This window comes from Scardinius erythrophthalmus (assembly GCF_964197995.2).
Source record: "Scardinius erythrophthalmus genome assembly, chromosome: 8".
Classification (NCBI taxonomy): Eukaryota; Metazoa; Chordata; class Actinopteri; order Cypriniformes; family Leuciscidae; genus Scardinius; species Scardinius erythrophthalmus.
Window position 1 is genome coordinate 38,141,008 of NC_138228.1, and position 72,089 is coordinate 38,213,096.

Consider the following 72,089-nt stretch of genomic DNA (forward strand, 5'->3'; position numbering starts at 1 on the left):
CGACTTTTTATCTCACAATTGCGAGTTTACATCTCGATATCCTGACTTTATTTCTCAGAATTGCGAGATATAAAGTCAGAATTGCGTGAAATAAAGTCGCAATTGCGTGTTATAAAGTCAGAATTGTGAGATATAAAGTCAGAATTGCGTGAAATAAAGTCACAATTGCGTGTTATAAAGTCAGAATTGTGAGATATAAAGTCGCAATTGCGTGTTATAAAGTCAGAAATATCTCACAATTCTGACAAATTTTCTCATAATTGTGAGATATAAACTCACAATTGTGAGATATAAAGTCCAATTCTAAGGGGGAAAAAAAGACAGACTTTTTTTTTTTTTACCTCAGAATAGTTTATCTCACAATTCTGACTTTATAACACGCAATTGCGACTTTATATCATGCTATTCTGACTTTATGGGCCCTATTTTAACGATCTGAAATGCAAGTGTCAAAGCGCAAAGCGCAAGTAACTTTGTGGGCGGGTCTTGGCGCTGTTGCTATTTTCCCCGCGGGATAAATGACTCTTGCGCCAGGCGCAAATCTAAAATAGGTTGGTCTGAAGTAACTTCATTATTCATAGGTGTGGTTTGGGTGCAGTGTTGGTCAAGTTACTTGGAAAAAGTAATTAGTTACTGATTACTGATTACTTCTCCAAGAAAGTAATCCAGTTACTTTACTGATTACTTATTTTCAAAAGTAATTAGTTACTTTACTAGTTACTTTACTAGTTACTTTTCAAAAACATGATGCACGAAATGAATAAGCTATGTAAAGCCATAGACCTTTCTGCTTAATTCTATTCTTTCTGCATATTCCATCATCTAAAATTTAATCAAATTAAACATTCTTTTTTAAAACTTGTTTTATTAGTTTCAGTATTTTAACTTTATGCACATTGCATCAATGACTCACTCATTAAGATGGTCGCCTGCCGCCTCCTACTGGCGGTTTATAAATATTATTTCTATGCACAAATAATATTTCTTATTTGTATATTCAAAAAATATTTTAAATAATCTCATTACATTATTTAATGCAGTTTATTTGATTGGTAACAACCCTTTAGCATGTTATTATTCTATTGTAATTTATTGATCAAATTTAAGAATTTTAAATGAAAGATGAAGCAAACGATTAGGGAAAAATGCCCTTTATAAAGGTTAAAATATCATATGCCGATTTATTTTCTTTTCTTTTATTCCACAGCTGATGTGTGCAGTTTTTTATTGCTTGCATTAAAATAATTTTCTCTTGTTTTGTTTTTTAATTGCAGTCTTTTTCTTCTGCCATTCATGCTTATCAGCTCCATGCAATCTTAAGCTTTTCTTGGTTCAGCTGCACACAGTCTGAAAAGGTTTTTTGGCAGTTTGCTAAAATAAAAGACCCATTCTAAGAGCTGTTGTCTTTTCTACCTTGGGAAATAATGTTAAACGAACAACTTAAAAAGGCATGACAAATCATAAGACTGACATCACTCACAACGTACCAATGCATTATCCCTCATGAACAAATAGGCTATAACGTGTTTGCACGTTCATACCAGTTTACCATTACGACATCATTCATGAATAAACATGACGTCTGAACACGGACAAACGGTGCGTGTTGACGCGTCAAAATTCACGCGTTTCGTTTAAAGACTTTTGAACGCGATCGCTTGCCATAGTGTTTACCACTGACTTCGCGGCGCTCATGTCATTTGTCACTCACGATTTACTGCTCATGTCGCGACTAACGCAGTAACGCAGCCTGCTTACAGGAAAGTAACAGTAATCTAATTACTGCTTTTGCAATTGTAATCCCTTACTTTACTCGTTACTTGAAAAAAGTAATCAGATTACAGTAACGCGTTACTTCTAACGCGTTACTGCCCATCACTGTTTGGGTGTAACGTGAAATAAACCAATCAGAGCGCCATCTCACATTCCCTTTAAGAGCAGGCGCGCTTTTTCTAAAGCGGATTCCTATTGTAACGGCGGATTTGCCAGGCGCGCGCCAGGAGCGGTTCACAGCCGAGGAGAGCAACGCTCTCGTCAGGGACGTTGGGGATGGAGAAACCCACCCAAATTAACTTCGGTTAAAAAGGCGTATGATAATTTGGGTAAATGTGTAAGCTAGATGTATGCTTTTATAATAAATTGTCTATCTATCTATCTGTCTGTCTGTCTGTCCGTCAGTCCGTCCGTCCGTCCGTCCGTCCGTCTATCGATCTATCGTAATAATGTATGATTTGCAAAAATGAAAACTGCTGCTTCTGTGTAGATGAGAGAATCTAAGTGTATGCGCGTTGTGCACACGCTACATTCACTGCCGGCGGTATGGGGGGGCATTAGGGGGCAATGCCCCCCCAAATGTCTTTTATGCCCCCCCAAATTGAATTATGATATAATTTACAAAATAATATCAGTTTAATTTACATTTTAGTGAGAAATAATAAAAATATGTCTACAAACTGCTCATTAGCTGAAAATATAATAAAGCGCTTAGCCAACATAAAACCACAGTGAGGAAACCCCCCTGCCGCCCCCCCAATCACTTGCACGTTAGTACATGAATGAAATCAGTTGGCGCAATATTCCTGGCTGCATTCAAAACAAAGCAAACAGATGAAAACTGTCCAAAAATGGACATTAGAAAATGGTTCAAAACCACAGTTTCTCCTTCCACGTCGATTAACGATTCTGCTGACCCCATACAACAAGACAACGACAACAGCCCGGCTATTTGTGACTCCGTGGTCGGTGGCGGCGGCGGCGTGGCCGCTAACATCGCAGCTTCCCAAGCTAGCACCTGTAGCTCCAGCTCCACTACATTTGGACCAGACCTTCCTACACCTCAAGGTCCACCTGAGGATCTCGGTGACGAAAAGCCTAACCAGGTGAAACTGGACAAGTATCCAAGCCACCTTTATAATGGGAAAAAACGCTCATTTGTGAGTACATGGTACCATGGAAGAGACTGGCTGGAATACTCTGTGAACACAGACAGCGCTTTTTGTTTTCCTTGTAGGAAATTTCGATCAGCGACAGCATATACCAATGTTGATTCAGTTTTTATCACAAAGGGATATTGCAACTGGAAGCATGCAAACGAATCCAACAAAGGCTTCCATAAACATGCCACTTTCAAAGAGCACCTGACATGCGTTGCCGCTTGGAGGGAACGAGGGAAACGCACAGAGACGGACACAGAGATTTCCAAATTGATTAACACAGAGCAGCTTTCAAGGAACCGATACTACATGTCTGCCATTATTGACATTTTGGAGTTTCTGGCAACAAATCAACTACCTTTGAGAGGTAAGCTAGATGCCTTTGATAGTATGTCAGAGGGGGGGAGTGGACTGTTCCTTTCTCTATTTGAATACACCCTCCGAAAAGACCAGCAGCTGGTTAAAGTCGTGAAAACAATACCTCGCAACGCAACATACACATGTCACGAAATACAAAACGAACTACTTGAGGCAATGAGCAGTGTCATAACGGATGCTATTGTACGTGACATAGGCTCGCAGTGGTTCACGATCAAAGTTGACGGGACTCGTGACTCCACTGGGTGTGAGAACATTTCAATAGTCATCCGGTTCATATCAGAGGACAGTTGTAAGGTGACAGAACGTCTGCTTACCATGGCCACTGCAGAAGCTGGGGACGCAGGGACACTCACTGACACCATATTACAAGAACTTCAAAAAGCGGGGCTCAGCAGTGCAAAGATATTGAGTCAGTGCTATGACGGTGCATCCCTCATGTCTGGGAAACACGGAGGAGTCCAAAAACTGCTACAGGATAGACTTGGCAGAGAAATCCCTTACATCCACTGCTTTAACCACCAGCTGCACCTTGTGGTCGTCCATGCTCTGTCGGCTGAAGAAGCAATTGGTGACTTCTTTAATGTGTGTGGCATGCTTTATAATTTCCTGAGAAAGCCCACCGTTTCCACTCACTATAAAGGTGATACCCTGAAGCGCCTCCTTGACCAACGCTGGACAGGCCATCTAGCAACGGTCTCTGTGATCCTTAAAAACTTGGAGGATATCATTGCGGTACTGTCAAAGACGAGCAGCTCTCGGGCCTTTGGATCAGAAGTGAGAGTGCTGGCAACTGGCCTTTTACACCAGATAAAGGAGCGCAGCTTTGTGTTCATTGGACATAGTGTGCACAAGATATTACTGCTTCTGGACTCGCCTAACAAACAGCTACAGGCGAAGGAAATGGACCTACTGAATGCAGTGAAACTCGTGCACAGTGCGATAGACTGTGTTCGTGATCTGAGATGCGATGATGCATTTACCGAGCTATGGAGTACTGCTACCAACAACAACGAGCCCATACAGCCCAGCAAAAGGAGACGTGTTATGAACAGGAACCTGGAGGAGTACATTCTTGAGGAGAGTGTGGGACAAAACGACACAAATAACGACAAGTCAGAGCTGAAGAGACTTTTTTTCAGTGCGATTGATGCCGTACTTGGAGAAATGGATGTGCGTTTCAGCGAGCGCAATGGGAAGCTGATAAGTGCATTGGAAGCTCTTGACCCAGAAAATAAAAGCTTTCTGGATGTGAAAAAACTCAAACACATTATGGATTTAGCAGGAATGGAGATAGTGGAGTCGGAGTTCTGCGTCGCACGTCGATTTCTCCAGTCCCAAATGGAAGACGACTCAGAGGAGAAATGGACAGTTCAGAGACTGTTGTCCAAACATTACAAAACGCTTAAGGCGATGCCCACTGCGTTGACGGCACTCCAACTGGCTTTGGTATTTGGTGCTTCTACCGCGACCTGCGAAAATTCGTTCTCCACGCTCAAAAATGTGTTTTCAGAACACAAAAGGAGCATGCTTCACACAAGAAAGGCCAGACTAGTTCAACTTGCATTCGAGAAGGACTTAACAAAAAAGTGTTGTGGTGAATGGAAGGACGCTGTTCTCAGGAAGTTCCAATCAGCTCACAAGCGGCGTCTTCAGCTCTTCTAACTGCAAGTTAAATTTAAAGTTTCATGCTGGCCGGTTGTTAGTGTATTTATCTAACTGGCATTATGTACTGTCAAAGTTCACTATATTGTGTTGTCACGTTATGTTGTGATGATGAGACTAATAATAGTTTAGTAGGCCTATTTAGTTCAGTTTTGCGCTGTCCATTGTCCTGAAATGTCACTCCCGCCGTGGAGAAACAGCTGTTTTAGCCTATATTTCCTTGTAAATGGAAATTGTAGAATAATCTCTGTGTATGTTGTGGGTGTTTTTAATTTGTTTTGATGAAGGTAACTAACGTTACATGATGCTTTTTTAATAGTAGGCTACTGTGAACGCTTATGTTAGAGCAAAGCAGAATAAAGATGTGTAGCTTTTTTTCTCTCTTCCGCCAGTGAGATAGCAGTTAAACTACTATCCTGACCTGTCAGTGAGAGACTGTGAGCATGTTCGTTTGCTTTGTTTATAATAAAGCTGTGGTCAGAGTCGGTCTTGTAATTTTTTTGTATAGGCCTATTTAACCCTTATTTGATCAAATTTCTTAAGAGTTGCACGTCTTGCAACAATGTGTAATGGTTTATGTGTTTATTGTATGGGTTGCAACTTGCATCACTTCATGGTAATAGCTAACAGAAAAGGCAGTAGCAATAATAAATATAGGATATCTGATATCCGAAAAAAAGTCCCCATACCTAGTGCCCACCCATTGAAAATAAATGCCCCCCTGCTGAGCGCAGTCTGAAGCCGGCTCTGGCTACATTGATTATGGCCAAGCATGCGCCCTTAAAATAGCATATGAATAACATGTGCAACGCGCCACTGACTTTAAACTATTTTTTCCTGGTTAGTAGCGCAATTGTTTTCTAAACCTGCAAAATAGCATGAAGGAACGTTTGCGCAGGAACACGCCTCCTTTTTTGCGCTGAACCGCCCAGGGAGCGCAAGTTCATTCCTTAGTTTAGCGACGTGCTTCTGTGGAGGGAAAAGCGCGCTTTGCGCGGGTGCAAAATAAGAATGATACATGCGTCGGTGTACAAAGTCAATTGCGCTGGGTGCAAGATAGGGCCCTATATCTCACAATTGCGTATTATAAAGTCAGAATTGCGTGATATAAAGTCGCAATTGCGTCTTATAAAGTCAGAATTCTGACTTATTTTCTCGCAATTGCGACTTTATAAAGTGAAAGAATTTAAAGAATTGTGTATAAAGAATTGTGTCAGAATTGTGTAATTCGTTATACACAGAATTGTGTATAAAGTCGCAATTGCGTGTTATAAAGTCAGAATTGCGAGATATAAAGTCAGAATTGCGAGATGTAAACTCGCAATTGTGAGATAAAAAGTCGCAATTATCTCTTAAAATGTTTTATTCTGTGGCGGAAACAAGCTTCCATACACTGCAGTCACATGGACTATTTTAAAGATGTCTTTACTGCCATTCTAGGGCCTTGAAAAGTGTTAATAATGTTGCTGTCTATGGAGGGGTCAGAAAGCTCTCAGATTTCATGAAAAATATCTTCATTTGTGTTCCAAAGATGAACAAAGGTCTTACGGGTTAGGGACGACATGAAGGTGAGTAATTAATGAAAGAGTTTTCATTCAGCCTACATTTTTTCCCCTATTCCATGTGCAGTTCAATACCAACCAATAAGATTCCATGTACGATGTCGCATTTTCATTGGTCAGTCGTTGAAGCCTATTTCTGATTGGTTGTTGCCATTATGCCAAGAGCAAAGAGAAAGAAATCGAAGAGAAGAGTACTTAGGCATGCGCGAACGCACGGGACACAGTCTAAGCACATACACGCTTACTTTAAGCGAAGAGGAGAGATTCGCGATTGCACTGAACACGTTTTAAGTGCAGGCATATTCTCTGAGCGAACCCAGAGAAAATTCTTACAAGAGCAGCGTGTATCTGAGAGCGCACGCAAGCAGAGAGATTCGCACTCGGCACATTATATTCCGCGCGCGAGCAGAGAGATTCGCGCTCGCGCATTATATTAATGTAGCCTACTTTCGCGCTACAATAATGCGCTCTCGACATTTGACAGGAAAATAACCATATCTTTTTCGCCGAGTGGCGCGCGAGCACAGCGAGTTTCTGAACTTTGTACAACCAAAGCCTCGTTTTCACGCATAAAATATTGAAAATGGCAACCGTGTGACATAAGTGTATTGATATTTATTCACACACAGCACACTATACATAAGAGTAAATAGCATTTCCCACCTTTTCTATTTTTCCCCAGGACCTTGCTCTTGAATCTGAACCTGTCAAAGTTCTGACTACTCTGTTTAAAAATGAAAAAGAGTGCTCAAGAAAAAATTACATTGCTAACAGTGCTGAACATCTCATAAATACAGTCATGTCAGAGCAACCAGGTTTGGCATTTGACAGAGTTCAAAAACACAATAGTGATTTCAAAGAATGTGTTGATGTTGACAGAAATGTAGAAATCAAGAACTTTGACAGATTTCAAATCTTCATAACAAGCGCAGAAGCACCACACCAAACAAATGCTGGAGAGGCCTGTCAAATACAGGTATTTTGTTTTGAAACTGTAAATGCATTGTATGTATAGGGCTCTGTTAGGACTGGGCAGTAGGATTTGAAATTCATGTCACTGTGTATTGTTCCATGTATCAAGTAACCTTAAATTAATGCAACTCCAATGCAATAAGTAACATACTATACCATGTTGGCCCTCTGTCAACCTGTTTGTCTTTCAACATATTATTAGTTGCTTTACATTCAATTGAATTAAAGGTGCACAAAACATAAATATCGGGGCTCTATACTGAACATAATAGTATTTTTTTATGGTAAAAGTCACCTCCATTTCCCTCTGCTTTCATAAATATATGTTACCTTTACAGCATCCACGCTCCGAACCGTAGTTGGGAGCGAGCTGGTCTCAATATAATAACTTGGCTCGTGGCAGGTAACTTGCGTATAGTGGTCCGGGCTAACAGAGCCGAAGCACAAAACAGTGAAGCTTGGTTGGTTGCAGAAATGAACTCGGGCTTTATTACTCACAGCGTTACACATTTACAGGCAAAAAAGGCACTCTGCTTGCTAGCATTCAACTGGAAAATAGACTGTGTCACTGACTACATTCGCACTGTAAACTCAGACTGATTCACCCGCTATCCCTTGTTTACATTAAGGAAACCCAAAAGGCTCACTTCGTCACACATACGCATTTCTTTTTGTCAACAAGCAGCCAGAGGGAGGCATAGATTGCAACACTACCCCCACTCTGGAGAATGATTAAACCTTTAACATTACACTGTACACAGGGAAATATTAATTAGACAGTCATTATACAAACACCCCCAACCATAACCCGTATTTCCCACAGTCCTTGAAGGGCCCTCCTCCAATGGAAAATTAAGGTGAAGAGGCAATGTCCATTAAAGCATATTGCATACTCCTACGCACGTAAGCAAATGTCCTAGGCAATGTAGACATGACACTTATACATTCCCTGAGAAAACTGGGACTATTACTTTAACCACTCGACCCAAAGTTAGCGTAAAATTACCCAGGGGTGCAGGATTTCAAGTGCAAAACTGGAGCAAAATATTCTGTTAAACTAAGTTCTTAGCAGTAAACATACCCAGGATGCTATAACAAAACTATGTAGCCCATTAGTATCCAAATTACCGACTGTTGATAGTAAACAATTATATTAAGCCCAAACCATCTTCACATTTTTAACCTCAACATAAACAAGTTACTTATGTAATGATACAATACTGGAACTCTTTTGTTTTTGACAACACATGAACTCTTTTGTTTTGTTGTCTTTCTTTTTACTGGAACTCTTTTCCTCTGAGGAGGGCAGCGATCCACCTACACCCAACCTCAGGCAGATGTGCTCAATAACCAATCCAATCACCAAACATGTCAGGAGCTCCGTGGACCCTCCGGGGTTGACGCCGAGGGGTGGAGTTCAAAACAGGGCGAGCAGCTTGTCCCCTGGCCTTATGCTGGGTCCCAGCCTCAATTAGTGAAGGCTCAGCGGGGTGGCAAGGGAGCTGGCTGCTGCTCGGTGAAGCTGCCGATGATGGTGGTAAAGAGAAAAGACCCGGAAGGGAACCCACCACTGGGTCCTCTGTCTCTGATGATTCGCCCCAAAGGTCAAGGGGGCTAATATTGATTTCTGAAGAGCTGGGGTCTGACAACGGGGGTGGTGCCTCCACTGGTCCCCACGTTTCAGCCTCCTGAAAGACCCAGCCATTGTCTAGTGTAGTCCTGGAATGAAAAGCTTTAAGCTTGTCGTGATGAACGACTTTCATCTTTGTCCTTGGGCCTGTTTAATCCGATAGACCAAATTGTCCAGTACACCAACGACGAAGTATGGGCCCTCGTAGGAAGGCAGGAACTTTTGCACTTTGTTCTGTACTCTATTTGTGCCTTTGACCAAGAGCCATACTGCATCACCGACTTTGTGTTGGACTCTGCAAACGTTTTTATCGTACTGTCGTTTAGCACACTTAACAGATTTTCCCAGCGCCTCTCGGGCCAACTGGTGAGATAGCTCGAGCCGTTTCCTGAGCTGTACAACATAAGATGGAGGGGTAGTAGTGTTGTCTGGGTCAGGTGGCAGCCCAGCAACAAGATCCACTGGCTCTGTAATTTCCCGTCCAAACAACATCATATTAGGCGTCAGGCCCGTGGAGCTGTGTTTGGTAGTGCGGTAAGCCATGACTGCAGATGGTGTCATAATGTCCCAGTCCCAATGACATCATTCAGCAGTGGTGGCTATGATTTTCTGCAGGGTGGCATTGAAATGCTCTACTTGGCCATCTGACTGTGGGCGAAACGGCGTGGTCCGTGTCTTGTCGATTCCCAGCAGCTCACACATTTCCTGGAACACAGCTGACTCGAAATTGGTACCTTGGTCGCTATGTAGGCACTGTGGAGCTCCGTACCTACACACCCAATCGGAAACAATCTTTTCAGCCACTGTCGTTGCTTGTTCATTGGGAACAGGATAGGCTTCCACCCATTTGCTAAAGTAGTCCTGTACTACTATTATGTAGCAGTTGTGCCTTTCAGTTTCATTTAATGGTCCCATTAAATCAACTGTAATCCGTTCAAAGGGGGCACCAACTCGCACTGTGCCCATGGCGGCTTGAGGTGTTTTCTTGGGGCGGGCTTTCGCAGCATAGCTGGTGCAAGTACGGCACCACAGGGTGACGTCAACTCGCATATTGTACCAGTAGTACCGGGCCCTGAGACGTGCGAGGGTCCTTTCTCCTCCAAAATGGCCACCGACTGGGCCATCATGCAATTGTTCTGTCACTGAGATGCGGTACTCTTGAGGCAGCAGGATCTGTGGATAGAACACCCTTCCATCCAAACAGTAAAACTTCCTTAACAAAAATCCGTATTTCTGGTAGAGCCTTTTCCACTGCGACCAGTAGGCTTTGGTGGCAGGGCTGTAGGGTGCTATGTCAACCCAGGATGGCCTGCCCATCCCTTTGTCCATCCACTTCCTCACTGGTGCTATATCTGGGTCAGCTTCTTGGGCACTGATTAACTCCTCCCTGGTCCAACCACCGAACAGGTTGGTTTGAGCTGGCCCACTGACCCTGTAGACACCTGGACGGAACGAAGAGCCAGCTTGATTGTCACCGACAGCTCCCACTACCCCCACTGGAAAATACTTAGGCTCGACTGCAGGGCTGCCTCCATAGCTACCTTCGGGCACTACTACCCCCACTGGAGGTTGCTCTGCAGGAGTTTCCCCTGCATACTCTGCAGCTGGACTCTCTGCCATGTTGCACTGAATCTTTGTGCTGAAGCTGGTTATGAAGGCTAGGCTCTGGGACTGTGCATGGGCAGGACATCCCGCAGGGTCTTCTGGAGAGCGCGTCTGCATTTTGGTGGTGTCTCCCTGGACTATGGATCACCTGGAAGTCGTACTCTGCCAGTTTTTCCAGCCAGCAAGCGAGTTGGCCTTCAGGCTCCCTCATCCGAGTCAACCAGCGCAGGCTGCTGTGGTCAGTCCGTATGATGAATGATCTCCCTAGCAGGTACTGCCGGAAATGAGAGGTGAATTCGACAGCTGCCAGAAGTTCTCGTCTGGTGGTGCAATAGTTTTGCTCAGTGGCTGACAATCTCCTGCTCCCATAAGCGAGTACTCTCTCCTCACCTTCTTGCACTTGGGAGAGGACTGCTCCAATTCCCCAGTCACTGGCATCCGTGTCAAGGAGTAACTGGCCACTGTCGAGGGGATAGCCCAGCACGGGTGCTGACGTCAGACGGCTTTTCAGCTGTTCAAATGCCTCCCGGCATTCGTCCGTCCAGTTAAAACGTGTATACTTTTTGGTCAGTTCATGGAGGGGCTTGGCAACAGAGGCGAAATCTTTAACGAAGCGTCGGTAATATGATGTCAGGCCGATAAACTGACGCACTTTAGATACGTTTTGGGGTGCGGGCCACCCAGCCACTTTTTGGATCTTTTGGGGGTCGGTGGCGACACCTTTGTCGGAGACAATGTGCCCCAAGTAAGCCACTTGCTCTCGGAACAGGACACACTTTGACGGTTAAAGTTTCAGGTTGGCTGCGCGTAGTCTGCCGAACACTTGACTCAGCCGCTCCAATATTTCAGTTCCGTCCCGCCCCAGGACAATGATGTCATCGAGGTAGACCAAACAGGTCTCCCACTGCAGCCCCACCAGGACACGATCCATGAGCCTCTGGAACGTGGCCGGCGCGTTGCACAGTCCAAAAGGCATCACGTTCCATTCAAACAGGCCCTTACGGGTGCAGAAAGCAGCGGCTTTTCGGGCTCTTGGCGTCATCTCCACCTGCCAGTACCCTGATGTTAAATCCAGCTTGCTGAAGTACCTGGCAGTGGACAGTGTGTCTAAGGTGTCCTGGATGCGGGGAAGTGGATAAGCATCCTTTATGGTTCTCTCGTTTAGGGGCCTGTAGTCGACACATAACCGCAAGGTCTCGTCCTTCTTTTTGACCATAATGATTGGTGCAGCCCAGCTGCTGTTGCTGGGTTGGGCCACACGAGTGTCCAGGCCCTGCTGCACCTGCTGGTCTGCTGCAGTTTGTTCGTCTCTAGCCATCCTGCGTGGTTGCTGTTTCACAGGCAGACCCGGGGTGGTGAGGATATCATGCTGCACGAGTCCCGTACGGCCAAGGTCAGTGGGCCCCGAGGAAAAGACGTCAGTGTAAGACCGTAGCAGGTGGGCCAACCTCTCCTGGTCGCCCTTGGACAGACTACCACAGCTCTCGTTATACAGGACCTGCAGGTGGCTAGGTAAAGAAGCACAGACAGAGTTAGTAGGTTCAAGGGCCGGTGGGACCAAGGGTGGCTGGGGCTCCACCTTCCCCAACACCGTGGCTGGCTGTAGAATCCCCGCCACAGCACCTCTCTTCAAAGTGACAGGTAAGGCACCAGGGTTAAAGACTCTGATGGGCACATTGGTTGACCGCTGCGCCTGTACGACAATGTGAGCCACAAGAACATGGTGCTTTTCTATGAAACCCTTGGTTGGGCTCAGCATCAGGTCTCCCTCAGTAGCATGGCACAGGTGGGCGGTGCCAGGCACTACATATTCACACCCAGACTCCAACACTATTGTGCGGGCCACTCTGACAATGTGCACACGGGACTGATGGGTTATCTCACGGCGACCATAGTCCAGCTGGGCACTTGTCTGATGGAGGAAAGGGTGCCCCAGAATAACCTCTGTGTTCTCTGTCGTGTCAGCAATAATAAAGTTCACATTGGTAGCTCTGCTCCCAACTTGTACTGGTAGATTGACTTCCCCCAGCACTGCCAAACCACTGGGGCCAATACCCTGCAGGACCTGTGCGACAGATGGCTCTATTGGGGTTCTGGACTCTGTGGGAATGGAGTAAAAAGACATGGAGGGGCAACACATTCCTCCGAGCACCAGAGTCAAGCAGAGCATACATTTCCAGTTCATATATCAATATTTTAACACACATGTCATCTTCCTGACTCGCAGTACAGGTGACCAATTTACCTGTGTCGGGTGCTGTGTTCTTATTGACTGTCCAGCCTTGCTGTCTGGGTCGACGGGGGAAGGGCAGTTCCTCTGGATATGCCCCAGACCGGAGCAGTTGTGGCATTGAACATCCCCCATAGGCATTTTGACATTTGTGTCTCTCTTCTGGCGCCACTGCTGATTAAATCTTGGAGCCCTCTCTGGCGAGTCGATGGACCAAACAGCTACCCCCACTGGCTCCACGCAAGGTGGCCTGCTGTTATTCTCACGTACTGTGGTGGCCCTGGCTCTCTGATTTACGAGACCGCGTTGGCCAGGCTGCATGAACTGTGTGACCGTTCTGGTGGCCCTCTTGGTAGTCTCGTAGCTGTGTGCGATGTCATACGCTCTGGATAGGGTGCGCGGCTGCTTCTCCAGTAGTTTTTGCACCACTTCAGGGTCGGCCAGGGCGTTGGTGAAGACCTCCACACTGATGGCGTCCTGCTCCAACTCTGTACGGTCAGCATACACAATGGACACTTTCTCGTATATGTCATCCCTTAATAGGTGTAAGGCTTTGTTTTGCCCCCTAACCCTCTGTCTCAGTTCAATGCCGATGGCTGCCGCATGGTCAGAGCGTGGCCCGTAGGCAGTCTCTATTTCAGTCGCAATCCGCCGGTAGCTCCAGCGGTCAGATCTGGGGTTTTTATGGACGATAGCTCCAGCCGCGCCAGTCAGGCTGAATCTCAGTTGAACCGCCATTGTCATTTCTGACCAATGGTTTTCCCTTGCACAGCTTTCAAACCGGTGAATAAAGTCTTTCCAGGAGCCCGTTCCATCAAAATGGCCTGGCTTTAATATTGGAATTCTCTCTTTATGCCCATAATACTCATCATCACTAGTGTCCATTATTTCAACATCTGGCTCTTTGTGTGATATACGTGGCGCCGACTTGGCCCTTTCCACAGCTGACTGACCATATTGGTATCGATCACGGTGTGAGGCATAGTCATCATCATAGCTTATTACTCCACTACGTTCCATGGGCCGGGGCATGCAGGGTGGAAAAGGTGTCGAAGTGAACTGGGAGAGCAATGCGCGGGTCGGGGAAAATGGGTTTTGTGCATTCATTCCGCGTCCGACGAACTTTTTTTTTTCTTGATTGTTAGATCCCGGACGAAGCCCCCAGTGTTACCTTTACAGCATCCACGCTCCGAACCGTAGTTGGGAGCGAGCTGGTCTCAATATAATAACTTGGCTGGTGGCAGGTAACTTGCGTATAGTGGTCCGGGCTAACAGAGCCGAAGCACAAAACAGTAAAGCATCGGTTGGTTGCAGCAATGAACTCGGGCTTTATTACTCACAGTGTTACACATTTACAGGCATAAAAGGCACTCTGCTTGCTAGCATTCAACTGGAAAATAGACTGCGTCACTGACTACATTCGCACTGTAAACTCAGACTGATTCACCCGCTATCCCTTGTTTACACTAAGGAAACCCAAAAGGCTCACTTCGTCACACATACGCGTTTGTTTTTGTCAACAAGCAGCCAGAGGGAGGCATAGATTGCAACATATAGCATGTTCCAGTGCCAGATGAACCGGGAGGCCTGCAGTCTTTACTTCAGAGCAAAAAACCAGAGATTCTTGAGGAACACAAAAAAACAGGAACATTTACAATTGAGTCCAGGAGACATCTTGTCAAAGTATGCATAAGTCAGTTGGTGGAGAAGCATGTATTGTAAGTATATAAACTCAGCATTGTGTAAACTAGCCTATATAAACTTGACACGGAAGCTAAAATGGCAACATTTCTGGCCTGATTGGAATTAAGTATCTGTGGATTTTTATCTTCTCTGTCCCCCTACAGTTACCCACCAAGTGCTGAAAAGCTCGCCTTGCAAAGGGTATAATCACAACTTTCCCATCCTTGAGGGTTCATATTGATGGCAATGGAGATGGATTTGTAAGTAAAAGACCAAAACAACAGCCAAATTTGTGTTTTAAACTCTGGAAGTAAATGTTTTGCAGGTGTCTTTTGTCATCCCTTGGCAGTTGTCAAGTAGCATATAATGTGTATTGATAAAAAAAAAAATACTTTTTTATATTTACAGTTATGTCATTAGACTGTTTATGTAGGTGCTCAATTTTGTTCATGTCTTTAGGAGCATTTTTATGATCCATCGTCTCATTCTGGCTTCTTGGAGGCGAGGCTGCGTAACATTCGGCGAAAGCTTGAAGCAGGTCAGTGGCGTTACACAAAACGCAAAAAAGGCTGTGACACAGGTAGGAATGCAACTAACGATTATTTTCATAGTCGATTAATCTCCCCATTATTTTCTCGATTAATTAACTAGTTTGATCAATAAAATGTTAAAAAAATGTATATCATTGTTTGCCAAAGCCCAAGATTATGTCCTCAAATGCCTTGTTTTGTCCACACACCAAATATTTAGTTCATTGTCATAGAGGAGTAAGTAAATCTGAAAATATTCAAGTTTTTCTTAAAAAAAACACAAACCAATTAATCGACTATCAACAAAGTTGGCAATTAATTTACTGTTATGGTCAACAACAATCGATTAATCGTTGCAGCCCTAGACACAGGAGCAAGATCGTAGCAGGACCAGGGGGAAAGCAGTGGGACCGGTGAGTGGATCACCCTGATGAAACGACTCAGGCCCTCTGCAGAGAACATTCCTTCAATCAAATCAGCAATGGAGAATACATACACCAGGCGCAGATCATGGATATCAAAGGCAACTCCTACATTGACTGAAATCTTCAACGAATACCCACGCTTCTTGGATATGCCAAGTTTGGTAGGTTTCTCATTGTAAAAGATCTGATACTCTTAGTAACACTGTTGACTTAGAATATATTCTGAAGAAGTCTCTTTTTTTATGTAAGATCGATATCGAGTTTGGCAAAATAACGGATGGAAAGACAGACCAGTTCATCAGAAAATGGGAAGCGAGCATCATTCCAAAGCTGAGAGCAGTGGCTGCCTTGGAAAAAGGTGGTGTTGCTTCACTTACGGAGGGGATGGAAGACCAGACAGATGGTATGTGTGTATGTGGTGGTGTGTGTGTATGCGTGTAATGATATGGCATGCAATGTCTCAAAGGTTAAATTCAGAATGTAGGAACCCTTGCTTTATTTCCTACTTACCAATAATATTAATTAGTCCTTTCTCAGTGTAATCCATGTTGGTAATACATTGATTATGGATAAGCACCTCATACATAGCCTGGTTAAAACCAGCCTCATTTACTTTGTAAATATAGTCGGGGGACTCATGATTGGGGAAACATTTCCAACGGTAACATCATGATGGGGATATGCTTTAGGTTAACCTTGAAATTATTGGTTCAGCCTAACCAATCACATTGATCAGGGATTCTGAATGGTACTTCCTACTTTATCTACATTTTATAAACTGACAATATACAGCATCGACAGTCAGTATGTAGACCTACCTTTGCTGTACATAAATGTACACATTCTTCCGACTGCAATTTCTGATGCATTGCTACAACTGTACTACCAGAGCCTGTCTGGGGTCTGATGGAAACTTAGTGAATGATGGTGTTCCAGAATAGTTTCTCCCTGAAAGGAGATCTAGGTGGGTGTGGCAGGCTACCTCATACAGCCCCAGTTCAACCCGGTTCAACTTTAAAAAAGTAAAAAAAAAACAAGATCTAATCCTTTTAATCCTACTTGGAAATATTTGTTGTAGCTTTAATCTGTTTTCATTTAATTTTCAGATGAAAAGTGCTATACTATGCTGGTTCTAGCAAGAGGTGCTAGAGAGAACTGTTGATAATCTTAAACAGTCAACAACTACATTGTTGAATAATCTGCAGGTACCACTTGGCAGTGAGTCTGTCCAGTCATTAATGGGCGAGTTTGAAGCTGCTAAACTAATGTTTAAAGATGTAGACACCTTACAAAATGAATAAATACTTTGAAGAGAAATTTGATCTTGTGAAGCCGAAGGAAATCTTTATTGGTCATAGGACAGACACAGCAAGAAAACAGGGACAATTAAAACAAGTTTTGGCAGCAGACACGTGTCAATATGTGTCAGTAATTGAGACTATTAAATTTCTGTTCAGTAATGACCAGATGCAAAAAGTTTACCTTCAGGGTAAGAAGCAAACCGAAGGGAAAATGCACAACTATTGTGATGGGACTCATTTTACATCTCACCCATTGTTTGGAACATGTCCTCAAGCACTCCAAATACAGTTGTATTTTGATGACCTGGAAACAACTAACCCTTTAGGCTCCAAAACTAAAATCCATAAAATGGGTGCTGTTTATTTTAGTTTAAAAAATCTGCCACCGCAATATTTACATTTACATTTATGCATTTGGCAGACGCTTTTATCCAAAGCGACTTACATTGCATTACAAGGTACACAATTACATTCTTATCAGTCCTTGCTTTCCCTGGGAAGTGAACCTATGACCTTGGCGTTGCAAGCGCCAACGCTCTACCGTTTGACTTTTGTTTAATTCTATGGACAGAGAGGTATATGTGTAGCCAGTGGGACTTCATTACCCAGAGTCACGCAGCATAAATGATGACGTCCGTTGGGGTAGAATAGCGCATTGGATTCAGCTGTCAGGCAGGGGGAGTGGACAGGAGTGGAAACGCAGTAAGCTCGAATTGTTTGGTGTTGCTTGAAGACGTTGCTAGTTGTATATTTAATCACAGTATATGGTGTTTAGTTGAAATTTGGTTTTCATAGATTTTCAGCGAGTACATGCGGGATTTGTGCACTGGTGTGCAGTGATTTTGGAGAGTGGCCCGAATCAACGGCAACATATAAACACAACGTCGGCTTTATCACTGTACGTAACTGGCGACTCAGCAGAAGCATTACTAACCGTTCTCATAGATACTGTCTCCCCACCAAGATAAGCTTTGGGAGCTGCATCGCAAATGCTGAACTGGCAGTGTGTGCTTGGCGGATCTCCTCGTAAAACCCGTAATTTCTCTGGGTCTGGCTTCAGTGACGGAGCCGCGCACATTAGAAGCCCGTTGATTGATTGTGGATTTTGTAGGATTTCGTAGCCACTGTTTTCCCATACTGTGAATTATGTGTTTTAGCTTTTGTATCATGCTGTGTCTATGAATTATTAGTGCTGGGACAGAAGTGCACTTCCTCTTTTTAAGAAGGCAGTTGTAAAGTTTTTTTTTTCTCTTTTGGGATTGGGCATTGTGCAATATGGTGGGGTAATCCACCACAACAGTACCTACTCTGGGTTGTTCTTCATGTGCATTATTAATTTATTTGTATGTGTAAATCCCAGCCTATGCTTTGACTCGGGATTTGAGGTGGACAGCGGGCACTCCTTGGATGTGATAAGGTGACCACTTTGCTGCTGTGATTCTTATTGGGAATGCTGTGGTTTGTCGTGGGAGACACATAAGTTAATGCCGTGCTGTCACGTTTGCTGTGGAAGTGTAGCATAGTAGGCCTATAGAATAAATTGTTTGTTAAAAAAAAGTGATTCCCCGTTTTGCACCAGGATTTGCGTGCTGCCCATCTATTCCCTATAGTTTGCTATATGTTGTGGACCCATGGTAACCGATAGTCGTAGTCTTTGACCTAGTAGTACTGTTAATAAACAAGAAACAAAAAGAAGGAAATACAATTTTAATTTGACTGTCAATAAACTATTTTTGTATCGCTTTTGCACATCAGCCTCCAGCTTGTTTCATTCTGATTGACACTAGCGCGGGGAAAGTCTTTAGTCTGGCGGGTAAATAGGTTCTCCCACACCTTTCAGATAAGTGGGAGTGGCGTAGTCACATATGGCAACATATGGATTTGGTAAAAATTTTGGAACCACTGCTAGAGGAAGTTAGACTACTTGAAAGGTCGGGTGTAGAAGTAGACAAGCAAGGACAAAGACATCAACTTTATGGAACAATCTGTGTTTTGACTGCTGACAATTTAGCTATCCATTCCCTCTGTGGTTATTTGGAAAGCTTTTCAGCCAAAAAGTTTTGTCACTTCTGCCTGATTGACAAAACGACTGCGCAGACTGTTTTTGATGAAGATAAAGTAGAAAAGCACACCAGAGAAAACTATGAGTAGCATGTGCTACGTAATGATCCATCTGCAACTGGAGTTAAAGAGGACTCATATTTAAACAAGCTGCACTATTTCCATGTCACTGAGAACACATGCGTTGACTTTATGCATGATATCCTTGAGGGTGTAGCGCCTTTGGAAATCAGACTAATGTTACGCCACTTCATTTATGAAGAAAGGCTATTTTCTTTAGAATTGTTGAATCATAGAATTTCCAGTTTTGACTATGGGTATGGGAATGAAAAAAATGAGCCCAGTGTTATACTCAATCTAAGAACCTCTGACAATGCAATAAAACAGACGGCATCGTAAATGTGGTGCCTTTTACAGGTATTACCCTTTTTGGTTGGTGATCTTGTTAGTGTAGGAAGTGAACATTGGCACTTATTCATTTTGTTAAGAGAGATATGTAGCATTGTATTTGCACCTGTTGTTACATATGGACTTGCTGTTTTTCTTAAACAGCTCATTATTGAGCATCACACACTATTCAAGAAGCTCTATGACCGAAACTTGATACCCAAACATCATTTTATGACACACCATCCGCGAATGATGGTTATGTTCTGACCTATATCTCAATTGTGGTGTATGAGATTCGAAGCAAAGCATAAACCATTAAAAAGACATGCTAATATAGTTGGAAACTTTAAAAATGTTTCTAAAACACTGAGTTATAAACATCAGGTTCAGCAAATGTATACTGTAGCTTCAAGTTAGGTGACCCTTTTTCTGAGAAAATGATTGTTACAAACTCATATCCTGTTACTATTGGCTCTTTGAAGAAAGCAGATGTTGAGCTCGAAAATCTGAAATAAGCCAAAGACTTTGAATATACTTTGAACAGCACTGTCTATGTCACCCATGCTGTTAGTGTGTTCGGCCAAACTGGCTCTGTAATGCCTCTAAAAGCAGATAACAAAGGAGAGCCTTTATTTGGAGAAATTATTCACATCATATCTCAGACTGATGACATGTCTATCCTGATGTTTGTAAGAATTCTTACAGTGAAGTACTTTGATGATCATTTCTATGCCTATGTTGTACATCAAACTAAAGAGTATGAAATGATCAGTCTGGCCGATACTGCAGATTTCAGGCCTTTGGACATAATGCAGGGTTTTGATACAGATGAGCTATACTTAAACCCAAGATACAAGATTGTTTATCTAATCCTTCTCAAGAATAAATTGTCAGACTGCAGACTGTCATTGTCATCTTTGAAGTTGTGATTAATAACAATCAGCTAATATATTCAAACTGGGTGATTTAATCTCATAGCCTACTGTTAGTTTTACTCTAAACGATTTCAAGTCAATTTCAAGATATAATTTCTTATAAAATGAATTCATGCATCTGTGTTCTCTTACGAGAGTCCTCTCGTACTGCGTTTTATCAAAACGCTACGGGAAAAGTCTCTTTTCACGAAACACTGAAGCAAAAAATTATCCTTTAATTTTCATATATGTAAAACGCGTTGCGGCAGCAGCAGACAGCTATGGCGAGACGGCTTGCTCGCTCATTGGCTGCTCTGTGGCAACTGCTTAAGCCTATCGCGCGAGGCCTGGGATGACATCAGGCCAATGAGGGCGCTTCGCGCCCTCCTAGCCACTTCCCGCCGAAACGGGCGTGGCTTACCTCTATAAAAGGAGCTCGAGAAGGCTGACTCACTTGATTTTAATCTCTTCAGCGAAGCGCACGCATCGCTGGATCACGGAAGCAGCGTCGTTGAAGCAAGCACATCAGCGGGACGAGCCCTCGAAGCCGCTGGCCAACGCCGCCTTCTACAGCCGTACCTGCTGCGCTTTCCGACGCCTATATCCTTTTCATATTATTGCTTTTCTGTGTGTGTGTGTGTGTGTTCTTCGCAACACTCACCCCTAAAAGAGCTGCGTCTTTTTCAAGATGCCTTCCTGCGGCTCGTGCCGAGCCCCACTCACCGAGGGAGACAAGCACGTCATCTGTGTTTCCTGCCTGGGTGAGGACCATGCAGCGCTCGCGCTCGCTGACGGCGGATGCCCTCACTGCGAGCTTTTGCCGATGGTGACTCTGAGGACTCGCCTGGCATCCTTTTCCAAGCCTGCATTCACCGCCGCGATGCCGCGCCGTAAAAAGCGCCGCTCGCAGTGGGTCCCGGAACCCGCTCCAGCCCGACCAAGCTCGCCGGTTCGCCCGCCAGCTTCACCGGCCTCTCTCGAATCACTTCCTGATGCTCAGCGCCCGCAGTCTGCCGCCGCTTCATCAGAGGAAGTCGGTTCAGAGGCCGCGTCGGGGGAGAAGGATTCCTGCTCTCTGCTAGCTTCAGGCAGCGAGGATTGGGCGAGCTTTGAGGATCTCGCGCCTCCTGCCCGCAAGCCCTCAACGAGAGCCAACATTGAGACGGAGCTCATGCGGGTACTCGCACTGGCCGCGGCGAGCCTCGGCCTCGAGTGGTCTGCACCGGAGCCCCCCTCTCGAACCCGGCTGGATGGTAGTTTCCTCCCTGGTGAGCGCACTTCTCTGGAATCTAAGCCCGCTCCTTTTCTTCCTGAGTTACACGAAAAAGTTGCGAAGGCTTGGAACGCGCCCTACTCTGCGCGGACGCGCTCATCTGTGTCACCCGCATTTTCCTCTCTGGATAATGCCAGTGACCGAGGCTACCTCTCTCTTCCGCCGGTGGAACAGGCGATAGCGACCCACCTTTGCCCGCCCTCTGCTGGACGGCGGACTAAACCGGTGTTGCCTTCCAGAGCCTGCCGCATGACGTCGACGCTGCTCGCGCGAATCTTCTCCGCCGCTGGGCAGGCCGCGTCATCGCTACACACCATGGCTACGCTGCAGATTTACCAGGGTGATCTCCTCCGTAAGCTGGACGAGATGGGACCTGACGCTATCTGCATCGCGGATTTAAGGAGCGCTTCAGATCTCACGCTCCGAGCTACTAAAGCCGCCGCACAAGCCATGGGACGGTGTATGGCTTCCGCCACTGTCGCTGAGAGGCACTTATGGCTGACGCTCACGGAGATGGCCGATTCCGAGCGCACTGCGTTTCTCGATGCCCCGCTGTCTTCCACCGGCCTTTTTGTTTCTTCTCTCTCCGAGTTCGTGGAGAGATTTACCGAGGCCCAGAAAGCGTCTCAAGCCTTCAAGCACTTCCTACCGAAGCGCTCCGGTTCTGCAGCGGTTCGTGACAAACGGACCCCGCGGAGCTCTCAGCCTCAGCCCCCGCCTTCGGCCGCCTCTTCGCAGCAGCCACAACAGCGCAGCTCGAGGCCCCGCTCTCGGTCCAGCGCCCGGCGCCCCTCTTCGCGCGGGCCGCGATCGAGGGTTGTGGTAAAACCGGAAGTGCCGAAGAAGTCCTAGCAAGCCTGGGAAAGCGCAGGTGTGTGAGTCCCGTTGCGGCCGGCCTCCCACCCAAGCGCCCCGCTGTTTCAGTCCCAAGGTTTGCGACTGTTCCAGTGTTTTCTGCAGAGAGCAAGCCTGCACTGCCGCCCGCTTGCCTGCACACAAAAGCCGTTCTCACGGCTACCCAGATAAATCTCGAAAAGAGTGTATTTTCTGGTGTCCCGGCCACGGCCGATGGTGCTATAAATGTAGTCTCGATGCCCACTCCTCAGTGCCCATCACTACACATAAGCACAGCCCTACACGTAGGGCCCGCGCACATAAAATCGACTCAGGTCGGTTGCGCTTCCAGCATAGTGAGAGTGCCCACTTCCCAGTGCCCACGAACACTATGTCTAACACATCACAGGCTCTCTGTAAAAACGAGAACTGTGAGCGCGCGCTCTGCTCAGGCAGACGCCGCGCCCAAAGCAGTAAATGTGCCCGCTCCCAGCCCACATCTACTCGCTCACATGGGTCCTATGAGACTTTCTCAGTCCTCCCTCACTCAGCTAAGCACTGTAGTAAGGTCGAGGACGAGCGTCTCGCCCGCTGTATTAAGCGCGCGCCCCGCCTCAAATGCCACAGGCATAACGCCTATGTTTGTATCCCCCGAAGCACCTCTGTCGCACGGTGATCAGAGTGCGCTCCGTATCCAGCCCCTAGCCAGCCATGCAGAAGCATGGGCAGCGCTCCCAGGGGTTTCGGACTGGGTGCTAGGCATTATAAAGAGAGGCTTCTCGCTACAGTTTTGTCGACGCCCTCCCCGCTTCATAGCGCGCGTCGAAACTACGGTCTCGTTGGAAGTAGCTCACCTACTTCGAGCCGAAATATCAAAACTGATAAGCAAAGGGGCGATAGAGCGCGTTCCCCCAGCTCTAAGCGAAGGGGGGCTATACAGCAGATACTTTCTAGTCCCCAAAAAGGACGGCGGTATCAGACCCAAACTGGATCTAAGACGGTTGAACAGAGTATTGGTGAAACGCAGTTTCAAAATGCTCACAACCAGCAAAATTCTCGCGCATGTTCGCCGAGAAGACTGGTTCATGTCAATAGATCTGAAGGACGCGTATTTTCAAATACAAATAGCGTCACACCACAGGCGATACTTGAGATTCGCCTTCGAGGGTCAGACATACCAGTATACAGTCCTGCCATTCGGCTTGTCCCTAGCACCCCGTACATTTACGAAATGCATGGACGCAGCGCTCGCTCCTCTCAGACTCAGAGGCATGCGAGTGCTGAACTATTTGGACGACTGGTTGATCCTAGCTCAATCACGATCACAGCTCGTGGAGCACAGAACCATTTTACTCGATCACCTCGAGAATCTTGGTATCACAGTCAACTGGACAAAGAGTTCATTGAACCCCAGTCAAACGATTTTGTTTCTGGGCGTCGTTCTGGACTCACAGTCTATGACAGCGCGGCTGTCACCACAGCGCGTGTTGATCATTCAGCGCGCGGCGAGGTCTTTCCGCCGCGGCGCTGTCACCCCGCTCAGGAAGTTTCAAAAGATGCTGGGTCTCATGGCTTCAGCATCGTCAGTTCTCCGGCTGGGCTTGCTCCGCATGCGCCCGCTGCAGTTCTGGTTGAAAACGCGGGTACCGCGCAGAGCGTGGGCGACCGGTCGATTACGCCTCAAGGTCGATCAGAGCTGTGTTTCAGCCCTGGCGCCTTGGACGGCGGACGACTGGTACCAATCAGGTGTAAGCCTGGGGACTTCCTCGAGAGTGAGGATGGTGTCGACAGACGCATCCACCTCGGGATGGGGAGCTCTGCTCGAGGGCAGACCGTTCTTCGGCCTGTGGTCGGAACGAGAAAAGCTCCTACACATAAACTGCCTAGAAATGCTGGCAGTGCACAACGCGATGACACGTTTTTGTCCCCGCGTCAAGGACGAACACGTCATAGTCCGTTCGGACAACATGGCTGTGGTGTCCTACATAAATCGCCAGGGCGGTCTGAAATCCATATCCCTGTACAGGCTGGCGAAACGCCTCCTACTATGGGCTCAGCACAACTTACGCTCGCTGAGAGCAGTGCATGTACCTGGGCTTCAGAATGTGGGCCCAGACAGACTGTCCAGGAACAATGTTCCCCCGGGCGAATGGTCTCTACACCCACAAACAGTCCGGCTGTTGTGGGAGAGATTCGGCAGAGCGGAGGTGGACCTTTTCGCGTCCCGCGAAAACGCGCACTGCCCCGCGTTCTTTTCAAAGACCGACAGCGCGCTGTCCCGGAGGTGGCCGCGCTGCCCGTTATACGCTTTTCCCCCCGTCTCCCTCCTGCCACAGGTGCTGGAACGGGTCAGGGAAACGAAATGCCCAGTCCTGCTTGTAGCTCCGTTCTGGGAGAACCAAACATGGTTCCCAGTTCTGATGCAGTTGGCAGATATCGCTCCATGGCCGCTGCCGTTGAGGAGAGATCTCCTCTCGCAGGCCGGGGGCTCGATTTGGCACCCACACCCGGAACTGTGGTCCCTTCATGTGTGGGTGCTCAACGGATACCCGTTGGTCTCACAGAGGGAGTCGTGAATACCATCACTCAGGCTAGAGCACCGTCGACACGGCGGCTTTATGCTTCGAAGTGGTCGGTTTTCTCCGGCTGGTGTGCAGCTCGGAGCATTTCACCCCTCGAATGTGAGGTAACGGAGGTTCTCTCCTTCCTACAAGAGCTGTTGGATAAGGGCAGATCCCCTTCCACGCTCAAAGTGTATGTGGCGGCTATTTCAGCGTTCTTTGGTTCAACGCTGGGTCAGTCGCTGGGAAGGAATGATTTAGTCATCCGCTTCCTCAGGGGAGCTAGGAGACTGAATCCACCCAGACCTCCTTCAGTTCCTTTGTGGGACCTTTCTACGGTCCTAGCGGCCATGAAAGGTGCCCCTTTCGAGCCTATCCAGTCTATTAGCCTCAAACATTTGTCTTTCAAAACAGTGTTTTTGATGGCTCTCGCTTCAGTGAAGCGCATAGGCGACCTGCACGCGCTCTCTGTGAGCCCGGCGTGCTTGGAGTTTGGTCCTAATGACTCTAAAGTCATACTCAAACCTAAGCATGGCTATGTGCCGAAATCCCTCAACACGCCTTTTCGGGCTCAGGTTATATCCCTGGCTGCCCTGCCGGCATCGAGTGAGGAAGGGGACTCGAGTTTTCTTTGCCCTGTTAGGGCTTTAAGAGCTTATATGTCCCGCTCTGCTGTCTTCAGACAGACAGAGCAGCTCTTTGTCTCGTTCAGCGGACGTTCCAAAGGAATGGCTGTTTCGAAACAAAGTCTATCCAGATGGATAGTTGACGCCATAGCGCTGGCTTATACTGCCAAGGGCATTCCATGCCCTTTGGGAGTCAGAGCGCACTCTACGAGAAGCGTTGCTTCTTCGTGGGCTTGGTCCAGCGGGATTTCCCTACAGGATATATGTACGGCGGCAGGTTGGGCCTCGCCGTCTACATTTATCAGGTTTTATAACCTAGAGGTTCCCGCCTTGCAGGCTAAGCTTTTGTCGGTGTAATCTGTTCAGCCGTCTAATCAGACCGCTGAAACTCATGCGCTATGCGCTACCGACTATCTTAGGCAGAACTGTGTAAGACCCACATTTTCCACATTAGTTCAGGTTCCCTACCCTGTCTATGTGATGATTATACTTGCGTCTGTGGACATGTTTTTTCTACGACGCTAAAATTTAGGGATTTAAGGCTCTCACCCTTATTCCCTGACTCTGTGTGAGTCAATCTGGTGATTATGCACTGTATGCCTGAAAAAGCTTCCGGTGATCAGTGTTTTTATCCCAGCACGCACAGCGTTTTGCAAGGGGTTCCCGTAGCGTTTTGATAAAACGCAGTACGAGAGGACTCTCGTAAGAGAACGTACTCGGTTACTAACGTAACCTCGGTTCTCTCTAGAAGAGGGAACGAGTACTGCGTTCTCTGCCGTGCGTACGGTTCACTCTGGTTCGCTTCGGCGATCAAAATCAAGTGAGTCAGCCTTCTCGAGCTCCTTTTATAGAGGTAAGCCACGCCCGTTTCGACGGGAAGTGGCGAGGAGGGCGCGAAGCGCCCTCATTGGCCTGATGTCATCCCAGGCCTCGCTCGATAGGCTTAAGCAGTTGCCACAGAGCAGCCAATGAGCGAGCAAGCCGTCTCGCCATAGCTGTCTGCTGCTGCCGCAACGCGTTTTACATATATGAAAATTAAAGGATAATTTTTTGCTTCAGTGTTTCGTGAAAAGAGACTTTTCCCGTAGCGTTTTGATAAAACGCAGTACTCGTTCCCTCTTCTAGAGAGAACCGAGGTTACGTTAGTAACCGAGTACGTTTTCGGATATGACTTATACAGTATGTTGTTACATGTCATCCATTAGTCATAACTGTGTGATTGATTGTTATATGCAAGTATGGTTTTCATACAGATTAACTTTAAACAAATGTTTCTTATGACATGTATTCATCCATCTGTGTTTTATGATATGACTGTAGGCTATATCTTGTTATGGCATCCATTTGTCATAACTGTGTGATTGTATCTTTTAATATGTATTCATGGTTCTGATATTACTCTTATCACTGTATGTCCTGCTACAGTTAGTGCAGTAGCTTTTGTTGTACTCTGCACTCATTAAATGGCAAATATATTTTGACATTTGACTTTATTTTTTTATGATTACCGTACATCTGCTTGGTAATGTTAACACATTATTAGTCGTTTCTGGTCTTTTTCAGCTACAATCAGCAGTCAGCACTTAATGTTTTGAAATGACATATTTAAGTGTAAAATTGTCTCACACGCTTTAGCTCACTATTGTGTAAAACGTGTTGACATAACCCATTTTCTGTGTAAAATTACCTGACACAATTTCTGTGTTAAAATAGCTCACACATCTATTGTGTAAAATTTCACACAACATGTGTAGTCCCTGAAAACACTCACCACATGTGTTAAAATTCTACACATGATGTGTCATTTTTAACACAGCTCTTTTTGCAGTGCAGTGTATGTTCTTTGAGGGTTTTGTGCTGATTTAATGATTTTGTTTCACGAGCACGTTCCCGGTATGGGATTGATTTTGTTGTTTTTAGTTTATAATTTATATTAAGAGCTGGTGGTATTTTGGTGATGGGTTTTCATGTTGTTTAGTTTAGGGTTAGTTTAGTGTAGCAGTAAGAGGACCCGGAAGACTCACAACAAATCCTGTCTTTTGTTTTTGGTCGGGAGGCAGGCAAGTTTTACTTTCCCTGTAGATATGTGTGGTCAGGGTTTTTCTTTCTGTCTGTTTTCTTTTGTTACTTTATTACCCCCATGCTCTGTTTATGTCAAATCATTATATTTCATTAAATTAAGTTATTATGCACTGTCACTGCGTCTGCATGGTTCGTTTTTGTATGTTATGTTGTACCATTTCAGTTCATTTGATGGTCTCGTAACATCCCTTTTGAACATTCAGTTGACTATAAGTAACGTTGCACCTACATCTCTACTAACTCTAAGTGTTAGTACAGTATTAGTAGACTGGTAGGGATAGGGTTAGAACAATTTGACATATAGTTGCAAAGTTACTTATAGTCTACAGAATGTTCAAATGTTCAACGGCCAATAATCTCTTATTTATTTATTTATTTTTTTTTTTTTTGGTGATTTTCCTTTTTTTTTTATTGTGACAGGACAGTAGAGAGATGACAGGAAACGAGGTGGGAGAGAGACGGGGGATGGGATCGGGAAAGGTCCACGAGCCGGGACTCGAACTCGGGCCGCCCGAGCGCAAAGACGCTACATGTCAACAACCAGGAGGCCATTGGCACCAACCAATCTCTTATTTATAACCAACAGAGTATAATGACGAAGTAAATAAGAGGTTCATTGTGTGCTTTCTGTATAACCCATAAATAATTTGAATAAAGTTTTATTTTTCATGCTGCCAAGTACACACTTCAAAATTTCGGGAGTCACAACTGTATTAAAATAAGAGACTGATGTCAAAACAGATTGTTATTTTGTGTGATGTTAAGTCAGGCCATCAGTATGTGCTATTAATCAGAGAATTTGTCTTTTATTGAACAGTTAACAAAACAATAAACTTACTGTACATAATAAAAAATATTCACAATCACAAAGTGTGTGTCACTCAAAAAGTAAATCAGCATTTTGGTCATCTGTTTTTATATAAGCTTCATACTGTCATAAGTCAACGCTTCCTTCCAATGCATTTATTATGACCATGGAAAACTGTATGAAAATAACTGTTGTCTCACATGCTCATTTTTACTTGTGACTCCTTTGTTGTGATCTTATTGGCTGGTATGGATTCTGTAGGGGTGTTCAAAAGATTGCTTAAAAGCATGAATGCTAATCTTGAACTTTGCAGAAGTGCTCTAAAGCTGTGAGCAGTCCTTCTCTCCTATACTGCAATGAAGATTGTTGTGTTCACTTTGCTGGTTGTGGCTGTGGGTATGTAGATCTCTCTTATTAGTAATTATTCATGATAATTGTTTGTTTATGCCTACACTGATATGTATTACAGATAGTCTTTAGCATTAATATTAATAAAAGAACAGTTCATTTTTCAATAAAGTTTACAGCACAGGTGATAAAATCATTGGAGGTTATGAATGTCCGCCCCACTCCCAGCCCTGGCAAGCGTACCTTACGGACGGGTATTACTTGTGTGGAGGATCTTTGATTAATAAAAGATGGATTGTGTCTGCAGCTCACTGCAGTTTCACGTGAGTATATAACTTCCCTTTTTAACCTTTTTTTTTTTTTTTGAAACATGTTAAAGCTACTTTACCATCAAACTACCTTTTCCCTAAAGAGTACCCTTTTAAGGAATCGATTAGCAAAAGGTTGTTATTGTTTACCATTTCTGAATGTGTATTAAAAAAATCATAATTTTTAAAGAAAAAGATAGGCTGTCAAAAAAAGTTACACATTATGTACTATAATTAAGATGAGAGTATGTTAGTCTACCAACCATTGGCATCCAGCTCTAATTTCGAATATTTTAGTTTTGAAACAAATTTACATTTGTGTACAGTATTTAAATATGCCTCTTTTCTGGCTTCAATAAATAATCACAATTTTAAAAAAATATATATATATTATTCAGCATACTAATGCAGGATTTCTATTGTCTATTGACTATATGTCTCTCAGACTAGGTAAAACCTATTTAAGACTATATAAAGACCTGATATGTAGGTAGGCAATATTCTGATAAACATTATATCAAGGCTGAGTAAAATATGAGTTTCTTTTTCAAATAGACGCCAACTCGTCATCCACCTGGGAAAGCACAACGTGTCTGTTACTGAAGGCACAGAGCAGCGGATCGATGCAGAGAAGGAGATTCGTCATCCAAACTATAATGATCAGACTCTTAACAATGATATCATGCTGATCAAGCTGAGAAAGCCTGCCATCCTCAACAAATATGTAAAGCCGATCCGTCTGGCAACCAGCTGCTCTTCTGCAGGGGAGCAGTGCTTGGTTTCTGGATGGGGCAAAACTGGAGGTGAGATGGCTGGATAATTAAAATCTCCTTACACTTTTATATAATATGGTCAGGCATTAAAACATGCATTCATTCATTAGATACATAAACAATGACAACTTTTAGCACTGTTCATATTCTTTTTCCAGTTCGCACTGCTTCTGTTCTGCAGTGTTTGAAATTGCCTGTACTCTCAAGTGCGCAGTGTAGGGGAGCATATGGTGGAAAAATAACTAAAAACATGTTCTGCGCTGGATTCATGAAGGGAGGCAAAGACTCGTGTCAGGTATGTTATTGACTCGTAAAGTCTTCCTCTTTACATGTGTTTTAAATTTTTATACAAACCACAATTTTGTCCTTTTCATTTTCCAATTTTCTTCTCAGGGGGATTCTGGTGGCCCTGTGGTGTGCAAGAGGAAACTGAAAGGTGTTGTTTCCTGGGGTGAAGGCTGTGCTGAACCAGGCTTTCCTGGGGTTTATACTGAGGTGTGTCGATACACTGACTGGATCAAATCCATCATAGCTAATAACTAGCTCTTTGTTCAGCCTGGTCGGCTAATTTTCTGTAATTAAATTCAGTTTGAAAGGTGTATGTGTTTCTATCTTTTATTTTTATATGGACATTGTTTTTAAGCATTTTTAAATCAGTTGCTCCACACCCCTTATGCTGTGCTGCTACAGCAGCATGGCAAAATTAAGTACCCCATTATATGGGTCTACAATGTCAAATGGAAAACATTCGAAGCCTCAGAGTATCGACAACAAGGCCATCAGAAGATGTAAGTTCTTACATACAGTAGCTAGTCGATGTTATGTCTAAAGGCTTAGCAGACAGTCAATCAAATCTGTTGCCTCATATGCACATGCTTTGTATAGTCACAGAAACACTGTGTTGACAGTATAGACTATGTTTCAGCGAGGGGAAAAATGTCAAATAGTGACTAAAAACACGACAATTGTAGAAGTGACCGTTTCATTCTTACTTTTATAGTCTGAAAAGTCTGTTCAGTACAAACTTGACAACAGTCGGCAATAATTATGAACAATGTGAAACGTAAAAGCAAGTTTACCCATGATTTAGAATGACTCAGGGATAACTATTGTGTGAAAGCACTTTGTTGTATTGGAAATATGTGTTGATTATTTTAGTATTTCTATATTTTTCTATGTCTAAGGTAGCTTTTGCAATAGCCATATGAAATTAGGTCTCAGTGAATGATACAATCTTTGTCAATGTCTGGGGCAAGACAAAATTACAGTGTCATTCAGTCTCAGTTGCTCTGCTCTTTATAAATCAACACTTTCCAATAAAACAAATTTACAAACTGATTTTTGGACTGAAATTTGTTTAGATGACAGCTGAGCAATTCGGTTTAGGGCCACTTCCATGGTTATTTGGGTCAGAAAGTCACACCCTGCATCCCAAATGTGCATACTATGCATCCTAAATAAAATGTGAGCTTATAAGTGTGTCCCAAAGCATAATATAGTATGCCAAAAGTCCCCGAATTATCTACTGTATTTCTAATACGGTAGGAAATTAAATTAAATTAAATGTGGAGGATTTTAACTGTGACAAGATGATTGACTGGCCCGTTTATTGCGACAGGATGAAAGGCAAAAGTTGGAAGAGTATTGGGCCATTAAGTGAAATCAACGAGGAGGAGGTGGATCATGAAGAGCGTGACAGGGAACAAACTAGCATGTTTGATTGTGTTGAACTAAATATCACCCTCATTGAGGAGACCTAAAAGTTATCTAGGGAAGATCTTTCCCCATCACCTCCACTGCCAGCATTTAGAGCTCTCTACAACACCTGCGTACACTGGAAGGCCTCTTAGGAACCCTGCTGCCCTCAAAGACATGCTAATATCTATGACTACTATCATATGCAAGCAGTCAGAGACACTACCCAATCAATAAGTTTCTGAGATATTCAGAAGAATGCAAATATTTAAAAAAGGAGTTTTATGTGTAAGGCCCGCTATATTGGTCCAATCTGCCGGTTCGCCAATACACGGGGAAGGTCTCACGTGTTCTGTCCTCACTCATGCAAAGTATTGGTTGGTTAAATTTGTAATATATTAATCATATATTTACTCGTTTATTTCATCTGACTCCATAAATGAAAGGTTTTAATAATATCTGTGCCTCACTAAAAGTGAGCTAATGTTTGACTATTCCGTTTAACTCTTCAATGAAAATAATGTCAAAGTCAGTTAGAATAATCAAATGTAACAATTTATTATGTCAGGTAAATGTATCATGCCAATTTCATAATCAATTCAAAGATAATCGATACAAAACATCAAATGCTCTGGAATAGAGAGAAGATGCAAACCCAACTTTAAGAAATACGTGAGGCTAAAGGCCTGTTCACACCGGGACGAATTTTGCGTGCGATATTCGCAGACGTTTAACGCCTCGTGACTAATCAAAGGGCACCAATGTGAGTGTGCACACCGATGCGAAAAACGCCACGCGTAAAAGCGTCATTTTTTAAAAAACGCCTCGGGTTCGGTTTTTTTGGTTTGACGCGCCGCGTCAAAAACTATCCGACCAATGAGATTGCCGCTTTTGCTCACGTGTCTGGAGCTTCTGAAGTTAAAGTAAAACACAACTTGGGAGCGCTCAAACACAAAACGGGCTTGCCGAGCACACATACGTAACGGCGAAGAAGATATACGCCGAGTAGCGTCTAAACACTGCCAGGAAGAAATAAGACGAGGAAGATGCAAGGCAAGATGAATGTAGAGCTGCTGGTCTCGTTGGTGTCGGAACATAAAGAACTATATGACAAACGCGACAGCGACTACAAAAATCTTGATAAAAGAGAACTGTTATGGAGTGGTATTAAGCACCATCTAATGTAGGGGAATGAATTTGCATGTTCTCTCGGCTCATCGTCAGCAAAAATCGCTTGGGTGTGAACACAAAAAACGCGTTGAAAAACGCTGGCGAATAACGCGCGCCGATATTCGTCCCGGTGTGTACGGCCCTTAAGAGATCTCTCTCTCAGCCTCACGGGCCAATCTGAAGTACAGAAAAGGCCCCGATCTCCCTGCTGCATTTCATTAAATAGCCAGAACTCTTTCGCATGGAAACATGTGCTAACAAAAGAAATTTGCATTCAGAGGTAGCACCTCTTGGGGGTGAGTGACCATTTGTCTTGAGAGACCACCTTCCTTTGTAAGTCAACGATCCATAAACTCTTAAAACCTTATTACCTTGTGTTTTACTTATTCTGAAATGAGACATTGGTACCAGTCGCACTGTGACATTTTAAACGATACCAAACATGAAAATACTCTGTGATAATAATTCACATTAAACTATACATTTTCTTGGGTGAAATCAGGTGATCATCTGAGCATGAGAGAGAGGGGGTGAAGGGAGAGGAAACGAGATGTAGATTAAGATGACACGGAGATGAGACTTTCGTCTCAATGGTGCACGAGGGCCAGTTCAAATGGTAATCTCCAGAGAGGTCCTTTTGTCCTCTCAGGGTCTGGTCACCAGAGGTGTGGACTCGAGTCATGTGACTTGGACTCGAGTCAGACTCGAGTCATGAATTTGATGACTTCAGACTCGACTCGACAAAATGTACAAAGACTTGCAACTCGACTTGGACTTTAACATCAATGACTCGTGACTTCACTTGGACTTGCGCCTTTTGACTCGAGAAGACTTGCTACTTCCCATGAAAACTGGGGAAAAAACGTTCACACGCCGCTCTGTTTATCTGCATCTGTGAAAAAATGTGCACCACCTGTATGCATGCAGAGAGCGCGCGCGCTGCCTGCACGACATCCAATCACTGTAGTACCACGTTGTTTTGATTCGACAACATCTAAGCAGGCACATTGCAAGACAACCAATGAAGCACAACCTATGAGCGCAACAAGCACAACGCATGCTACGAATTTGAACGAATGATAAGCACCTTATTGGATGTAGCCACGCATCCATTTTTTTTTCTCACGCACAGAAAAATCGCTAAGCAAAGAGGACACGGAGACCGACAGACTTGACAGAGCAGGTTAGTTATGATATAAAAAAATCTCTGCTCTCATATTCTGTCACTTTTATTACGAAATTCAGACAATAAATACCGTTTTGGCGCTTGTAAATGTGACACGACAGATCCATAGCGGCACGTGAACCGATCATCTCTAGCTGATAGTAAATAACGTTAAACACGAATGAACACTGTTGAAAGATACAGCACAGCTTACCGAAATGTATATTCCTCATGCATAATATCGAGCCATCAATCAAAGGGGTCAATAAAACAGTTGGAGAACAATTATGTCACATAACATTTACCTCAGGAAAGCATTTAATGACCATAATATAGGCACGTTAGTTGGCTAGAAAAAAGAGCTATAGAGTAGAGGGCTGCATTGGGATTGAGTCCCGCCGGGTCCCGCGGGACCCAACGCAAATCTCGCGGGAGCGGGCGGTTTGAACTTTGCTGCGGGCGGGAATGGGCGGCTAAAAAAAACCCTGCGGGATCGGGAGGTAGCCTTGCAACATGATGGAGATGTCAATAATGGCGCTTTTCCACTACACAGTATGCTACCAGCTCGGCTCGGCTCGGCTCGACTCGACTCGTCTTTGTTTGGTTTTCCACTGTGTGAAAGTTGTAACTGTATCTGCTTCCAGGTACTTTTTTTCGTACCACCTCCGGCGGGGTTCTGGGCAAGCTGAGGCGATACTAAAATGTGACGTGAAAACACGGCAGACTGCTGATTGTTCAGAGAGAAGCATCACCATTGCACGCGCAAGACAGAGTATCCTGGATAAAAAACAGCAAAAACGAAAACAAAACTATCCAAAAACAGCACACTCGATTTCCTCCATTATCTTGTGTGTATGTGTCCAGTAGGCTATGCCGGCCAGGGAAACGAAACAAACAACCCCATGAATCTCTTTAATAATAGCAATACAAATATGTGTTTTTTTCCTGCGGGACGGGAGAAGACACAAAATCAATGCATCTCTATTATTGTGCGGGAATAAATTCTCAGAGTTTTGCGGGTGCGGGCGGGAGTGGACATACATATTGCGGGAGCGGGCGGGAGTGAAACACATACGTTGCGGGAGCGGGCGGTAATGGTCAGAAATTCGGCGGGCGCGGGCGGGAGCGGGATGAAGAAAACAGTCCCGCGCAGGGCTCTACTATAGAGAGTATTTTGCTAAATATGTGTACTATTGCATGTTTATTATATTTTTACTTATATCATTAAATAAAGTTGTTATTATAATAAAAAAAATGCATTATATTTAATTTGTGTTATTTTTAACCTTAAATAATACTGCCAGCTGATAGGGCTCTCTGTATGTTTACAGCATTAGGTGAGTTGTTTTTTTCTTGAGAAAAATGAATGCCTATTTTGTGTAACCTACCTAATATTTATCCAAATGAGTCAATATTAAATCAAATCATAATAAGTGAATTGAACTGAAATAATAAAAAAGCGTAGCTTACCAGAAATTGAACCATGTAAACATTGTAACATGTTGTCACTAAACCTGATAAAATTCAGTTTAGTTACTAAAATGTTTTGACAATACACTTATTGTGATGCAAAAATTGCAATTATTAATAATTGCATCACAGTTGCGCAACAGACTTACTTGTGACTTGCATAACAATGACTTTGTCCCACCTCTGCTGGTCACCCCCAAAACAGACTGTCTGGAATTTATCAATTCTTACATATGTGTATAGAATGTTCTCTTAGAATTAATCTTCAAACAGATGTAACGGAACTTGAAATGAACAGATGGTGTTATAAATATCAGTGTTTTGTTTAGTTGAAATATAAAAGGGCAGTATGACATAGCTCCTGACAAAAGGTCCATCTAATTCTACGTAAGTCTTAAAGGAGAACTCGGCAACTCTAGCGAACTCTAGTCACTTCTTCGCTGATTTTCCCTTTTGTTGTCGCATGTTTTCCCCACGAGCTCCCCCTACAGCTGTGGTGGGGCGTATATTTCACAACACAGTCGTAAAAAACTCACTTGTGGCAGCCTCCTCCCCCTCTCTACCGCTGCTCATGTGCGTTTGTTTTGATCGGAGCAAGCCAACTGTATCGCGTGGAGCTATGTCTACTGAGGTGGGTAATCTGGTAATACATCATAAATGCGTGTGTGTTTATGTCGAATTGCCGTAAAGCAATTTGTGTTTCGCGCTCGTTCTCGTTCTCGCTTTCGCTTCTCACGAGACTTCCAATTTCTATCTTGCCGGGACGGTAGTGAACAAGTTGCAAGGTTGGTTTTCCGCCTGGGAACGCTGGGGGGAGCGGGGAAAGTCACCAATATCACCAGAACAGGTTGTTTAACCATCCAAATGATTTCTAGACAGTTTTATTAAGTTAAAAAAGCTACCAAGTTCTCCTTTAAAGGGTTAGTTCACCCAAAATTGAAAACTGCACATTTTTCCTCACTTTGACTGAAATGGTATATCGGCTACAATATATATATATATATATATTGTGACGAGCGTCCCGGCCGATCATCAGCGTCGCCCTGGAAACAAACGAGCCACAGCTGCACGTCCTCATCACGCCCTTATCGGCCTCAGCTGCGGCTCATCAACTACCGTGCTTATAAGCACACATGGCGAAAGAGTTAGGGGGAGAGGAGTGAGCGGCCAGTAACAGGGGGAGAGGAGTGAGCGGCCAGTAACAGGAGGAGGAGGAGGAGGAGGAGGAGGAGGAGGAGGAGGAGGAGGAGGAGGAGGAGGAGGAGGAGGAGGAGGAGGAGGAGGAGGAGGAGGAGGAGGAGGAGGAGGAAGAAGAAGAAAGAAGAAGAAGAAGAAGAAGAAGAAGAAGAGTTAGGGGGAGAACCTCTGACTGAGAAAGTGGAACTAACGCTTCTCTTTATTCTCTCACAGACAGCAGCTGAAGCCGATCTCTCCCTACGAGCACTCAGACACGACTTCACTGGCACGAGGACAAGAAGCACACCACTCACCGGCGCACCTACCGTACTGTCTGCTTTCACCATTTCACTCTGTTCATTAAACCCACCCTCCGGGGCTTTAATGTGAGCTCTCTTTGTTGTGTGATTCTTCACCCCGTGACTATATATATATATATATATATATATATATATATATATATATATATATATATATATATATATATATATATATATATATATATATATAAATATAATTTTTTTTTTTTTTTTTGTCATGAGACACACGAAAATGTAGACAGTGGATGGAGACGGTGATCGTGTTTGGGTCTGTTCTGATTTTCTACACAAATCAATTGCACCTTTTTTGCCACCGTCTGAGGCGCCTTCACGCGAACACCGACTGAAGAGCCTTTTTCCACAAAGCACAGAAGGCACGTAGAACACTCTCATCGAAGATTGCAGAGCAGAAACAATAGAACACTACCTATACTACCTACCTAACCGCTCGGCTCCAAAGCGAAAAGCAAATATGCGATCCACCCGCATCCGTATTTATACCCGCGCTATTTATACCATTCTCTGCTACTGTATGTGCTCATGATAGAGCAATTTTGGACTGAGAGGGAACATCAACTTTCTAATACACTCCAAAAAAAAAAAAAAAAAAAAAAGGAGTAAAAAAGAAATCACAAAATCACAAAAGTATTTTTAACCACAATTAGAAAGTATTTACTCAGTATTGTCATCCATAGACATTCATTTGAAATAATACAGCATATTCCACAAAAAGTGTTTAAGAACAATCATCTTTCAATTTCAAAACTAATAGTAATAATATTTTTTTTCAAATTAATATTTTTTTTCAAATTAATATTATTACTCTTAGTGTATTAAAGCAGTTATCCAAACACAAGTCCAAAATACTAAAATTGAACTAAAAGTAAGTAAGTTAAGTAAGTTAATCCAAAGTAAATTACATGCAAAAAATAGCTCCTCTGTTCAAACACTAGACCTGTAGCATCCTTGTGCTGCAGTAATACATAGTGGGGGAACAAACAATATACAAACAAACAAAAAAGGAAAAGAAAACTAGTCCGCCCCAAGGGCCACTAGACAATATACCGCCCCAAAAAATATATCATATTTTTGTCATTATTTTGAGAATGCAAAACACACACAAACACATGCCTATCTTCATAATTCTAGTTTTGAATTCAAAGTTTCAATACTGCTCAACACCATTTTTTATTCATGGTATTCATAGTCTAAAATTAAGAAACCCCTAGAAAACAGTAAAAAAAAAAGAAAAAAAAGAAAAAGAAAAAAGAAAAAAAAAAAGGAACATTGTCAGGTTTGGGCAGGTTGCTGAAGATGAGGGAACAGAATTTCAATGCAGCTGTTTATTCACAAACTCAGGTTACAGGAAAATACAGAAACTCAGGAGAATACCAGGAACTCAGCAAAACGTACTTGGTTACTTACGTAACCTCTGTTCCCTTAGAGATAAGGGAACGAGTACTGCGTTGCAAACGCTGTGGGAAAACTCCTTTTCTCGAGAATATTGAAGCCTTTATTTTAAAACGCATTGCTGCAGCACATGCGAGAGCTAGAAGCTCGCGTGAGCGTGCTGATTGGCTTGTGCAAAGCAACTGCACGAACCAATGGCGGATCAGCAGAGGAGCGTGGACCAATCAGGGCGCTTGGCACTCTGCCAGAGTCAAGCGCGCGAAACTGCACGTGACAGAAGAGTATAAATATACAGAGAATCCGCCATTTGACAGGTTTAAATCGACTGAAGCGAAAAGACACCTGCCATAAGAGACAATAGCACTGCAAGGCAACGCAGTACTCGTTCCCTTATCTCTAAGGGAATCGAGGTTACGTAAGTAACCAAGTACGTTCCCTTACGAGAACGTTCTCTCGTACTGCGTTGCAAACGCTGTGGGAACACTATTTAAAACGCCGTGCTTGTCAATCTTGGGCAATCTGACTCACCGGGAGCTCCAGGAAGTACAGAATAGCCTAGGATAAAGAGACCGAAACTTCGGGCCTTTAGATATCCAAACAGACAAGAGCTGGGCAAAGGCCAGTCTTAAGAGTCCCACAACACAGAATGACAACCAGTGTCTGAGTCACAAACTAGTCTGGGTCCACAGAGCCAGCGTTAGATAGAGATAACTTATGCCTGCAAGGCAGGTACTATAAGTTATAAAGGTTTACAGATGCGAACGGAACGGACCAGCCGGCCGCCGCATAAATATCCTGTATAGGTACTGCAATAACTAGTCTGGGTCCATAGAGCCAGGGCCTAGATAGAGAGAATTCGTACCTGCGGAGCAGGGACTTCTGGGTTGTAATGTCTCACAGATGTGGACGAAACGGACTAGCCGGTCATCGCACGAATGTGCCAGAAGGAATGTCAAAACTAGCCTGGGTCCGCAGAGCCAGAGCTTTAGATAGAGAGAACTCGTGCCTGCAGAGCAGGAACTTCTAGGTTGTAAAATCTCACAAATGTGGACGGGACGGACCATCCGGCCGCCGCACAAATGTCTTCGATAGGAACACCACTCGACCAGGCCCACGAGGAGGCGACGCCTCTCGTGGAGTGAGCTCTAACACCTATGGGACATGTAAGGCCCAGTGAGGTGTAAGCCAGAGCAATGGCATCCACTATCCATCTAGACAGCGTGAGCTTCGTGACGGGAAGACCTTTGGTTCGGCCCCCGAAACAAACAAAAGGCTGTTCAGACTGTCTGAAAGAGGCTGAACGCTCCAAATAAATTCTCAAAGCTCTGACAGGGCAGAGTGTGAGAGCATCACTGAACTCTTCCGAAGCGGGAAGAGTTGACAGAGAAATAACCTGGGCTCTGAACGGAGTTGAGAGCACCTTAGGAATATATCCATGTCTTGGCCTAAGGATGACCTTAGAGTCATTGGGGCCGAACTCCAGACAGGAAGCGCTAGTAGAGAGCGCCTGTAAGTCACCTACTCTTTTGACTGACGCCAGTGCCAAAAGCAGGGCGGTTTTCAGGGAGAGAGGTTTCAGGTCGGCTGACTGAAGTGGTTCAAAGGGAGGTCCCTTAACCTCTTCCACTCCAAGGCACATTTTGGAATTCCGCCTGAATTTAACACACCTAAGTTTAAATATTCACCCTACACACATACAGTGTAGGAAATTTAAAAATCTGGTGTCATTGTACAGAAAACCCTTCAAATTTACTAAATCAGATTGCAAAACTTCATAAATAGCATTGTATGTGTTTAAAATATTATGATAAACATAAAAAAAGCCATTTTTTATTAATTTTTTCCCCAGAATCCTGTCTTTGAAAGTCTGTGATTCAGCTATTGTTTGCTCTGGGGACCTGCTGATTATATTGTTTGATTCCCCTAGGTGCCAGTATCCACCAGAAAAAAAAACTTTTTCTCTATCAAATTCTAAACTAGAGTTATTCAAATGTAACCGATGGGAGGCAACGTGTCATTTTAGCGTTTATATGTGTCCTTTGGAGTTTTCAAACACTCAAATGCAAAAAAAGTTTTTACAAAGGACATTATCCCAAAAATTCTACTTTTAATATATGCTAAAGTACTTTACTTGATTATTGATAGATTTTCTTCATTTTCATTCAGGTTTATTTTTTTTTTGTATCTGAGAAACACAATATGCAAAATGGCATAAAGGAATGAGACCAAGTAACCTTAAAATTGTTTGTTTTGTGAATAAAAACACAAACATTTTATTTTCCTTTCAAGAGACACATAACTTACAAAACAGTCTTGTAGATTGTATATGGTCTATTAAAACAGACCACTTGTACAAATTGAAAGCATAAATAGAAATATGAGGGTGGGTGTGGGGGTCTCAGGCCCATCTCAGATGTGTCTCGGCTGTAACACAAAGTAAATTGTTTTTATTACACACAAACTGGTTGTTTGCATGGTTATATATATATTTATAATTTGCCTAATTTTTATGCATACATATATATATATATGCATAAAAATTAGGCAAATTACATAATTTTATTCAAGTCTGAATTTATTCCAGTACTGAATATGCAACTCATGTTTGCTAATAAAACATAAATGCTAAATCAAGTTTCCACATAATCTGTCAAGAAACAAATAGTTGGCTCAGTTGCTGTACTTTTCAATTTCAAAATAAAAATTCTAATATACTTATCAGCATTATAAATGCAGTAATAAATGAACTTACCCGTCAAATCCAGCGCCTAAGTTACTTCAGAGTCATTACTAGTCGCTGCATGATGCATCGTCACTTTCTCGTTCAAGCTCTTCTAATATCGCTTCAATGTAAGATAACACCTTTTTTTGCTGCTTTTCCCTCTCCAGTTGCCATTTTTAAGTCTAAAACGTTTACAAAATACAAATATACCCTCAAATCTTCCCTCACTCGTCTCTGTTACTGCTAATCACTTGTCACAAAAACATGACGCGCCTCTCAAGAACAACGCCGTGATCCCGCCCATCTGCTCCACTGATTCGTCGACTGTTTCAGCATCTGATTGGACTAGAGACATGATTGACATATGATTGTAAAGCTGACATTCTTAGCTTTTAACACGTGCCTGATATGTATATCATCGTCATGATTAGAGGACGCTTGCACGCTTTGATGATGATGTGTAGATCGCGTGTTTCTCCGGTCGAGCGCGTTTTGTGTTCTGGACATCCGCGACATAACAGTGGATTATTTACCAAGAAGAGCTCACAGAAAAGTACACATGGGCTCATTCTAAAGAAAACATCCTAAGGTAAAAGATGATATCAAGTTTGTGGCTTATTTTAGCTCAGAGCACCTGTAATCGATGTAGACATGAGACGTTTGTCTTTGTTTTTCCACAGAAATCATATTTCACTGCCCGATTCTTTTGGAGATAATGTGAACTATGATGTGAAAACAATAAAACAAACTACACAGTCACATTTCTGAGAATGAGAGCTTTCTTTTGATATATAATTTTTCTGTTTTGTGAGATACGTAAAAAATATATATTCATATTTACATTTCTGCATCGCCATTTTGGGGGAGGAGCGATTTTGTGACGATTGTTTTTTAAAGCTATATATTAATTATTTGTGTTCCATATACACAAATATCATTATATTCTGTGTAAAGATGAGATTTCAAGATTTAAAATGATACCATATATGGGGTGATAGTATCTCCAGAAACATTAAAAAATTAAGTTTAAATATAATGAAGTAGCTCTAGGCCCCGCCCACGGGCACGCAGAGTGGTGAGCCCGTAGAACCAAAGAAAGGTCCCAGGCTGGGACAGATGGCGGCCGAGGCGGGTTAAGCCTTCTGGCGCCCTTAAAGAAGCGAACTATAAGGTCGCATTTTCCTAAGTAGGCTCCGGGTTCCAATACGTTATGTGCAGCAATGGCTGCTACATACACCTTGAGAGTGGAGGGGGAACGACCCGCATCCAGCATCTCTTGGAGAAAGGATAGCACTTCACAAGTGTGTGGGTCGAGGTTTCGAGCTAAACACCAGCTGGAAAACACTGACCATTTTAGGAGATAGAGGCGTCTAGTAGACGGAGCCATAATAGTGTTTAGGACACCTTCTGGGAGATCCTGGGGTACCCGTTGAGTGGCCATACATGTAGGGCCCACAAGTCGGGACGAGGATGCCAGATTGTCCTGTTGGCCTGAGCCAGAAGGTCGCACCTCAGTGGAATTGGCCAAGGGTCTGTTACAGACAGTTGCATCAACTCTGGGAACCAAATCTGGGTCCGCCAGAGAGGAGCCACCAAGAGGACCGCGCTTTTGGTGTTCCTGATCCGTTCGATGACCTGAGGGAGCATCGAGACCGGAGGAAACGCATAGGGAGGGAGGTTGGGTCAGTCGTGGGCCAACGCATCCCTGTTCTTTGAAAATAATATTTGGCAGTGACAGTTGTCTTCTGAGGCGAAAAGATCTACTTCTGCCTTCCCGAAGACCTCCCAAAGCAGGAGAACCGTCTGAGGGTGGAGAGACCATTCCTCTGGGGGAACTCTGCCCCGAGAGAGCATGTCTGCTCCTGTGTTCAACGTGCCTGGCACGTGAGCTGCCCTGAGTGAGCGCAGGTTGGTGTGAGCCCATAGCAGGAGCTGCGTGGCTATGGCAAGCAGGTTGTGGGACCTGAGGCCGCCCTGGCGATTTATGTAGGAGACCACTGACATATTGTCCGTTCGGACCAGAACGTGGTGTCCAGCCAGGTGAGGGAGGAAGGTTTTTAGGGCTAGAAAAACTGCTCTCATTTCGAGGCAGTTGATGTGTAGGCGTTTCTCCGAGCTCGACCAGAGGCCGGAGGCAGGCTTGCCCTCGTACAGCGCTCCCCAACCTGAGTTGGAAGCGTCTGTTGAAATCACCCTCCTCTCTGAGACCACCCCCATGCTTACGCCCTGCTGGTACCAGCTGGTGTCTTTCCAAGGGGCCAGGGCTTGAACACAGCGCTGGTTTACCTTGATAACCAAGTGGCCTGAATGCCAGGCGTGGGGTGGCACCAGAGGTGCTAGCCACAGCTGAAGAGGACGCATACGCAGTAGGCCGAGTTGGAGTACTGATGATGCAGAGGCCATGAGGCCAAGGATCCTCTGGAACGTTCTGAGGGGTACATAAGAGCCCTCTGTGAGTGATGCTGCGAGCTGCTGAATCATTAGAGCACGGGCCGGTGTGGGCCATGCTCTCATAAGTACGGAGTCGAGAACTGTTCCCAGGAACGTGATACGTTGGCTGGGCAACAGAATACTCTTGGCAAATTTGACCTTGAGCCCTAGACATTCTAGATGTCTGAGGAGCCAGGCTCTGTGAGTATGTGACTCCGCCTCTGACTGGGTCAATATGAGCCAATCGCCGAGGTAGTTCAGGATGCGCATTCCCCGCTGTCTCAGGGGGGAGAGAGCTGCATCCATGCACTTCGTGAATGTACGAGGTGCCAGTGCCAGTCCAAATGGTAGGACTGTGTACTGGTATGTCTGCCCCTCGAAGGCGAATCTCAAGAATGGCCTGTGGTGGGGGTTCACTTGAATGTGAAAGTAAGCGTCTTTTAGATCTATTGAGAAAAACCAGTCGCCTGGGCGAATTTGCGCCAGGATGTGTCTGGTCGTGAGCATTCTGAACGGCCGTGACATGAGAGCCTTTTTCAGATGTCTTTCTTTGGAACAAGAAAGTAACGGCTGTAAAAACCTGACTCGCTCTGAGAAAGGGGGATCTTTTCGATGGCCCCTTTGGCCAGCAGACTTAACACTTCGGTGCGGAGGACATGACTCAGTGTGCTCCTTACCGTGGTTTGTAAAACCGCACGGAAACGCGGTGGTCTGCGGGCGAACTGAAGCGAGTAACCGCGCTTTATGATGTTCATTACCCATTCTGAAACTCCGGGAATAGCTTGCCAAGCTAGAGCCCGCAGAGACAGAAACATTATCATATCTGGAACGCCCAGTGTTGGGGGTTCGAACTGACATGTGTGTGAGGGAGAAATTTTGCTCGATTTGTGCTTTTTGTGGGTCGCTGTTAAAACAGCGTTTGTGTGCAGGGGTGCGTGACAGGTGACGGGCCCATGTTCTGCATTTAATACTGCTCCAACCGCCTGAACTGAAGAGGGGGCTGAGAGTAGCACTCGAGCGATCTTCGGGGCTGGTCCGGCCGCGGCGGGACAATGACCCCTCTTTAAGCCGGTTAGGACGGCTTCTTGGGCTCGTGATCGAGCGTGAGCTTCGGCTGCAGGCCCTGGCGCTTAGGGAACAGGAACCGTTTTGCAGGCTTCATGCGCTGGCTAGTCTCAGCCACTGGGCGGGGCTGGAGGACTTGTGAAGCTACCCTCTCAGGTCGCGGCGTGCTCTTGGGGCGCCGTTGGACCGAACTGGAGCGTTTAGGGAGGAAATGCTTCATGGCGCTGGAGGCTTTCTGAGCCTCAGTGAAGCGTTCTGCGAAGCCGCTGACAGCTGGGCCGAAGAGACCAGATGCTGTGACCGGAGAATCGAGGAAGGCGGTTGTGTCCGCGTCCCTGATTTCGGTCAATGTCAGCCATAGGTGGCGCTCTAAAACTACTAGGCTGCCATGTTGTGGCCCAGTGCTTGAGCGGTGGTCTTAGTGGCCCGTAGCGCTAGATCTGTCGCACTTCTGAGGTCCTTAAAAGTGTCTGGGTCAGGGCCTGACTCATCCATGTAGCGGAGGAGCTTCGCCTGAAACACTTGGAGGGTCGCCATGGCGTGGAGAGCAGAGGCGGCTTGACCGGCGGCAGCATAAGCGCTGCTGGCAATGGCCGAAGTAGTTCTGCACGGTTTAGATGGGTGCACAGTCTTAGACCTCCAACTTCCTGCAGTGGGAGGGCATAAGTGTGCAGCGACCGCTTCCTCCAGTGGGAGGAGACACACATAACCTTTTTCTTCAGCCCCGTCAACAGTGGAGGGCGTTGAAGAAGCAGATGAGCGCGTTCGCGCTGAAAAGGGTGCGCGCCAGCTTTTAGTGAGCTCTTCGTGGACCTCAGGCAGAAATGGAGCGGCGCGCTGACGAGGGGCCTGTTGGCGCCCCGGCAGGTACCACTCGTCGAGGCGGCTTCTGGCAGGCTCAGCTGGAGAAAAACCAGTAGAGTCCCAGCTCGTTGACAGCGCGAGACATGACGCGGAAGAGTTCGGCGTCGATGTTCGCTCGAGTGTCAGAAGGGTCTAACTGAGACGGGGGGGAGGGGTCCGCGGAGCCCGACCAATCCTCGTTCTCAGATGCCGCCACGGAACTGCGTCATGCATTAACATCAGCAGAGCCGTCAAAAGAGACGAATCCCGCCGCTTCAGACAAGGGGCGTTGGTCGCTCTGAGAGAACAGAACTGAGAAGAGCGTGGGGGAAGCACGTGGAGAAAAGCCCAGCGTGCATCCGCTAAACTCACCGCGTTCAGGACGCCTCATGATCGCGCCGCTTCTTCCTACAGGGCTCGCGGGGCGCCGAAGACGGAAGATGGGCGGGATAACTCACCGACGAAGCGAGAGCGAGTCTCGAGCGGAGAGAAGAAACAGGCATCCCGTCGCAGAGAAGGCAGCCGCCTATAGTGAGCGCTGACTCGGCGTGCTCAGGGCCGAGACAGGCAGCACACAGAGTGTGTGTCTGTAAACACAAGCAGGGGAAACCCGCAGTATTCACAGATAGAGAGCGGCATTTGAATCAACACCGCGCGCTGTGAAAACAGCGAATTTGCTCTTTTAGGATAGAGAGAAAGAGAAAAAGGATACTCGTCGGATGCCACAGGGAAATGCTCAGCTGGCAGATGCCGGGATGCGAAGCTGTTCCGCTGGACGGCTGTTCAAAGACGAGCGGCTTCTATCCGGAGAGGATCAGCGACGAGGTGAGTCGAAAGCTGAAGGAGATAAAATCTGTCAAATGGCGGATTCTCTGTATATTTATACTCTTCTGTCACGTGCAGTTTCGCGCGCTTGACTCTGGCAGAGTGCCAAGCGCCCTGATTGGTCCACGCTCCTCTGCTGATCCGCCATTGGTTCGTGCAGTTGCTTTGCACAAGCCAATCAGCACGCTCACGCGAGCTTCTAGCTCTCGCATGTGCTGCAGCAATGCGTTTTAAAATAAAGGCTTCAATATTCTCGAGAAAAGGAGTTTTCCCACAGCGTTTGCAACGCAGTACGAGAGAACGTTCTCGTAAGGGAACACAACCATACAAAGACGAGAACCGACAAACACTGAGGGAAAACACTGGGCTTAAATACACTGGGGCTAACAGGATAATTAACAAGGTGATTGACAGGACACAGGTGAAAGACATGACTAATTAGAACATAGGAGAAAACTAGATAACATAACTAAACCAAAACACAGAAACGTGACAGTGTGTACATGATATATTTTAAACTGGCTGCCCATACTTAATTTATAATTCCAATATCCAAATATGATACTAAATCCCACAGGGAAAAGGGGATTTTCTGTTTGTGACGTGTGACGTCTTTGCATTTGAACATTGCACATTTTAAACAGGACAGGCATTAGCTGAATAAACGTTAGCCAATACAAATGTATTTAGAAAACAGTTGACAATGAATAGACAGGAGTCCTGTCACATGACCCAATAATAGCAAAACGAATCACTTATTCTAAAAAGAATATCAGGTAGCCTATAAGTTCGAATAAGACGAATCCGACATACTGTATAATGAGGGCTGTGTCAACGGTAGGCTAAAAAGCGTCCGTCATTTAACGAATTTTAAAAACACGAATGGATAATACAAAATGCTTTCTGACATTTTGACAGAAAAAAACACAAGAACCAAATTTAAACTTAGCCCGTCAATTTTCATTTTACAATTAGCTTCTCTCTCTGTGTGTGCGCGTCCGTGTTTGTGAGAGAGAGCTTGCGCAGCACTGATACAACGGTAGCCTACGTTGTAATCCATAAATAACTAACGCGATAGTTTTCATAGAAAATAAATAGTAACATCAATAGGTACTTTAGTTATTATTAACACAATAACGTAACACATTGCAGGCTACGTTTCTCACCACTGAGAATGAATAAATAAACGCCTGTTTCTCCAGATTCGTGCTTGTCATCCACAAATCACAGCACTTTCATAATCACTAAGCCATAACGATTTAAATTTTATTTAGATTTATTGTTCGTTACTCTTATCTGAGTAGTATTTTAAGATAATCCATGCGATCACTTATGATAACTCAATACAATGTTTCAGCTTTCCACATCCACCCCAGGTCATTTACCTTCAGGAGTTAGAGGTACTGAACTGTCCTGAAGCAGGTACTGTGAAGCAGGTACCAGCTCACCACGCCCTTGGCAGCCCCTGGTATAAAAACATCTTTTTTTGTCGAAACCACTGTAGCGAGTCAGGAGCTGGAATTTGCAAGTATTGAAAATGATCAGGATAGCGTATATTAACATCTAGTTAGCATAGCATTTATATATTTATTTAGCTTCTCCAAACAGCTTGTGCTGAAAAGTGACGCAGTGCCAAACGCTGCTCCTCCTGCATGGACTCCATCACTGCAGCAGCGTCTTGGGGTGCTTTCACACCTACCTCATTTAGTTCGGTTGAATCGCACTAGAGTTGGCTTTGCCCATTGGTGCGGTTCGTTAGGGCAGGTGAGAATGCGGCAATCGCACTCGGGTGCACACCAAAAGCAGACCAAACAAGCGAGGTACGATTTCAGACGAACTCTGGAGCGGTTCGTTTGTGGTGAGAACGTGATCTGACCTCGAACAGAACCAACTGCCAAAGAACTGCGCATTTTTGGACTAAACCAGTTGCCGTAGTCAGCTGTGCTGTGCATTATGGGATGAGGAGAAATGTTTGTTGACAGTTTGGAGTTGTGAGGAGGTGCGGAGCCTGATGAAATTATTAACGTTATTTTCGAGCCACATCCTCGCTTCATTCTCAAATATTATTGTTTTTCTAAAGTGGTGTAGACAAATATAATAAAATATGACCAGGGATACATTCAGCCAACACAGTCGTCTCTCCATAGTAAACAGCGGCGTGTTGTCTGCCGGATTTTCCACCTCTTTGTTTACTTCCAGGAGTTCTGCTGGAATTCTTCTTCTTTTTCTTTGGCTACTTAACAGCGGATGCGGACTAACTTAGCGCACTACCGTCACCCTCCAGATAAATTGTGCCTGATCATCACTATGGCTTACATCTTTGGTAATAATGTAGCCTGCAAGCTAAAAAAACAAACAAACAAAAAAACACCTTATTACCAGACGACCCTGACCAACCTCAGGATTTACAATGTAAAAACCCTTCCCTTTATCTCCCCTATCCCATTTATCTTGCCACAGCTTTTTAACATGTTTTTTAATCATTGACTTAGCCTCTGATTTTGATATTTTACACTTAATAGACACATTTCAAAGCCTGTTTAGCAAACTTGTCTGCCAACTCATTACCAGCCATACCTAGATGAGCCGGAACCCAAACAAACTTTACATGCGTCCCCCCATTTTGAAAACTATGAAGCAAAGTCAGTATCTCACACACAATATAATACCTTTCTCTTGAGTTACCTAATTTAAAATTTTCTAAGGTTGACAACGAATCTGAACATACAACTACTCTTAGTAGTTTAATTTGTTCTACCGACTGCAATGCCATCACAATTGCTATCAGCTCTGCTTAGTACACTGATAAATGATCCGAAACTCTTGCAGAAAACTTAATATCAAACTCTGGTATCACATATGCGATTGCCACTTTCCCTGTATCTGGTTGCTTTGACCCATCAGTAAAGATTTGCACGTACCCATAATAGTTATCCACATACCTCATAGCCATTTGTCCACTATCCCCCTTATAATTTTTAATCTTTTCATGCAAAGTTATATCAGCGTCTGGAACCAGTAGCAGCCACGGTGGGTGCGGTGGATAGACTACAGATGGACTAAATTAAATTATTGCTTTACCTTTTCATGTATACTTGCACTAAACGACTCTCTTTGAATCTTAGCCTTAAAAATAAATAAATAATAATAAATAAATAAACTTATATTCTTTTAATTATACCAGTATTATTAAGAAAAATAAATAAAGCGTCAAGTCTCTCCTTTTTCATACCCTGTTCTTCAAGAATATCATGTATTGAGTTCTCTCCTTCCATTTCCTGCCAGTTTATTCTACTATCATTTTATTTCTCACATACAAAAAGTACATGATTTACATCTTCTTTGTCTCGGCACTCTATGCATAAACCATTACCATTAACTACTATTTCTAAAGTAGCATTCAATCCTGTGTGACCTAATCTAAGTCTGGTATAGACCACTTATTCGTGTAATTCTGTGTAAACTCAGCGAAGTAACCCTTATTCCAGTCACATTCTTCTGTATTTTATGGTAGTGTCTAGCATTAAACTCTGCCTCCCATTCAGTTTGCCATCTTTGCATACTTTTAGATTTAATTATGGATTTGACTTCACCCTTCCCCAGTGGAACTTTAATTTCTATATGTTTATTTTTCAGCATCTTTTTCACAATTTTATCAGCCTCTTCGTTTAATACCTGTATGAGCTGGAACCCAACAAAACTGAATAATGATTCCAAGGTTCCTGATATGTAATAGAAATGTTTAATTTCTATAATCAAATCTTCCCTTGACGAGTGACCTGAATCTAGGCTATGAATAGCTGCCATGGAATCTGTACAAATCACAGCTCTCAATGGTTTAACCTCTTCAATCCACCTAAGAGCTGTTATTATCCCAGTCATCTCAATAGAGTATATAGATAGAAAATTATTTAACCTATAGTATAGCCATCTCTTTTATTAAATTCTGGGATATATATCCCAATCCCGCAATGCCCATTTTGTGGATCTTTTGATCCATCTGTATATATTTTAACATATCCATAGAATGATGTTTTAATATATCCCAGGCAATATGCTGCAAAACTTTGTTCATTTTGATACTCTTTCTTTCCTTCCAGTAGTTTCCTGTTAACCTCTGGTGATGGAAGAATCCATAGGGGAATAGCACTTTGAACCAATGAAGGACCAAATTTCAGTTATTTAATTCCATATTGTTCTGCTATTCTGTTGATGCTCCAACCAAACCCTTTTGATTTTGTTTGATATTCCCAGCAATCATTAAGAACTGAACTCACGTTAATTCTGACCAATCGAAGTGCAGTTATAGAAGTGCGTTCAAGACATCTGGCCAACGAGTGATGTGGATGTTGTCACGTGACTGCATTTTGGTTCGTTTTATCAACTCTTAAACTGATTCGGACCAGAGCGATCAGTGTGGTGTGAAAAGGAACCAAAACGCCTGAAAAATGCTACAAAGTATCATTTTTCGCCCTTGGTCCGGACCAAATTAACCGAACTACAGATGTGAAAGCACCCTTGATGTGAGTGAGCATATATTTTTAGTCACAATTTATGTTCCTTCCTATTAGGCTAAAGTTAATCCTCTGGTGTCGACAAACGCGCTGGCGCGTTTTGCTGGATTTTTCCACATAGCAGCAAAATAGACTTACAATACTCTGTCATTTCAGCCCGTTCTCATCCCATAGCGTCATATACTGACGATTTTGACATTTCGTCTACATCGAACGCACATGGCACCCTTTAGCGTCAATATGAGACGCAGAAAGATATGGACCAGAAGGCGCCTCCTAACCCTAACCCTAGCCCAGACCTAAACCTACCCATAACCAAACAAAGCTCTGTGCGTGTCATATTGACGCTAAAGGGTGCCATGTGCGTTCGATGTATGTTGGTCAATTAGGGTCATACAGACTTAAGAAATATGAAAAAATAAACTGTTAAATGTCTATTTTTTTTTATGTGTTCACTTACAATCAAAACAAAACATTTTGCTTTTGTAAAATAAAGAAAATAAACAGGATGTGCTTTCTGCCTCTGTGTCTCCGTGAACTTTTTTTTCTGGAGCACGTCTCTAACTTAAACAAAACTCAGCAAATACTAGTCACATAGCAATATAAACATTTAAGTCTCTGCTATTAATTTATAGGTCCCAAGAAGGTATAGGTCCCAAGATAGGTATAGAGGGGGCGCAAGGAAGATTTCATCTCTTTGCACTGCTCAGGAACCTGATGATCAAGGTGTCAGCTGTGAGCCAGTGTCTCCATGTTTAAGGGAGTAAACAACTAGCAAGGGAACAAATCAGAGCGGCAACAGTTGTAACTGTGCAGCCTCTAAGATATCCGGACAGCTGGAACACCTGGGGATGGAGTATCAACTCTCTTCAGCAACAAGCTGTCATGAGGCCACCTGACCGGAATTTTTAAAGTGGAAGAAGCGACCCCAGAAGCTGCTGACCCCATAGGAGGAGGTGACGGGCGAGTAGTGATATGTGAGAGAAGCGTATGAGCAACGGTCGCTGAACTGGGCAGTGCATCTTGCTGAGCAGCAGCATCAAGCAAGGAAACTGATACAACTCGAGGCAACTAAATGCCAATGCAGTGTGAGGAAAGCCCAAGCCCTCCTTACTGCATGCCCGTTATACATGGCCCCTAAGCTAGTGTTTAATAGACACTTGTTCTAGGAGCCATTAGCCCAGAGAAACAAAAGGTCTGAACACTGCTAAGGGTTTGGTAGCATACCAGGTTTTGTTAACACAGGGAGCATGCTGCTCTGCCACGGCCACCTAGGAACTTGGTCATAAACCATTATACCGTAAACCATTTATATGCGGCTGCATCTCACATATGCCCCAGCAGCCTCTGAAGTTTATTCAGTGGGACCCTTTCTCACCTCTAAGCACCGACCGGACACATTCCAATTGAGAAACGTGTAAACCAAGTTCACCTCCGTACTGGAAAAAAGCTCCTCAGTCCGTAGACGAGTACTCCTTTCCAGTTGACCTGAAAACCAACGGGCTATGTAGCACTCGAAGTGAGGGACTTGTACAGAGACTTCGACCCCTCAAATGGGGTCTCATAATACATCATAACCTGTCAGTGTCTTTGTCATGACAACTTGACATACACCAATACATCATAACCAGATTAATTATCAAACTTAAGAAACTACTTAGCTTTAAGGGTTAGAATTAAATTCATGACACAGTTATAATGGCCTCAAGACAGCCAATGTCAAAACCAACCACATGACAGTTTAATGTAATGTTAACCCATAAAGCTAAGTATAATTAACTAACTAACTAACTAACTAACTTACTAACTAACTAACTAACGTACAGTCGTCCCAGATCAGTTTTGGCTAAATACATTTATGTGAAACCGATTGGCTTAGGGAGAGTGGGGTGAGTTGTGCCAGTTTTTACTCAAAGTGACTTTAAAGTAAGGCCATGACAGTAATGCCTTCAACTTAAGGATGTACATGTATTTCAGGATGTTGTGCATCCCTGAGAATAATAACTTTGGATCTGAAATAAATAGTTTCAGAAATATAGCTTTTGGGAAAAAAGTGGTCTCATGGCACAACTTGCCCCTGGTGTGGGGTAAGTTGTGCCTTTTGGTGAAATATGTTGGGGTAAATTGTGCCAGTGCTTTCTGAAGTAAAACAGAACATTTTACTGTTATGAACCGTATGCTATATGAAAGCAAGACAAATTCAATACAAAATGACTAATTTAAGGTTTATTTAGATATTGTCACCCTAGAATACCATAGCATGCGTTTTTCCTACTATGGTCAATTGCATAGGGATTTTGTATTGAACACAACTCTGGATCACAGTGTCACAGAGACAAGGGGGCGGGCTCATTTTACTCAGACGACCAATCAGTCTCTCAGGATCATTGTGAAGCTATCAAGCTACGCCCTAGCAACCATTTAGAGCACCATAGCAACACAATATATGATATTTGTGAATCATTTCAGGCAAAAAAGGCTTTGGCAATAGATGCCTGTTGACATAGCACTGTCTGTCAATTATGTAACATAAGAATAAAGTGACTAGGCTAATTTCTAAACATCCTATTGTGACTTAGCCTCTTAAAAACTGAATAAAACTTCTCTTTATTAACATAGTGCAAACTCAAAACTGAAATCAGTGTTAGCTAAATTAAACAAATAGCAGGTAGGCCTAAGTCAAACACTGATGAGGCCTGCCCATCTCCTCACTTCTCAAGATTATCCCCTGTGAGTATGTAGGTCTAGGTGGTCTGGATCTGGCACAACTTACCCCATGCCCTTTGGCACAAATCACCCCAGACCCACAAGTTTGAATAATTAGCATGATCCATCAGTTAAGAGCTAACATCATGCTAACTGTATAGACTCATTGTGTAGCCTACTAAAGCACTAAAACATGTGTGAAATGTTTTCAAACTTGTCTATAATTGTTCAGACACTACAATCAAAAAACGTTAATCATAGAAAATTTACTTTGAAAGGGAAAAAACAGTTTTTTGCACTAAAATGTGCTTAACTCTCATGCCATGTGTCTCTCTTCTTTGGAGGATGAGTAAAATTGATTGCTTTTCAAAATTATGTGGTCACATGACCAAATTATTCTATGGTTTTCCAGAACAAGGGGTGGAACTACTTCCCCCCCTGGCACAAATCACCCCACTCTCCCCTATAAGTATATATTATTTTTCTCACAAAGAAATCGAGGACAGATGATTGGAATATAGGTGTTATTTGTTTTATTTGAAAAATGTTGTTAATTTTATCAAATAAGTGTTATTGGCTTATGGATATTTTTTTTTAACATGCTATTATATATTATATAATATATTTATATATTGTTTCATCTTATGCAAAATTAATATATAAATAGTAGTAAAATAGTAAACTGTATGATGTTAAATTCACTTAAACAGACACTATTGACACTAAAACACTTACAAAAATCTTAAAATTCAATAAACTTCTGAGAGTATACTTCAATGCCTACTTAAAACTAAGAAGTTGACTGAAAAATGAGCAAACTAACAGTATAGATTTATTTGTAGTATGCTATAGTTGCAATATAAAGAAAAACTGTATTGTGTGTATTCAAAGTTTACTGCTGTTACACTAAAGTACACTTAAAGGAGAACTCCGGTCAATTTTAACATTGAGCTAATTTTTTTGTCAATTTGGAGTGCTGTCAATACAGAGAACACAGACAAAAATCGGTTTTGCCAACACCGTGTTATCCTCTTTTTAAAATTTGCACCCTGTTGACTTCAATGGGGCAATATTTAAACCTGCTTTTAGCCTTTTAACATCCTTGATGTGTCATTACAAGTGCACAGGTCATGTGAAGGAATCACTCACATGACCTGTGCACTTGTAATGACACATCAAGGATGTTAAGAGGCTAAAAGCAGGTTTAAATATTGCCCCATTGAAGTCAACAGGGTGCAAATTTTAAAAAGAGGATAACACGGTGTAGGCAACACCGATTTTTGTTGTTGTTCTCTGTATTGACAGCACTCCAAATTGACAAAAAAATGAGCTCAATGTTAAAATTGACCGGAGTTCTCCTTTAAAAGTCTACTTTTATAAACTAAAAAGCCAATTTAGTTCCAAAAAGTATTGAAATAGTATGCGTACAGTACAAGTACTAGGAAAATACACTTGTAAGGGCAAGCAAGCAAATATGTGTGTTTGAGTGTGTAGTTCATGTATTCCCTGCATTGTAGGGACAAAGTAAACATTTTAAAATTAGAAAGTATCATAATAATTATGTTTTTTGAAAATGTTTCACCACAACATGTAAATCCTTTGTGTGTGTGTGTGTGTGTGTGTGTGTGTGTGAGTGTGTGTGTGTGTGTGTGTGTGTGTGTGTGTGTGTGTGTGTGTGTGTGTGTGTGTGTGTGTGTGTGTGTCAAACAGAGACAAACATTTTTACTTCTTTCTTTACTTCTCTAAACTCCACACCACCAAAGACAAAACCACAAACCCAGATCTAGGGGAAGAGATTGGCCAATAGTTTTCCCAGAGGTAGAGTGGTTTTGTTGCAATTGACCTTTTTCACATTTCAGGGTTTCACAGAAGCAGAAGTCGTCAAAGTTGGGTAAACTTCTGTAGCGGTGAATAAGAGACTACATTAAAGATATTTTTTTGTGTGTTATAATTTGCTAAAATTGTAGCTTTAAGGTGTACTTAATTCTGTAAGAATTATGTTTTTCTAGTGCTTTTAATACAATTCAAGCACATCTTTTAGCTAATACATTACTATAGGATTGTCAAAAGAAAGTCAGTCCTTAATTCTTTTTTAAACTTAATGGTACCAGTCTACTTTTCTTTTATTAAGGGTCCCTTTTATTATCATTAATTTAGATTAAGGGTCATCATAACAGACAACAGAATGTTTACCAATCAGCCTGATAACACATCAGTCAGAAACACCGTCTGGCACAAAGGCTTTGGTCTGGGGCAAGAATGGAAGGTAATACATGTCGCTTGTGTTTCATTATGTCTGTTTATCTGATAAACAAAATCCACGCCACATGCATGCGAAACAGAGGAGGCTGCATTTTGAATATTGATTAGTCCTTTTGGGAAATAGACTGTGATAATTAGTTAGGAACCTGATTTTTCAGGTTTTGTCAAAAACAGACCTCAGCTGTCAACAAACATCTCATTATAGCTTTGAACACCTGGTGACTGAAAAGTGTGTTTATGGAGGTGTAAATGCAAAATAGATATTTCGTTGTTTTTTTTTTAAGGAAAAGTTGGTATTTGTCTGTTAAGAAATATTCTGGTTTGTTGCTAGGTGGTTGCTAAGGTGTTTTCAGTGGTGGTTAGCATGTTTCTAGATCATTTTTAGCGTGTTACTAAGTGGTTGCCAAGGTGATCTGAGTGGCTGTTACCATGTTGGTAACTAGGTGGTTGCCAAGGTGTTATGATTGGATGTCAGTGCACTGCTAGTTTATCATTTGCAAGTGTTTTGTCTGGCCAGTTTACACATTTAAACAATTTCAAACCATTCAAGCACAAGAAGATCAAACAACAAAAGCTTTAACAAAGATGCATCTATATTTAATTTATACAGTGAACACTATAGTGTTACTTTACATTTATTACATTTCTGTACTAGAAGATCTTTGTTTATTTGAAACTTTATTGTATTGTATTTATCTATGCTTGTAATTAGTGTATTTGTTCTTATTTTATTACTGACTCTTCATTTGTCTTTAATAATGTTTGAACTTTATTAGTTAAGCTAGTAGTTTTTGCTGTGGTATCAAAGTACTTAAAGAGTGTTTTAAGTAATAAATGGAAAGCAAAATTACACTTGCTGATCCGAAAAATTATCCAATCCGTGACTCAAAAAACGTAATATGAACCGAAGTTCTAAACCGTGAGTTTTGTGATCTGTTGCAGCACTAATTATTTTCGGTAACACTTTATTTTGACGGTCCCTTTTGAACATTCAGTTCAATAAGTAACGTTGCACCTACATCTCTACTAACTCTAAGTGTTAGTACAGTATTAGTAGACTGGTAGGGATAGGGTTAGAACAATTTGACATGTAGTTGCAAAGTTACTTATGGTCAGTAGAATGTCTGTTGGAGGACCATCACATTAAAGGGTTAGCAGATATTAAGCAGACAGTCTACTAATACTATAATGAGAGTTAACTGACATTAGTTGCAAAGTTACTTATAGTCAACAGAATTTTCAAAAGGGACCATCAAAATAAAGTGTTGATTTTGCATCTGTAAGTATTGTAGCCAATCACAGACATGTGAGAATGTGAATGCAACGGCCAATCTCTTATTTATAACCAACAGAGTATAATGATGAAGTAAATAAGAGGTTCATTGTTTGCTTTCTGTATAACCCATTCATAATTTGAATAAAGATTTATTTTTCATGCTGCCAAATACACACTTAATTTCGGGAGTCACAACTGTATTAAAATAAGAGACTGAATCTCAAAAGTGCGATGTTTACCAGTGGACGAGATGAAAAAATTATGTCAAAACAGATTGTTACTTTGTGTGATGTTGAGTCAGGCCATCAGTATGTGCTATTAATTAGATAATTTGTCTTTTATTGAACAGTTAAGAAAACAATAAACTTACTGTACATAATAAAAAGTCTTCACAATCTTAAGTTGTGTGTCACTCATAAAGTAAAAGCATTTTGGTCATCTGTTTTTATACAAGCTTCATACTGTCATACGTCAGCGCTTCCTTCCAACACATTTATTATGACCATGGAAAACTGTATGAAAATAACTGTTGTCTCGCATGCTCATTTTTACTTGTGACTCCTTTGTTGTGATCTTATTGGCTGGTATGGATTCTGTAGGGGTGTTCAAAAGATTGCTTAAAAGCATGAATGCTAATCTTGAACTTTGCAGAAGTGCTCTAAAGCTGTGAGCAGTCCTTCTCTCCTATACTGCAATGAAGATTGTTGTGTTCGCTTTGCTGGTTGTGGCTGTGGGTATGTAGATCTCTCTTATTAGTAATTATTCATGACAATTGTTTGTTTATGCCTACACTGATATGTATTACAGATAGTCTTTAGCATTAATATTAATAAAAGAACAATTCATTTTTCAATAAAGTTTACAGCACAGGTGATAAAATCATTGGAGGTTATGAATGTCCACCCCACTCCCAGCCCTGGCAAGCGTACCTTACGGACGGGTATTACTTGTGTGGAGGATCTTTGATCAATAAAAGATGGATTGTGTCTGCAGCTCACTGCAGTTTCACGTGAGTATATAACTTCCCTTTTTAACCTGTATTTTTAAAAAACATGTTAAAGCTACTTTACCATCAAACTACCTTTTCCCTAAAGAGTACCCTTTTAAGGAATCGATTAGCAAAAGGTTGTTATTGTTTACCATTTCTGAATGTGTATTAAAAAATCATAATTTCTAAAGAAAAAGATAATCTGTCAAAGTTACACATTATGTATAATAAAGATGAGAGTACGTCAGTCTACCAACCATTGGCATCCAGCTCTAATTTTGAATATTTTAGTTTTGAAACAAATTTACATTTGTGTACAGTATTTAAATATGCCTCTTATTTATTTTATTATTATTATTCAGCATACTAATGCAGGATTTTTATTGTCTGCAATTGTCTTGCCATAACCATTATGTCTCTTAGACTAGGTAAAACCTATTTAAGACTATATAAAGACCTGATATGTAGGTAGGCAATATTCTGATAAACATTATATCAAGGCTGAGTAAAATATGAGTTTCTTTTTTTCAAATAGACGCCAACTCGTCATCCACCTGGGAAAGCACAACGTGTCTGTTACTGAAGGCACAGAGCAGCGGATCGATGCAGAGAAGGAGATTCGTCATCCAAACTATAATGATCAGCCTCTTAACAATGATATCATGCTGATCAAGCTGAGAAAGCCTGCCATCTTCAACAAGTATGTAAAGCCGATCCGTCTGGCAACCAGCTGCTCTTCTGCAGGGGAGCAGTGCTTGGTTTCTGGATGGGGAAAAACTGGAGGTGAGATGGCTGAATAATTAAAATCTTCTTACACTTTTATATAATATAGTCAGACATTAAAACATGCATTCATTCATTAGATGCGTAAACGATGACAACTTTTAGCACTGTTCATATTCTTTTTCCAGTTCGCACTGCTTCTGTTCTGCAGTGTTTGAAATTGCCTGTACTCTCAAGTGCGCAGTGTAGGGGAGCATATGGTGCACAAATAACTAAAAACATGTTCTGTGCTGGATTCATGGAGGGAGGCAAAGACTCGTGTCAGGTATGTTATTGACTCAGTCTTCCTCTTTATATGCGTTTTAAATTTTTATACAAACCACAATTTTGTCCTTTTCATTTTCCAATTTTCTTCTCAGGGGGATTCTGGTGGCCCTGTGGTGTGCAAGAGGAAACTGAAAGGTGTTGTTTCCTGGGGTGCAGGCTGTGCTGAACCAGGCTTTCCTGGGGTTTATACTGAGGTGTGTCGATACACTGACTGGATCAAATCCATCATAGCTAATAACTAGCTCTTTGTTCAGCCTGGTCGGCTAATTTTCTGTAATTAAATTCAGTTTGAAACGTGTATGTGTTTCTATCTTTTATTTTTATATGGACATTGTTTTTAAGCATTTTTTAATCAGTTTATCCACACCCCTTATGCTGAGCTTCTACAGCAGCATGGCAAAATTAAGTACCCCATCATATGGGTCTACAATGTCAAATGGAAAACATTCGAAGCCTCAGAGTATTGACAACAAGGTCATCAGAAGATGTAAGTTCTTACATACAGTAGCTAGTCGATGTTATGTCTAAAGGCTTAGCAGACAGTCAATCACATCTGTTGCCTCATATGCACATGCTTTGTATAGTCACAGAAACACTGTGTTGACAGTATAGACTATGTTTCAGCGAGGGGAAAAATGTAAAATAGTGACTAAAAACACGACAATTGTAGAAGTGACCGTTTCATTCTTACTTTTATAGTCTGAAAAGTCTGTTCAGTACAAACTTGACAACAGTCGGCAATAACTATGAACAATGTGAAACGTAAAAGCAAGTTTACCCGTGGTTTAGAATGACTCAGGGATAACTATTGTGTGAAAGCACGTTGTAGTATTGGAAATATGTATTGATTATTTATTTCTATATTTTTCTATGTCTAAGGTAGCTTTTGCAATAGCCATATGAAATTAGGTCTCAGTGAACAGTACAATCTTTGTCAATGTCTGGGGCAAGACAAAATTACAGTGTCATTCAGTCTCAGTTGCTCTACTCTTTATAAATCAACACTTTCTAATAAAACAAATTTATAAACTGATTTTTGGACTGAAATTTGTTTAGATGACAGCTGAGCAATTCGGTTTAGGGCCACTTCCATGGTTATTTGGGTCAGAAAGTCACACCCTGCATCCCAAATGTGCATACTATGCATCCTAAATAATATGTGAGTTTATAAGTGTGTCCCAGCATAAAAAGTCCCCAAATGATCTACTTTTTCTGTTAGATTATCGAAGTGTGGATCTGTGCACACTCTAATGGCTAATATTGCCCACAACCCATTGCGCTTTAGAGGAGGATTCGGTTCAGAATAAAAAACATGGCAGATGTGCACGATTAATGGTTAAGAAGAGAGGTTTAGATAAAGGGGCTTGAATAATCAACATTTAACCTTATAAAAATATTTATTTAATGTTATCTTTGTTATATCGTCTGCAACAATAATGTGCACTTTTATAAAGATCTGTTTGGCTCTTAACTTAAATGCATCATGAAAAAAATATTAGAATAGTTCTCTGCATTAAAGACCTATGACTGGTAGATCAACGTGGTACTTCTTTTCTCTCCAATACGGTAGGAAATTAAATTAAATGAAATTTGGAGGATTTTAACTGTGACAAGATGAAAGGCAAAAGTTGGACGTGAATTGGGCCATTAAGTGAAATCAACAAGGAGGAGGTGGATCCTGAAGAGCGTGACAGGGAACAAACTAGCATGTTTGATTGTGTTGAACTAGATATCACCCTCTAGATATCAGGTCTCTTGAGGAGACCTAAAAGTTATCTACGGAAGATCTTTCCCCATCACCTCCACCGCCAGCATTTAGAGCTCTCTACAACACCTGCGTACACTGGAAGGCCTCTTAGGAACCCTGCTGCCCTCAAAGACATGCTAATATCTATGACTACTATCATATGCAAGCAGTCAGAGACACTACCCAATCAATAAGTTGCTGAGATATTCAGAAGAATGCAAATATTTAAAAAAGGAGTTTTATGTGTATAGAATGTTCTCTTAGAATTAATGATGTAATGGAACTGGAAACGAACAGATGGTGTTATAAATATCAGTGTTTTGTTTAGTTGAAATATAAAAGGGCAGCATGACAAAAGGTCCATCTAATTCTACATAAGCCTTAAAGGGTTAGTTCACCCAAAATTGAAAATTTTGCTTTACAACTGCATATTTCCTCACTTTAACTGAAATGGTATATACAATATATATATATATATATATATATATATATATATATATATATATATATATATATTGTCATGAGACACACGAAAATGGAGACAGTGGATGGAGACCGTGATCGTGATCATGTTTGGGTCTGTTCTGATTTTCTACACAAATCAATTGGAACACATGAAATATTTGTGTTTTTGAATAAATTTTGACTGTAGTCATATAGGCCTGTTATAGTATAACGTAACATACAAATTGGTAAATTTAGGGGTAGGGTTGCGTGTTCAAACATGTTTAAATGTTATAAAAAAAAAATTAATAAATGTAAATAAAATTTAATCATTTGCTGGCTGATTAAATTGAAAATCACACGTCACAATAGCAAAACTATACCCATATATATCTCATTTCAAAATTCTCATGCCCATCGCATCTCTGTATAGCGTCAAAGTTTTCTTATTGTAAGCAATTGAGTACCCTGCACATAGAAAAATTGTGCCATTTCCAAAAGCTTGGATGCAATGGTGTCTTGTGGTAACATTGTAAATGAGTGAAGTGCAAGCATTTTCAAACTTGCTGGACCTCCAGGTCAAAAACTTCGTCAATAGCTGTACTGGCAATATGCAGATGCATTGCGCACAACAGCCCTGGAAAGGTAGTCAGCTACTGCACGAGTCTGTCTCTTCACATGCTGGATGTCAGTGATGAACTTTAAGTTGTGGTGATCAATGGCTTTGAGATTTTGGACAGCATAAACTAGTGGCTTGCAGTTGACAAATGCAAATAACATACAACCTTCAAGCAGGGTATGGAAAGGTCAAATAGTGACTAGTGCATAACTAGTGTATATGTTATGTTATCTGTACGTATTATGTTATCTGTTTCTGTGTTTTCTTGTATTGTGGGAGTTGTGTGTATGTATATTATCCAGGAAGAAGACCAGATTGGTTGCACGCCCTGCTTGGTCAGCTGACTCCTTGTTGTTTATAAAAGCCTAAAAAAAGTTTAAAAAAGTCACTGTTTTAATTTGCCTTGCCCTCACTCGCTGTGCTTTCCTTGCCTGAATTTGCTAGTTCTCCCTAAGAGCTGCTCCCTCTACCTCTCGGTTGCCCGTCTCAGGGCCGCTTGCTCTTGTGCTTACCGCCAGGTTTGGCAGGGGCCTGGACAGGATGGGTGGACTGCCTGTGGCCGGCCCCACGCTGTGGCCTGGGTGGAGGCTGCTGTTGAGGCCGAGCGGGGGCCGTTGCAGGAAGGCACCCTCAGCGACGAGTAGACGAGGGAGCTGCAGCCGGCGATTGGATGGAAGCAGCAGCTGGCTGCCAGGGCAGGATGTGTTTGATTGCCTCCGTCTGCTTCCGTGCAGCCGAGAACTGCTGGGTAAAGTTCTCGACCGTGTCACAGAAAAGGCTGACCTTGCAGATAGGGGCGTTGAGGAACCAGACCTTGTCGGGCTCACGCATATCCTCCAGGTTCAGCCAGAGATGGCGTTCCTGGACCCCTAAGGTGGACATCACCCAACCCAGGGAGTGCTCAGTGACTTTCAGTCGAGTGCACTGTCGCTCTTAAGGCGAGGTCTGTCGCTGTGCGCAGTTCAGGGGTTCTGCATAACCCCTGGGTCGGAACTACCCTCATGCTATTCCTTTAGCGCTTTGCCCTGGTAGACCTGCAGGAGCACCATTCTCCACAGGTTTTGTAAGACTTGCCCGCCAGATGGGATGAGAACTTACAGGTCCGGGAGGGGAGACACCGATTATCCCTCAAAGAGGTAGCGGTCTTTGGACACAACTGCATCGCAACCGACCGCCCTATCATTCGAGGGTAGTGAGGGTGGAGGAGGTACTACACCGGTTGCGGACAGAAAAAGATGCCGTCCATGATCTATTGACCTCGTCATACACTTCCGGAAAGAAAAGCAACTGGGACGGGTCGCCCCATGAAACCAATCGTCCAGCCTCGAGGGACCAGGACACGGTGGAGGCCTTCACTCTAGATCGATTCTCTCGTCTGAGGTACTCAAGTCTCGACCGCAATACAGAGATGGTCATCCTCCCACAATGGGTACATGACTCATCCACTAAAGCACCCTCAGTGTGCTTAACAGCCAGACACGTGAGGCAACGATCGTAACTATCAGCCGGAGCCAGGTTATGACTGCATCCAGAGACACGGGTGGAATGACATCTTGAAAAATATGCAGTGTCACACCCTTGCAAACTCTTTTAGGGAAATTAGCTCTCTCTCTGGTGCTGAAGCGCACAGGGGAAATGGCCGCGGCACAACCAGCAGAAATTGTGCAGCCCGCTGTGTGCACTCACACTCTATGAAGGTGCAGCACCACAAGCAGGGATATAGTGCAGCCTGCTGTGTGCTCTCACTCTTTAAAGAGCTATGAAAACAGCTGTTTTGTGCCACCGTCTGAGGTGCCTTCACGCGAACACCGACTGAAGAGCCTTCTTCCACAAAGCACAGAAGGCACGTAGAACACTCTCATCGAAGATTGCAGAGCAGAAACAATAGAACACTACCTATTCTACTACCTACCTAACCGCTCGGCTCCAAAGCGAAAAGCAAATATGCGATCCACCCGCATCAGTATTTATACCCGTGCTGCGTCAGATGCAAATCTCACATTTAGTTACATTAAACATTACTGATAATGTCAATATATTTCACATTAATTTTCATCTTTTAAGTTTAGGATATTGTAATATTTCATAGTTAACTAGATGTACCGCATGGCAAAATATGACCGCCGCTCAGGCCTGCACTGGCTTTCCACAAAAATAAATGACGTGGAGCAATTTGGCTGTATTGCGTGTTTATGTATATAAGTTGAATATTTTAAAAGACTGTCTGGAGTATTCCTGTGGATCATGGATAATTTAGAGTTTTGAAATTATTTGCCATTACTATTTAAGTTTTATATCAAAAGTCATTAGTTTAGACACTTAACATCCATAATGTGAAAACGTCACATCCATAACAGTGGTTTTCCCTACATAATGTATTACAAAAATGAGTTTCAAAAACACACTTATTGTGTTCAAGCATAGACTGTAAAAAATAGGTTCAAGCAAGTCTTTTTCATGCTACATCGGCAGTTTGTTTAATAATTCACAAAGTTTGTAGGACACTTGTAAAGTGTGTGTATTTCATGTTATGTCCATAACGCTGATGAAATGTATTCATAGTGTGTGTGTGTGTGTGTGTGTGTGTGTGTTTGTGTGTGTGTCTGTGCGTGTATGTATGCGTGCGTGCGTACATGTGTGTGCGCGTGTGTGTTTGTGTGTGTGTGTCTGTGCATGAGGATTTGTATGTGTGTGTGTGGGTGTGTGTCTGTGCGTGTGGATGTCAGTGTGTGTGCATGCTTGCGTTTGTTTGTATTCCTGCATGTGTGTGTGTGACAGTATCATCCTAAACCAGCAACCCTTCGCTCAACACCACCATCTACAGGCCGATGAGTGTACAGTCACTAAAGTTGCACATAAATGAATTTATTTTATACCCCCCCATGGATGAAATTCTACGAAACTTAGCATACCCCCAGATGATGTCAAGTTAATCATACACATGAAATATGGTGCAGTTCTGAACATCTCAACTGAAGATAGGGGCGATTAAAGCAGAATAATATTGCATTTTCATTTTATATGGGAGGGGCACAAATCACAAATGAGTGATTATGGGCTAGGTTGATGTGGGCTCTTAAGAGCAACATACCATAAAAATTTCTTCATCCTCGGTGCCACGGTTCAGGTAGTTATTTAGGAAAAACTGCATTTTTTGGGTTTGGGGGGGCCCAGCGTGGGGGGGGAGTGGCACCCGGGGACCAAACGAAATTTTTCCGTAAAATTCTAGTGGGGCTACATGCCCACCAAATTTCATGTTCCCCGGTGTTTCGGTGTCCCTGGTATCGTTGACGAAAAATTCAGATGACGAAAAAAAAAAAAAAAAAAAACCTTTGACAATCGATTATGGACTAGGTTGATGTGGGCCCTTAAGACCAACATACCATAAAAATTTCTTCATCCTCGGTGCCACGGTTCAGGTAGTTATTTAGGAAAAACTGCATTTTTTGGGTTTGGGGGGGCCCAGCGCGGGGGGGAGTGGCCCCCGGGGACCAAACAAAATTTTTCCTTAAAAGTCTAGTGGGGCTACATGCCCACCAAATTTCATGTTCCCCGGTGTTTCGGTGTCCCTGGTATCGTTGCCGAAAAATTCAGATGACGAAAAAAAAAAAAAAAAAAAACTGACAATCGATTATGGGCTAGGTTGATGTGGGCCCTTAAGACCAACATACCATAAAAATTTCTTCATCCTCGGTGCCACGGTTCAGGTAGTTATTTAGGAAAAACTTAATTTTTTGGGTTTGGGGGGGCCCAGCGCGTGGGGGGAGTGGCCCCCGGGGACCAAACGAAATTTTTCCGTAAAATCTATAGTGGGGCTACATGCCCACCACATTTCATGTTCCCCGGTGTTTCGGTGTCCCTGGTATCGTTGACGAAAAATTCACGGGGGCCCCAGCGCGGGGGGGGGGGAGTGGCCCCCGGGGACCAAACAAAATTTTTCTGTAAAAGTCTAGTAGACCAACATACCATAAACATTTCTTCATCCTCGGTGCCACGGTTCAGGTAGTTATTTAGGAAAAACTTAATTTTTTGGGTTTGGGGGGGCCCAGCGCGTGGGGGGAGTGGCCCCCGGGGACCAAACGAAATTTTTCCGTAAAATCTATAGTGGGGCTACATGCCCACCACATTTCATGTTCCCCGGTGTTTCGGTGTCCCTGGTATCGTTGACGAAAAATTCACGGGGGCCCCAGCGCGGGGGGGGGGAGTGGCCCCCGGGGACCAAACGAAATTTTTCTGTAAAAGTCTAGTAGACCAACATACCATAAACATTTCTTCATCCTCGGTGCCACGGTTCAGGTAGTTATTTAGGAAAAACTGAATTTTTTGGGTTTGGGGGGGCCCAGCGCGTGGGGGGAGTGGCCCCCGGGGACCAAACAAAATTTTTCCGTAAAATCTATAGTGGGGCTACATGCCCACCAAATTTCATGTTCCCCGGTGTTTCGGTGTCCCTGGTATCGTTGACGAAAAATTCACGGGGGCCCCAGCGCGGGGGGGGAGTGGCCCCCGGGGACCAAACGAAATTTTTCTGTAAAAGTCTAGTAGACCAACATACCATAAACATTTCTTCATCCTCGGTGCCACGGTTCAGGTAGTTATTTAGGAAAAACTGAATTTTTTGGGTTTGGGGGGGCCCAGCGCGGGGGGGGAGTGGCCCCTGGGGACCAAACGAAATTTTTCCGTAAAAGTCTAGCATGTTTCCCGGTGTTTCGGTGTCCCTGGTATCGTTGACGAAAAATTCACGGGGGGCCCAGCGCGGGGGGGGGAGTGGCCCCCGGGGACCAAAACGAAATTTTTCTGTAAAAGTCTAGTAGACCAACATACCATAAAAATTTCTTCATCCTCGGTGCCACGGTTCAGGTAGTTATTTAGGAAAAACTGCATTTTTTGGGTTTGGGGGGGCCCAGCGCGGGGGGGGAGTGGCCCCCGGGGACCAAACGAAATTTTTCCGTAGAAGTGTAGTGGGGCTACATGCCCACCAAATTTCATGTTCCCCGGTGCTTCGGTGTCCCTGGTATCGTTGACGAAAAATTTACGGGGGCCCCAGTGCGGGGGGGGAAGTGGCCCCCGGGGACCAAACGAAATTTTTTCCGTAAAAGTCTAGTAGACCAACATACCATAAAAATTTCTTCATCCTCGGTGCCACAGTTCAGGTAGTTATTTAGGAAAAACTGCATTTTTTTGGTTTTGGGGGGGCCCAGCGCGGGGGGGGAGTGGCCCCTGGGGACCAAACGAAATTTTTCCGTAGAAGTCTAGTGGGGCTACATGCCCACCAAATTTCATGTTCCCCGGTGCTTCGGTGTCCCTGGTATCGTTGACGAAAAATTTACGGGGGCCCCAGCGCGGGGGGGGAGTGGCCCCCGGGGACCAAACAAAATTTTTCTGTAAAAGTCTAGTAGACCAACATACCATAAACATTTCTTCATCCTCGGTGCCACGGTTCAGGTAGTTATTTAGGAAAAACTGAATTTTTTGGGTTTGGGGGGGCCCCGCGCGGGGGGGGAGTGGCCCCCGGGGACCAAACGAAATTTTTCCGTAAAAGTCTAGTGGGGCTACATGCCCACCAAATTGCATGTTCCCCGGTGTTTCGGTGTCCCTGGTATCGTTGACGAAAAATTCACGGGGGGCCCAGCGCGGGGGGGAGTGGCCCCCGGGGACCAAACGAAATTTTTCCGTAAAATCTATAGTGGGGCTACATGCCCACCAAATTTCATGTTCCCCGGTGTTTCGGTGTCCCTGGTATCGTTGACGAAAAATTCACGGGGGGCCCAGCGCGGGGGGGGTGGCCCCCGGGGACCAAACGAAATTTTTCTGTAAAAGTCTAGTAGACCAACATACCATAAAAATTTCTTCATCCTCGGTGCCACGGTTCAGGTAGTTATTTAGGAAAAACTGCATTTTTTGGGTTTGGGGGGGCCCAGCGCGGGGGGGGGAGTGGCCCCCGGGGACCAAACGAAATTTTTCCGTAGAAGTGTAGTGGGGCTACATGCCCACCAAATTTCATGTTCCCCGGTGCTTCGGTGTCCCTGGTATCGTTGACGAAAAATTTACGGGGGCCCCAGTGCGGGGGGGGGGGGGAAGTGGCCCCCGGGGACCAAACAAAATTTTTTCCGTAAAAGTCTAGTAGACCAACATACCATAAAAATTTCTTCATCCTCGGTGCCACAGTTCAGGTAGTTATTTAGGAAAAACTGCATTTTTTTGGTTTTGGGGGGGCCCAGCGCGGGGGGGGGGGGAGTGGCCCCTGGGGACCAAACGAAATTTTTCCGTAGAAGTCTAGTGGGGCTACATGCCCACCAAATTTCATGTTCCCCGGTGTTTCGGTGTCCCTGGTATCGTTGACGAAAAATTTACGGGGGCCCCAGCGCGGGGGGGGGAGTGGCCCCCGGGGACCAAACGAAATTTTTCCGTAAAAGTCTAGTAGACCAACATACCATAATTTCTTCATCCTCGGTGCCACGGTTCAGGTAGTTATTTAGGAAAAACTGCATTTTTTGGGGTTTGGGGGGGCCCAGCGCGGGGGGGGAGTGGCCCCCAGGGACCAAACGAAATTTTTCCTTAGAAGTCTAAATTTCATGTTCCCCGGTGCTTCGGTGTCCCTGGTATCGTTGACGAAAAATTCAGTAAGGTGGCGAAAAAAAAAAAAAAAAAAAACTTTGACAATCCCTATATGACCGCTTTCGCTAGCTACGCAAGCGGCGGTCATAATAAACAAAAAAAATCAACTCTATATCATTCATCAAGGACTCCAATTAATTAATCAGTGGAACTTTCATAACCCAAAAAGAAGCATCTACATTCCCAAGTGGTCCCAAGTAGTGATTGATGCACTCATGGAAGTGGACAGAGACATGGATTTCCATGCATTTATTTATTTTTTCCAAATGTGAAAAGATCACTTTATCATGTTTTTATTCAACACATTTCACAATAAATCTTTGCTCATCTGCACGCTCCCTTTCTGTCATTAAAGTTTGTAATTGATTAAAGTTTGTATTTTGAGCATTTTCTTTCTCTTTAATCATCTGTCTTTTATTCTGACTGCTAATACTCTGTTTTTAAGTCAAGTCTTGCTGACATGAAATTGCATTCTGTGCTACTGTGCTCATGATAGAGCAATTTTGGACTAAGAGGGAACATCATAGACATTCATTTGAAATAATACAGCATATTCCACAAAAAGTGTTTAAGAACAATCATCTTTCAATTTCAAAACTAATAGTAATAATATATATTTTTCATATTAATATGATTACTCTTAGTGTATTACAGCAGTTATCCAAGTCCAACACTTGTGAAAAATTAATTAAAAATAAAAGCTGATAATCATTGTGCTTTATTGCTTTGTGAAACAAGAACAACAAATCTCTAAATTGTCAATATTTTAGCCAGAATAATTCAATTCAGAATTATAACAATTATTTCAAACCTAAATTACAAAAAATTACACAAAGGTATAATCACACACACACACACACAAGAGGATGCTTTCATCTAGGGCTGGGTAAAAAAAAATGTAATCGATTTTAATCGATTCTCATTTTTACGAAACGATATCGATTCTTAAATCCCAAGAATCGATTAGTCATCCTGTTTTCAGTTGATGAATGAATGGAACATTGTTGCGCGCATCCCATCCAATAAATCGCAATAATCTTTGTGCTTTGTTATTATTGATATGAAACAAAGTCTAAGATTTCAAATTACTTCCATTTTCTTACGAAATTCAAAAACATAATTACAGTTTTGGCGCTGTGGCATGAGAAAGCTCTTGCTCAGCTCAAGAGAAGCACATGATCTTTTCTTCCTCCTTAATAACAGCAGTTACAGAGCAAAATAAACATGAATGAGCATCTGAAAGTGTGTTAAAAGGTAGAGTGCAACTTATCGAAATCCGTATCATGTCACATGGAATTGCTCAATCAGTGTTTCAACCGTGGAAAGACGTTAGTAAACAATGTCATGTAACATCACATTTACCTCAGAAAAACCATATCCAGTGACCATAAACTGGTTAGTCAGCTAGAAAAATTAACTCTAGAGAGGAGCATTTTGTTAAATATATGCACCATATTACATATTCATTATAATTTTTAATGTTCTTCAATATTTAATGCATGTTTAAATAAATCTGGAAAGTTTCTGACAGCCACCATTTAATTTTTTTATAATTTCATTTAACTTTATTATTATAAAAATAAATGAAAGTGTATTTAAGTGTTTGTATACAAATCAGTTCATTTTTACCTTCAATACTATAGTAGGCTAATGAAGCCTATAGGCTACAACTGACTCCCATAGTTTACAATATTAGTTATACCATGGGCTGTTTAAATACTCGATTCTGATTGGCTGGAAGGTGTGCAGTAAAACCGTTTAATGCACAGGTAGTTCCAGTCAGTTTGATTACAGTTCAAAATTAATCCGCTACATTGGTAACCATAGTAACACAGATACACTTGCAAGCAGAGTGAGAGACGCATATGAAAACGTTTAGGTAGGCTAAATGGATGATTTTTGCATATCGTTTAATTTGTATGGTGAATATGGCAACTCTGAGAAATGGGCCCAGGCACAAGACGAAATAGAAGACTTGGAGAAGACGTTGAATGACAAAAAGCGGCACAAAGAATTAACAATAAATAAATGACATGATTAGTTCAAATAAAGATTGCCTTGTCACTGTCAGTGTTGCCTGTCATTCATAAATAATTGTAATAAATCCATTAAAGAATCATTAAGTTAGCTATATGCTTAAGCAACGAGGGGACTGTAGCTGCTAGACTTTAAAGAAGAGATCGACACACACAGGTAACGTTAACTCGCGCACGCATCTCTCTCTCTCTCTCTCTCTCTCTCTCTCTTTTAATAATGAATTTAAATAAATGTGAATTCATTCAAATAAAAGCAATCCGATGGCTCTACTTTATTTAAAGCGGACGGAGTGCAAGAACTGACGAGCCTAAACTTAAGAAATAACCGTCATTTCTACACGTCTGTTAAAAAATTACACTGTAAACATCAGTTACAGCTTTAACTTATTTTTAACTTGGCAAATAACCAAGGTATAAGCGGGATAATCCACGGCTAGCCATGCATTAAAGAATTTTAATGCACTTCTTCGCCTCTTCGTCGTGCATTAAAATCCTTTAATGCATGGCTAGCCGTGGATTATCCCTTACTTAAGAGATTTGTTTTCCTTGAGAAAATTTGCAATGTATTGTACCTGATATCCAAAATAATCAATATTGAATCGCATTGCAAGCTTGTGAATCGAAATCGAATCGTGAAATTTGTGTCAATACCCAGCCCTACTTTCATCACAAACTACCCAAACAGAAGGAGCCTTTACACCACAAAGCAAAAAGAAATCAAAGAAATCAAACAGTCAAAATAAACCCATAAGTTAAATTCATTAAACAAAACCTTGTGAATCACTCAGTTAATCCAAAGTAAATTACATGCAAAAAATAGATCCCCTGTTCAAACACTAGGCCAGTAGCATCCTTGTGCTGCAGTAATAAAAAGTGGGGGAACAAACAATATACAAACAAACAAAAAAGGAAAAGAAAACTAGTCCGCCCCAAGGGCCTTTCCCATTTCTTTTGGGCCCGATTACCAGCTCAAGCGCCCTGGTGGACTAGACAATACCCAAAAAAAAAAAAAATCAAATACAACAAGATCAACAAATGGGCTCCATAGAGCTGAAAATAAAAGCATTAAAACACCTTTATTATTCATATTAAAACAATCACCCCATATTAAAACAGTTTAATACTTCAAATCAACTCATACCTGTCTCAAAGATCCAAACAAATCCACATGCGAACCTCTCACATACGAACAACACGAGTGTTGAGCTATTTCCGCCGGCCAGAAACAAACGCACCTACTATTTTCGTTCCTACCCCTGATATTTATACTTGGCTAACCACACCCCCTTGATTCACAACTTTACTGCCTTGATATCACCCTTTACAATTATTATTATTATTATTATTAAGAAAACACAAAAACCTGCACATAAACAAAAACTCATATTTCTCCCCTATATCCACCAAGTTGATTTTCAGTTTGAAATATATTGTGACATTACACTATTATTGTTTTTCAACTGTCTGTGTCTCCTTAAGACTTTTATTTTGAAGTATGTTTTCCTGTTGTTTCCAAGTTCACATTTCCTTTGTTCATTTCCTGTTTCTCTTGTTTTCCTTTCTTCTTGGTTATCTTCAGCTGTGTCTATTATAGTTCTCATTTCCTTGTGTATTTATAGCCTTCTCTTACTCTTTTTGGTTTTCTGATC

At 43.0% G+C, this 72,089-nt stretch overlaps 2 protein-coding genes across 2 annotated transcripts; both read left to right on the top strand.

Moving 5' to 3' along the window:
- The first annotated feature begins 28,769 nt into the window (after window positions 1-28,769).
- LOC308694567 (trypsin-2-like) lies at window positions 28,770-31,223 on the top strand. Its single transcript, XM_081372166.1, has 5 exons — window positions 28,770-28,859; window positions 28,984-29,134; window positions 29,675-29,922; window positions 30,051-30,187; window positions 30,286-31,223. The coding sequence occupies exons 1-5, from the start codon at window positions 28,820-28,822 to the stop codon at window positions 30,433-30,435; spliced, it is 726 nt and encodes a 241-aa protein (XP_081228292.1). The 5' UTR covers window positions 28,770-28,819; the 3' UTR covers window positions 30,436-31,223.
- Window positions 31,224-46,090: 14,867 nt separating this feature from the next.
- LOC308694382 (trypsin-2-like) lies at window positions 46,091-59,221 on the top strand (the record flags this gene model as incomplete). Its single annotated transcript, XM_081371887.1, has 6 exons — window positions 46,091-46,183; window positions 47,560-47,619; window positions 57,856-57,950; window positions 58,465-58,712; window positions 58,841-58,977; window positions 59,072-59,221. The coding sequence occupies 6 exons, from the start codon at window positions 46,091-46,093 to the stop codon at window positions 59,219-59,221; spliced, it is 783 nt and encodes a 260-aa protein (XP_081228013.1).
- Window positions 59,222-72,089: the final 12,868 nt, after the last annotated feature.

What these genes read in the sequence shown, in the direction of transcription:
- LOC308694567 (XM_081372166.1), top strand. Translation starts at nt 28,820, where the DNA reads ATGAAGATTGTTGTGTTCACTTTGCTGGTTGTGGCTGTGG. An exon ending in TTTGCTGGTTGTGGCTGTGG is followed by an intron (nt 28,860 to 28,983) that starts GTATGTAGATCT and finishes TTTTCAATAAAG; the next exon opens with TTTACAGCACAGGTGATAAA. An exon ending in TGGATGGGGCAAAACTGGAG is followed by an intron (nt 29,923 to 30,050) that starts GTGAGATGGCTG and finishes TTCTTTTTCCAG; the next exon opens with TTCGCACTGCTTCTGTTCTG.